This window comes from Schistocerca americana, chromosome 3 (assembly GCF_021461395.2).
Source record: "Schistocerca americana isolate TAMUIC-IGC-003095 chromosome 3, iqSchAmer2.1, whole genome shotgun sequence".
In the NCBI taxonomy this organism is placed as follows: domain Eukaryota; kingdom Metazoa; phylum Arthropoda; class Insecta; order Orthoptera; family Acrididae; genus Schistocerca; species Schistocerca americana.
The window spans coordinates 116,632,530-116,704,618 of record NC_060121.1 but is presented as its reverse complement, the minus strand read 5'-3'; the positions used below and the strand labels follow the sequence as shown (position 1 = coordinate 116,704,618).

The 72,089-nt window shown below is 43.6% G+C and overlaps 1 protein-coding gene across 1 annotated transcript; it reads left to right on the top strand.

Moving 5' to 3' along the window:
* Positions 1-25,383: 25,383 nt before the first annotated feature.
* On the top strand, positions 25,384-51,372 carry LOC124605538 (protein extra-macrochaetae-like). Its single transcript, XM_047137293.1, has 2 exons — positions 25,384-25,880; positions 50,405-51,372. Exons 1-2 carry the CDS (start codon positions 25,449-25,451, stop codon positions 50,459-50,461), a joined length of 489 nt encoding a protein of 162 aa, XP_046993249.1. The 5' UTR covers positions 25,384-25,448; the 3' UTR covers positions 50,462-51,372.
* Positions 51,373-72,089: the final 20,717 nt, after the last annotated feature.

The following is a 72,089-nucleotide window of genomic DNA, read 5'->3' as shown; positions in this document are numbered from 1 at the left end:
AAACAAATTAAGGTGAATTGCAACTCTATGTGATCAAAAAGTAATTGGCCTGCCTTATTAAACGTTTCAGCAGGACCGATTTCAACCCAGTTCGATTGTATGTCTGCATTCTGATGAAGCTGTGATTACATGCATAGAAAATCCATTCTTCTTTCCTTCATATTTGCAAATTTTTCAATTACTATTGATTGAAGCCAGTAATTCCTAATATGAGATCTCGTTCAGTAGGGAGAACTGCGGGTGCTGATACCCTTTCACGGTCCGTAGTATTCTGTACGAAGGTTTTGATGCGTTTAGGAGCTGAGAAACAACGTTCTGGTTCTGATGGAGCCACTGTGATCGTAATGATCACTTGCAAGAATTTTACAGATTCGCTCAATGTATCACAAAGATTATTACCTATGATGTAAGCCAGTAAGCTCAAAGCTTCACACACATACTTTTAAACTGCTCCCTTCCATAAATAATAGTGAGTTCCCTTCGAAGCTTCTTGGCTTTCAAAAAAGGATAGCATTCAATTGCAGCTCTGAAAGTCATCTCTGGAAAACTGAAACAATATGTGGTGATTCTCTCTTGTGGAAAAAGAAATGTAGCTACAAGGTGCCAAGTGAACTTGAATCCCACTTTCGCGTAGTAACTTGTAACATCACATACTTGTTTTACCTCTCGCAGCAGACTGCACATCAATCCTCCATCTTCAGTTCTCCCTCTTTTCTGATACTCGCTTAAATCTGCTGAATTTTCATTCATTCCTTTTCTAAATTTTGTAATTTCACCGTGAAAAGCTGCCAGCTCACCTCGTGCATAAGCTGGGTCAGTATCCCTTCCCTGGAGCTGGTTTGACAGAATATCCACATGGATAGTAATTTTATGAAAAAAACAAAAAACGAAAGGCAGGAAATGAACCTTATTCTTTTAAAATCGATAGTAAGTCACAGGCTTGAAGGATAGTGCTTTCATTACACACTTTGTTTTCCCCACTGCACATTCGTGCACTTGATATTCCATCGAGTCGGCACTGAATGCGCAGACGTTTTCGCACTGTTATGTCGAAAACTGAAACTGTGTGACGGATCGAGACTCTAACTCAGAACCTTTCCCTGTCGCGGGCAAGTACTCTACAACTGAGCTACCCAACCACGACTCACGCCCCGTCCTCACAGCTTTACTTCCGCCAGTACCTAGTCTCCTACCTTCCAAACTTTACAGAAGCACTCCTGCGAGTCTCCTTCGAGTCTCGGTCCGGCACACAGTTTTAATCCGCCAGGAAGTTTCATACCAGCGCACACTCCGCTGCAGAGTGAAAATCCCATTCTGGATGTCGAAAATTGCTGATCTTTATAAAGGTGTTGAATAGAAGTTGGGAAGTCCCTGAAGTTTAATGAAAGATATTCGCACATTTTTGTTAATCACAGTGGCTTTAAGCTTAATGAGATTCCGCTGATGTACATAGCAATGATTGTATGACGGCACTGACAAGGGAACCTACCCATCGCACCCCCGTCAGATTTAGTTGGCACAGTGGATAGGCCTCGAAAAACTGAACACGGATCAATCGAGAAAACAGGAAGAAGTTGTATGGAAGTATGAAAAAAAAAAAGCAAAATATACAAACTGAGTAGTCCATGCACAAGATATGCAACATCACAGGTAATTGTGAGTGCAGGAGCGCCGTGGTCTCGTGGTTAGCGTGAGCAGCTGCGGAGCGAGAGGTCCTTGGTTCAAGTCTTCCCTCGCGTGAAAAGTGTAAATTTTTATTTTCAGACGATTATCAAAGTTCAGGCACCCACACATAACTTCGCTCTCCAAAACTCCAGGACATGTTCAGATTTGCTTGGACATATGCAGGATTTGACGGTCTACGCACGGAAAAATTTGAAAACTATAAAAACATATGTTTTGACAGAACACAGGGAAAACTGTGCGAGTGTGAAACTGTTGCATTCATTTGTTGCAGTTTATGTGACAAACTCTTATGTTTTCATCACTTTTTTGGGAGTGATCATCACATCCACAAGAAAACCTAAATCGGGCAAGGTAGAATAATCTTTTTACCCATTCGCCAAGTGTACAAGTTAGGTGGGTTGACAACATATTCCTGTCATGTGACGCACATGACGCCACCAGTGTCGTATAGAATATATCTGACGTGTTTTCCTGTGGAGGAATCGGTTGACCTATGAACCTGCGATCAAATGTTTTCGGTTCCCATTGGAGAGGCACGTCCTTTTGTCTACTAATCGGACGGTCTTGCGGTGCGGTCGCAAAACACAGACACTAAACTTATTCCAGTGAACAGAGACGTCAATGAATGAACGGACAGATCATAACTTTGCGAAAATAAGAAAGATAAATTTTTTACTTGAGGGAAAACTTGAACCAAGGACCTTTTATTCCGCAGTTGCTCACGCTAACATTTTTTTTTTTTTTAATCTCGTTTTGTTCGCATTTGTTCGTTGCATCTGCTCGGGGCGGACGTGGTAAGACATCCGTTTAAGTTCGTTGTTGATCGATTAACTCAGTTTTTTTTTATTTTATTACAGAGGGCTGCTAACCCTCTGACCGAACACGCTGAGCTACCGTGCCGGCTAAAACCATGAGATCACGGTGCTCCTAGACTGGCAATTACCTGTGATGTTGCCTATCTTACGCACGGACTACTCAATTTGTATATTTTGCTTATTTTTTTCATAGTTCCACACAACTTCTTCCTGTTTTCTCGATTGATCTGTGTTCAGTTTTTCGAGGCCTATCCACTGTGCTAACTTATAACTAAATCTGATGGGGGTGCGATGGGGACGTTCCCTTGTCAGTGCCGTCATACAATCATTACTATGTACATCAGCGGAATCTCATTAAGCTTAAAGCCACTGTGATTAACAAAAATGTGCGAATATCTTTCATTAAACTTCAGGGACTTCCCAACTTCTGTTCAACACCTTCATAAAGACCAGCAATTTTCGACATCCAGAATGAGATTTTCACTCTGCAGCGGCCTATCCACTGTGCCAACTTATAACTAAATCTGAGGGGGGTGCGATGGGGAGGTTCCCTTGTGAGAAAATTTTCCTTCACAATAGTTTTAGCTTTCTTGAAAGACCTGGCTGTTCAGGTTCTCTTAGGAAGAGTTTGGGTCCTGTTTCTGCGGTTGGTTGGATGGCTCGGATGAGGTGTTTACACACACACACACACACACACACACACACACACACACACACACACACACACACGGTCCAGTATACGAGAACAATGTTACAAAGCATTGCCTCCACAGTATTTGGGATCCGTACCAGGTCGGACTGAAGAAGGATATCGAAGAAAGTCAGACTCGGTGTAACACGCCAGGGAGTACAAATGGGTGGGGCGGTACCTTAAACTGACTCTTCGATTCGTGACCGTGCGCGCTGTCCACACCACGTACCTGATAACCCCGCGGCGGTCGTATTGTCCTGCTCCACACTGCTGCTGGCTTGCCTGAGATTATTTACCGAAATATGCAAGCGAATAAGGGGAGCCACTCAACGTTAAGCACAACACTGTTCTACGTCTTGTATGAACATCTACATTCTGAGACGCTATGGAAATCACAGGTTGCACTGTTTACACTCTAAACCGTAAATGTTTATCCCAATTAACAATCTTGATGATTAACAGTCCAAAATATAGTTCAGACGAGCGTACGCGTAACCGACACGACGCGGGTGATTGTTGATGAGGCGGAAGCCGAATGATCGAACGCACGTCCTCACGCTCGCCACAAGACACTGGCACTTGACTGCACTCTTTTATGGTGACTAATTTCCACTGATCCACATCAGTTCATTCTGGGAGACCGAATAGGGCGCGGATGACTGATACTGTGCGACACGCAACGAGAGGATACGCAAATACGTTATCGGCGGCACTGCTCATTTTTAATTAGATCTTCACGCACTTTCCTCTGAATTACTTCCATATTTAATCAATTTACTGTAATAGCACTTGTAGCAACACTTCAACGTGAATACTTACAATGCACTACACAACATAACAGTTTCGTGTCCCGTGCTCAGATACTCCACAACTCCCTCTCAATAGTGCCACGTGGCCCGTCTGGAGTCCGGTCTTGTTGTGAACGTACATTCGCGTGTCCATCGCCGCCAACCATCATGCACAGTGGCTACATTCCTGCCAAGTCTTTCTACAATATGGCAGAAGGGACATCCAGCTTGTCGTAGCCCTACTACACGGCCTGCTTCAAACTCAGTGATGTGCTGATGAATGTCGCTTTGAAGGCACTCGTGACTGACGTCCACTCGCCACGTACAGTCTCAAACGCAACCAATGCTCACGATCGTTACAGCGTGCAGTTAAAGCAACCTGATTTGCGGCCTCATAGAGACGCGACTAGAGTGAAATCTGAACAGATGTAGCAACACACCTACCAATTTTTGTTTACGTCGCACAACTAATCCTTAATGTTGCGATTTTCTTTCCCTCGGTGTATAAACGTTAAGTTCTGTTATATGTTTTCAGTATGTATTCTGTCTAACACTTCTTAAAAACGTAATTTCCCCCGTTTGAATCTCTCTCATGTCCTCTGTTTAGTCCTCCAGGTCTCACTGCAAAACAGTAAAACTGCTCTTGCCATTACTTTATAAAATTAAATTCAGCTTCCTAATCTTGGCTTATTATTCGTTTTCTTATAGTACCGCGTACGTGCTGAAAATGTTGAATCTTAGTTTCTGTATCTTATCACTTATATCTGTTAACCTGGGAGTGATCAAGGCCACATTGTCTAGCAGAGGGCGAACAGGTTTCAGGACTGCTGTTCAAGTCACGCGAGCCATGTTGTATCAATCTAGTCAAATGGTTCAAATGGCTCTGAGCACTATGGGACTTAACATCTGTGGTCATCAGTCCCCTAGAACTTAGAACTACTTAAACCTAACTAACCTAAGGACATCACACACATCCATGCCCGAGGCAGGATTCGAACCTGCGACCGTAGCGGTCACGCGGTTCCAGACTGAAGCGCCTAGAACCGCACGGCCATCAATCTAGTCACTTCACGGCATTCCTGCGAGGCTTATTTGTTTTGTTCTGCTTTTGTCAGCATTTTATTTCTTCTGGTTGATCGAACAAGTGACTCAGACTCCAGGTTCCCGTTTATCTCTGTTACACCCTATGTTCATTGCTCAGAAGTGGCACTCCGGCGAACGCAAGACGTTAAGGATTCCTTACCTTGTGTAATATCCACGACACTGTGTTCTAGCCACAAGATGTTAAAATGAACTAAGTGAACAAACTTCAACAAATATTATCGATACTACGTATAAAAGGACTGTATCGTGTAAAAATGACGATAATTAGTTCATTCTTTCTGAAATAATTTAATTTCTGTGTGAATTAAAATTATTATCAGAGAACTACACTCATGGACAACGAAAATTATAATTTTTTTTTTGTTATCTGTGATAATTGTGGTTCAGTTGTTATTCATGTGCTAACGGATGAAAATCCACGTACAATAGCGACTCTATATATATATATATATATATATATATATATATATATATATATATATATATATATCACGTACAATAGCGACTCTATATATATATATATATATATATATATATAGAGAGAGAGAGAGAGAGAGAGAGAGTCGCTATTGCACGTGGATTTTTATTTATTTCAGTTGTAATCCAATCTAATTAATGTTTTTAAGTGTTAATTTTCACCTCCTCAATTAGGGGCGCAGCCATTAGCGCTAGTAACTTACAGCGGAGTTTACTGGTAGCTGGTATAAAAAATATGACGGTATTTATCACTGAAAACGATTTTAAATGCTAAAGAATAGAGATAAAAGGCTTACAGAGTTTTATCTAAATACATTAACTAAGGAATCGAGAATAACAATAGACAAATTGACTATCGTCTGTCTGCCGCCATCGTAGAAAAAATATCACCGCGGCAGTTTTGAATCGAGAATTTTAACAAACATACTTGTTAGATATAAACGAGTGGAAATAAATGTGCACCGGTGGTCTCGAATCTACTTTAAAAGGCAGAATTCAACTCAGATTGAATTCTTAAATACAGTGCTCACAGCACGTTACGTAATATCAATTTCTTATTTGTTGATGTATGAAGCCTAATTATTTCGCACGATTTACTTGAAATATTTTAAAAGGAGACGTACGTCAGTGTTGTGCGCGGGTAGCATTTTGTGACTAAATGTTCCTTTTGCTAGGGAAAAGTGCTTCCATGTTAAGTAACAGTTGTGTAAAATCTGATAAATGATAAACAATTTAGTGCAACCCACACGACTTTACACACAACATTTCCACACAACGTCAAGTGAAGATTTCTTTAGCAGAGTGACAAATATTAGCCGGGATAATCATTTTTGAGATCAAACGAATTGTTACGCTGACAACAGGTAAATGGTTTTATATATATATTTTTTTTATCTACCTCAAGTATCATTTACAAGTAATTAAAGTCACGTAACACTATAAACCGGTTCCGCCACACTTGACACCGGCTGCTAGCGAAAGTACAGCTAAACAGGCTTTTATGCTTCCTTCGGAGAACAGATTCTATGCCCTTCATCAACACTTTAACTATAACGGATCGGGGATGGGGCGGTTACGGGTTGGACGTCCCTGCTGCCTGCAGGCTACTGACCTGATTACTTCTCTCACCTTATTTTATATTAGCCGGGATAATCATTTTTGGTTAGTCCGCCTGACGTTCATTAATTTTAGAGCCTTGTCACTTCTTCTTTTAAGAATCTCCTAACTAGACGGCATTATTTATTGCTTTACATTTTTTACATTATTTATTGCTTCACCCGACCGACCGGGGCCGGATGTGATGACGGTGCCTCTCGCGACTGATCATGAGCCTTGTGGTATCCCTAGTCAGCTCCCTGACTTGCTTACGGGCCCATACACATTTAAGAAGCGCGGCAACAGACTGTCGCCCTGACGGCAAGTAAAGTTCAGCCCTTCTCTTGTTGCGGCACTAGGAAAGATCCCCGCTACTCATTTGATAGTGGGCTGTGTGCACCTGCGGCCATCCTGGAGGGACTGGAACGAAGAAAACACTCCGCCAGTATCCAGAATTGAAACTGGAAATTCCGAGATTATGGCAGCGTAGTGCTCTACCCGCAAGACAACCACAGCCGTGTGCTATCACCTCCTGGTGGCTGGCTCATTCGTGACAGCCACATGATCCTGTGAATCTGTTTTAGTGTCTTAATTATACTTCACAGATTTAAAACATCTGAACAACTTCAGTGCTATCTTCCATGATGTGAGCTAGTGTGGCCATGAAGGTGGTCAACGGTGAAACTGGGTGAGAGTAAGTGCGACTTTATCTCAGGTTGATTTTTATCTATTTTCTCGCATTTTCTCCGCATTCCAACACATTCGCTTCTACTTGTTTCGTAAGGCCACTGATAATATCGTCGTTGAGCGCCCCTAACTCACAAACGCACACGCACCGACACATAAACACGAACACACACACACATTTTTATCTCTCTTTAAATTATCTACATCAATACTCCGCAAGCCATCTGCCGGAGTGTAGCTAAGGGTACTTCTGGTACAACTTGCTAATCTCTCTCCTCCCTTCCGTTCACGAGTGGTGTACGGGAACGGCCACTGTCGGTAAGCTTCTGTATTAGCTCGAATTTCCTCGTTGTGGTCATTTCGCGAAGCATTTTTAGGATGAAGTAATATGTTCTCCAACTCTTCTTAGAAAGTATGTTCTCGGAATTTCAACAGTAAACCACTCTGTGTCGCACTATGCCTCTCTTGTAGCGTCTACCACCGGAGTTTCTTGAGCATCTTTGTGGCGCTCTCACGCCGAAAAAACGACCCAGTGACGAAATACACTACTCTCCGCTGTCTCTCCTCCATCTATTCTACTAATCCTAAATGATAGGGGTCCCAGAGTGACGATCAAGACTCAATAATCTGTCGAACAAGTGTTTGTAAACCACTTATCTCGCGGATGAGTCACATTCTCTTAAGGTCCATCCTATGAAGTCGTCTAGCATCTGCTTTTCACATTGTTTGTTTTATAGGGTCACTCCACGTAAGGTCGTTGCGGTGGTTACTCCCAAGTATTTTACAGTAGATTCTATTTCCAGCAGCTTTTCATCAAAGGTATAGTCGTGCGGTAGAGTATTTCTTCCTCTACGTATGCGCTATATGTTACATTTCTTTACATTCAGGGTCAACTGAGGGCTTATTTCAACAGTGGTACAAGTCCCTTTTTGTTCATTTTGAGATACAGAGTTCTAAAGTTAAATGAGCGCTGAAAAATCTGCAGTTGAGATACCAGAAATATTCAAGCATATAGCTTCTTGCTAGAGATGAACCTTTCTTTCGGTTTGTTTGGATAATTAATTTCAGAAGCATTAGAGGCAGAAAAATGGAGGTAATGGACTTGTACCAGTATTGAGATAAGCCCATCAACTGCTAGTCGGTGCACCATTCACCAGTCCTCTGGAAGCTTTCTTACAAATCGTTGCCGTCGTCTGGTGTAGCTAACCCACTGTAGACAACCGCATCATCTGCGAATAGCCTTATGGAGCTTTCGACATTTTCTAATGCATACATATGGTCGTGCCTGCCATCCACATTGCTTCCGATGCCTCGAGCTTATCACTCCTACATACTATCACGATTCGATCAAATTACTGTCTGACGTCCCTAACCCCAGATCGACTATCCTTTGAACAAGTGAGTCGTAACCTAGCTGTTTATTATTTTAATCACTATCCCCAATCAGCTAACCAAATCCACGACTCTGGATTTGACTTACGTCAGTCACTAACTTTCTTTGTGATATCATGTTCACCTCTTTTAATTCTTCGGCACAGATGACTTTCATCGTGTAAATTTGTTTCTCTTTGAATCTGTTCCGCCCATGTAAATTCAGTAAAGGATATCTGTAGTGTTGGCAGAAGAGCCAATACTGTTTTTCTAGAGGAGGCCGAAATGCACGCGTTTAATTACACGCCGACTGGCGTGAGGTCTGGAGCAGGACAATATCTTGAGAATTGCAAATAAAGTACGTAGATGATGTAATACTTAACTTTAATCCACAATTGTAGAACATCTCTCGTTACGGTACATGCTTCATAATATTAATTATCAACTGCTATGGCGCCTTGCTAGGTCGTAGCAAATGACGTAGCTGAAGGCTATGCTAACTATCGTCTCGGCAAATGAGAGCGTATCGGTCAGTGTAGCTTCGCTAGCAAAGTCGGCTGTACAACTGGGGCGAGTGCTAGTAAGTCTCTCTAGACCTGCCGTGTGGTGGCGCTCGGTCTGCTATCACTCACAGTGGCGACACGCGGGTCCGACGTATACTAATGGACCGCGGCCGATTTAAAGGCTACCACCTAGCAAGTGTGGTGTCTGGCGATGACACCACAATATCGAACTGCAATGGTAATTAAGTACATTGAATACTTGCCAGTTTGTTTTGAACCATCTCTCGCTAGAGTAGCCCATCTATCCAATATATACACTCAAAAGTCAAAGAGCCTGGAACACCTGCCTAATACCGTATAGGGCCTCCGCGAGCTCGCACAAGTGCTGCAACACGATTTGGCATTTTGGCATGCACTCGACTAATGTCTGGTGCTGGGAACTGACACCATGAATCCTGCTGGGCTGCCCATAGAACTGTAAGAGTACGAGGGGGTCGAGATCTCTTCTGAACAGCACGCTGCAAGTCATCCCAGATATGCTCAACAATGTTTGCGTCTGGGGAGTTTGGTGGCCAGCGGATGTGTTTAAACTTAGAAGAGTGTTCCCGGAGCCACTCTGTAGCAATTCAGGACGTGTCGAGTGTCGCACAGTCCTGCTGGAATTGCCAAAGTCCGTCGGAATGCACAGTGGACATGAATGGATGCAAGTGATCACACGGGACGCTGACGTACGTGCCACGTATCTAGACGTATCACGGGTGCCATATCACTCCATCTGCACACGCGACACACCATTACAGAGCCTAAACCAGCTTGAACAGTCCCCTGCTGACATGCAGGGCCCATGGATTCATGAAGCTGTCTTCATTCCCGTTTACGTCAATCCGCTCGATACAATTTGAAGCGAGACTCGTTCGACCAGGCAACATGTTTCCAGTCATCAACAGTCCAATGGCGGTGCTGACGGGCCCAGGAGAGGCATAAAACTTATGTCGTGCAGCCATTAGGGGCACACGTGAGGGCCTTCGGGTCCGAAAGCCCACATCGATGATGTTTCGTTGAATCGTTCGCGCGCTGACACTTGTTGATGGCCCACAGTATTGATATCTGCAGCAATTTGCGGAAGGGTTACTCTCCTGACACGTTAAACGATTCTCTTCAGTCGTCGTTCGTTCCGTCCTTGCATGACCTTTTTCGGCTGCAGCGATGTCGAAGATTTGATGATTTACCGGATTCCTGATATTCACGGTACGCTCGTGAAGTGGTCGTATGGGAAATTCCTCGCTTCATCGTTACCTCGGAGATGCTGTCTCCCATCGCTCGTGCACTGACCATAATATCACGTTGCAACTCACATAGATCTTGAAAATCTGCCGTTGTAGCAGCAGTAACCGATCTAAGAACTGCAGCAGACACTTGTCTTATGTAAGGCGTTGCCGCCCGCAGCGTCGTATTCTGCCTGTTTACATACGAGCTCAGTATTTCAATACGCATGCCTATACCAGTTTCTTTGGAGCTGTGATGTATACGTACATAGGCTGTTTCGGCTAAGGTGTTCACCTCAGACATTTCTTGATGTGTTTAAAATACTGTATTCTCTTTTCATCTAAATAAATTGCAAAAAAGTCCATTTTAAATGACGTACAGAATTCTTTCATATAATTACAGGATATTGGTATCAGTTTCGCTTTCTGAAATTGAACTATAAAAATTTCCACTGTTAGTAGCATTACCCATGAACCATCGTCCTTGCCGTTGATGGTGACACTTGAGTGCCTCAGCGATACCGATAGTCGTACCTTAGGTGCAACCACAACGGAGGGGTATCTGTTGAGAGGCCAGACAAACATGTGGTTTCTGAGGAGGAGCCTTTTCAGTAGTTTTGGGGGGAACAGCTCCAGATAACACCAACCAAAACGGCCTTGCTGTGCTGGTACTGCGAACGGCAGAAAGCAAGGGTTAACTGCAGCCGTAATTTTTACCGACTGCATGCAACTTTACTGTATGGTAAAATGCTGATGGCTTCCTATTAGGTAAAATGTTGCGGAGGTAAAATAGTCCCCCCACTCGGATCTCCGGGTGGGGACTGCTCAGGCGGATGTCGTTATCAGCAGAAACAAAACTGGCGGTCTACGGATCGGAGCGTGGAATGTCAGATCCCTTAATCGGGCAGGTAGGATAGAAAATTTAAGAAGATAAATGGATAAGTTAACGTTAGAAATAGTGGTAATTAGTAAATTTCGGTCGCGGGAGGAACGAGACTTCTGGTCAGGTGAATACAGGGTTAAAAATGCAAAATCAAAGGAAGGTAAAGCAGGAGTACGTTTAATAATGAATAAAAAAAGGAGGAATGCGGATAAGCTACTACGAACAACGTAGTGAACGCATCGTTGTAACCAAGATAGACACAAAGCTCACGCCTACCACGATCGTAAAAGTTTATATGCCAACTACCTCCGCAGATGATGAAGAGATTAAAGAAATGCGTGCTGCGATAAAATAAATAATTCAGTTATTTAAGGGGGACGAAACTTTAGTAGTCATGAGGGACTGGAATTCGACATTAGGAAAAGGAAGAGAAGGGAAAGTAGTGGGTAAATATAGACTCGAGGAAAGGAATGAAAGAGGAAGATGCCTGGTAGAATTTTCCAAGGAGCATAACCTAAACATAGCTAGCACTTGGTTTAAGAGTCATGAAAGAAGTTTGAATACGTGGAATAGGCCTGGAGACACTGGAAAGTTTCAGATAGTTTATATAATGGTAAGACAAAGATTAGGAAACGGGTTTTAAAATGTAAGACTTTCCAGGGGCAGATGTGGACTCTGACCACAATTTATTCGTTACGAACTGTAGAATAACACTGAAGAACTGCAAAAATGTTGGAATTTAAGGGAATGGGACCTGGATTAACTGAAAGCACTAGAGGCTGTGGAGAGTTTCAGAGAGAGCATTTGGGAACGATTGACAAGAGCTGGGGAAAGAGATAAAGTAGAAGAAGAATTGGTAGCCTTGAGAGATGAAACAGTGAAGGTAGAAGAGGATCAAGTAGGTAAAAAGACGAGGGCTAGTAGAAATAAATGGGTTACGGAAGAATTTAACTGACGAAAGGAAAAAGTATAAAAATGCAGTGTATGAAGCAGGGGAAAAGTAATACGAAAGTCTCAAAAACGAGATTGACAGGAAGTACAGAAGGGTTAAGCACGGATAGGTAGAGGGCAAATGTAAGGGTGCAGAGAGCCGCGCAGGATAGCTGAGCGGTCTAGAGCGTCTTGTCACGGTCCGCGCGGCTCCCCCCCGTCGGAGGTTCGAGTGTTCACTCGGGCATGGGTGTGTAAGTCGTCCTTAGCGAAATTAGTTTAAGTTAGATTAAGTAGAGTGTAAGCTTAGGGACCTATGACCTCTGCAGTTTGGTCCCATAAGACCTTACCACAAATTTCCAAAAAAGGATGCAGAAGTTTGTATCACTAGGGATAAGATAGATATTGCCTACAGGAAAATTAAAGAGACTTTTGGAGAAAAGAGAACCACCTGTATGAATATCAAAAGCTCAGATGGAAAACCAGTCCCAAGCAAAGAAGGGAAAGCAGAAAAGTGGAAGGAACATATAGAGGATCCATACGAGGGCGATGTACTTGAGGGCAATGTTATAGAAATGGAAGAGGACGTTGATGAAAATGAAATGGGAGATATGATAATGTGTGGGGAATTTCACAGAACACTGAAGGACTGAAGTCGAAAGAAGGCCCCGGAAGTAGACAACATTCCATTAGAACAACTGATATTCTTGGGAGAGCCAGCCATGACAAAACTCTTCCACCTTGTGAGCAAGATGTATGAGACAGGCGAAATACCCTTGGATTTAAAGAAAAATATAATAATTCAAATCCCAAAGAAAACAGATGCTGAAACGTGTCAAAATTGCAGAACTACCAGTTTAATAAGTCTCGGTTGCAAAATACTAACACGAATTCTTTAGAGACGAATGGAAAAACTGGTAGAAGCCGACCTCGGGGAAGATCAGTTAGGATTACATAGAAATGTTGGAACATGCGGGGCAATACTGACACTACGACTTATATAAGAAGATAGGTTAGGGAAAGGCAAACCTACGTTTCCAGCATTTGTAGACTTAGAGAAGAGGGATATGAAAGGGAAGCAGTGCTTGAGAAGGGAGTGAGACAGGGTTGTAGCCTATAGTCGATGTTCTTCAGTGTGTATACTGAGCAAACAGTAAAGGAAACAAAAGAAAAATTTGGAATTGGAATTAAAATCCATGGAAGAGAAATAAAAACTCTGAGGTTTGTCGACGACATTGTAATTCTGTCAGAGACAGCAAACGATCTGGAAGAGCGGCTGAACAGGATGGACAGTGTCTTGAAAGGAGGGTATAAGATGAACATCAACAAAAGCAAAACGAGGATAATGGAATGTAGTCGAATTACATCAGCTGATGCTGAGTGAATTAGATGAGGAAATGAGACACTTAAAGTAGCAGATGAGTTTAGCTATTTGGAAAGCAAAAGAGATGATTACTGTCCACGCAGGGAAAATATACAAAAATATACAATGTAGACTGGCAATGGCACTTTAAGCGCTTCTGAAGAAGAGAAATTTGTTAACATTGAGTATAGATTTAAATGTTAGGAAATCTTTTCTGGAAGTATTTGGATGGAGTGTAGCCATGTATGGAAGTGAAACATGGACGATAAGTAGTTTAGACAGGAAGAGACTAGAAGCTTTCGAAATGTGGTGCTACAGAAAGATGCTGAAGACAGATGTGTAGATTATGTAACTAATGAGGAGGTATTGTATAGAATAGGGGTGAAGAGGAATTTGTGGCACAGCTTGATAGAAGAAGGAATCGATTGGTAGGACACGTTCTGAGGCATCAAGGGATCACCAGTTTAGTACTGGAGGGAACCGTGGAAGGTAAAAATAGTAGAGGGAGACCAAGAGATGAATACACTAAGCACATTCAGAAAGATGTAAGTTGCAGTAGCTATTCGGACATGAAGAAGCTTGCACAAGGTAGAGAAGCATGGAGCGCTGCATCAAACCAGTCTCTGGACTGAAGACCACGACAAACTGGCCAAAATCAACGGCGTTTCATTCTTCAAAATCAGACCAGTAGTGTCGGAGAAATTACATTATTTTTTAACTCACGATTTGTGAACATGAATTCGATTGCTGTCTTATGCTGAAGTTCGTGTTCTTATTTCCATGAGACCCTTGAAAGGAAGGTGCACGCCAAAAATTAAATGAATATGTAAAAGAAGGAAATTAGGTATGAGGATATAAAGATCTGTAGGCTACTGCAGTTCGTGTCTGTTGAAACGATGTTTCCTGTTTATTGGGAAAGCTTTATTTCACAAAATCAGGTATTTCTAGATTCCCGTACATGATTTGCTGCTGACGATGTGTACTGCTTCCACTTAAAAGGCACCATCCCGTCCGGACGAGGATTTGGATCTCCACTGCGAGCGCAGTTTATTACCACTGCGTACTGTGAACGGTTTCTCGCAACAGGACGTCAGGAGTGACATCACTGTGCCCTTCCAGAATATTAGAAACATGTTACCAGAACGTTGGCACACTCGTCGATGGTCGTCCAGCGTGGTGAAGAACCGCTAGTCCTTGTTTCCCGGTCGCGGCACCACTCCAAAACCCAACCATTTGTGTTATGGGGTTAACGACAGACTATGCAGTTACTGATCACCAAATATTTGGCGCTTACACAGTAACTGTTTGAGTATGGAGGAGGCTGTTGTCTGGGAGACATGCCTCCAACCTTCTCCGGGTGATATATTTATGGTTCTGTTGTGTACATAGTTCCGCGTAGTCAGCGCGTACACAACTTTCCCACTAGAGCGCGCCCCGCTAAGCACAACAGCGCAGGTGCAGCCCTCGTCCGTCTCCGCACTACGAGATGGCGCTGTCTTAGAGACGGACCAAATTATGCTTCCGCCGATCCGCGTATTAATATGTAACGCAGTCAATGAGATCGCTGCTAACGTAGAACCTTTTCTCCTCGCGGGTCACACTCGCACAGTGATATCTGAACGCTCAAGGTATTATAACGAGTGTACAGACCTCCGATTAGTCAGTCTGCATTAGTCTGCATCAGTTTGCATTAGTCGGTAGTCAAGTTTCAGTCTGCGCCTAATAAGATTATCATATCCCTGTACATAGCCATGAAGAGAAATGTATAGACACTTTGTCAAGTATCAGAGATATGTGAGAGTAAGATTAACGTACCAAGACCAAGGGAACTTCAGATTGTCTATTGTAAACAGCTTCCAGAATCAAGTTACGTAATATCTATGTTTTTTATTATTTTAATAAATGTGTGTGAAAATTAATCAAGTTCTGTTTAAAGTTGGTCACCGTCAATCTGCTACACTAAGCGTGCAAATGGCATTTCTATCGTATGACCTAACGACAGAAGATAAACACGCCACAATAATACCACGAGACATTACTGACACTCGCCTACTTCATTAGAGCGACAAGTCAAATAATCTGATGGTGTGTGTACGTCTTACAGTACGCACACCACAGGTTCCTATCTTACTTGTATGTCCTATCGTTTCAGTCTTTAATTCTGTGTACGTTGATGGGCAAATGTACCGTTTTCAGTTTCCTAAATTTCCATGTTTTGTCGACTGATTTTTCTAAATTTACTTTTTATATATTTATGATTATTATTGTTATTATTATTAATGAATGTCCCTATTGGAGAACGATAAGCAGGTAATTTTCGTTTTTTCTTAAGCTTCTTCTTATTTTCCCAATATTTCTTCATTTCCTCCACGAAGGCCCTCTTTCTTTCTTCTGCCCACTTTGGTCGGTATGGTTTTGGTTCCGTCTCTGGAAGTTGCACCTGTCAGTTTTGCTTCTGAATGTATCTCTGTCTGATGTGTTTGTTACGCCAGTTTTTGCTTTTGTCAAATCCTTCCTGACTTCAGCTAACCCAGCTTTAAGTGATGTCACATAGTCCAATAGACGTTTAGTTAGTTTGTTTCCAGGTAATCTGTCGAGGTGTCCATAGAACGTCTTTTTCCGGCGTCAATTTCGAGGTTCGATAATTTTTCTGATTTCTCTATGGCTTGCAGTCTGTATCCATCTTGTGTGTATCGTGGTCCCAGAATCTTTCTAATAATCTTTCTCTCTACTTTCTTAAATTCTTGTAAATTTAGTTTTCGATTCAGTGAGAGTCTTTCACTTGTATATGTGACTGTCGGTTTGATTACTGTGTTTTAGTGTCTGATTTCAGCGCCTTCTGACAGGCATTTTTTGTTATACAAATTTCTTTTGTTGTAAAAGTTTTCTAATAACCGTAACCCTTTTTTGACTTTTTGGATGCGATTTTGTTGTGAGATTGTTGCAAGACCTGTCGGTTCGATGAATACTCCGAGGTATTTAAGGTAAGGGACTCTGTTGAAGTTATCGTATTTTGTTTTCAAGCTCTCGATTTCTGCCTCTGAAGATAGGAATTCAGTTTTCTGGAATGAGATTTGTATCCCTACGTTTTCTGCGCATTCTTTAAGTATCTCGAGCTGTTTGACGGCAGTCTCTTCGTTCTTTGTAAGTACTCGTTTTGCCAGGTCGTCCGCAGACGCGGAGGTTGTTTTCGCGAAATCTCAGCAGGACTGGCTTCTAATAAATGTATATTATTTGTATTTTATTTTATTTATTTAACCAATTTCACTCATTAACTCGGTTAGGGATCGTCCTCTTCTGGGTATAAAGCCTCTGCTGTCACTTTGAACCTGTCTACTAGGTTATCGACGCTTGCGGACTCAAGTAAATCGGTCTGGAGTGTATATGAAGTGCTCTCTTTGCCGCTTATACCACCACAGGGCACGCACACTCCAGAATGGTGTTACAAGCTTGCAGCAGACACGGAATCCTACTTCTGCTGCTAGTCAACTAGTTTTGTTTAGACAATCCATGGGACGGCAGTTCCCTAATCCAGCTGCTGCTAGTCTGTGGCCACAGGTGTGGGATGTGATATAATGTTTCAGGGAGTCCATTATCTGTTCACGGATGGAAGGCGTAGAGGAGAAGGGCTTACTATGCGCATCGTGCACAAAACGGAGATGTGGCGGTCAGACGTCGCCGATCGGAAACATGGCGTTGAGTGTACCTGCCCTCGCGTTCCCATGCAGTCCAACACCGAGCCGCTGTCACGTTGTAAGGAACACAAATCTGAATATTGAAAGATTAGGCCAGCCGGCCAAATGAAGAAACACAATGAAGCTACTTTTAAACGGTATCAAGTGCTGATAACACTGTCTTACTTGAGTCTGCAACATCTTTGTGTCCTTCACGTCAACATCTGATTCATCATCATCATTTAACACATGATACTGCTCGCGCCCTTTGTAGGCCTATAAACCACCAGGCCTATTTACAACACTGAATAGGAACAATACCACCTGTCACAGAGAATTGGAACGCTAATCATTTACACAAATACCAACTTAACGATGGTGTCTCAGGTGCACGAAGTTACACTGCCAACAGACCCTGTCTTCCGAACGCTTCGCCTGTTATCAAATGTGTACGTACATCCAAACGCATTGGACAATAGACCTGATTAGAAGGTGAGACACAGAGCCTGTTTACTTCGTTCTTTGTGGTTTTCTTCTTTCCAATAGCCAAATAATGTCGAAAAAACTGTATTTCATCTCGCGTTGTAGCTATTCTTTCGTTCAGCACTGCACAATTTTCACATTCTGGTAAAAAGTGGCTCCATTACAAAAGCGTAAACCATTCGAGGAGTAAAATATATAAAAAAACTTTTTTACCAACTATAGCGGTTATTAATCCTCTCAGTATGCAGTTGCAGAGCGAAAGAGCTCTCCAGACATTAAGAAATTAACAATAAATAAGAATCCAGAAGACCCAAAAGCATAGATCCATTAATGTAACAAGAGTGTACATAGTGGCAATAGAGTAACGCCCATTTTTAGCGTGGGATGCGGACGTCCGCCTTTCTGCCCGAGGATCTTCGATGGTAGTAACATTCTGTTCCATTCCGCTGATTGTATGTGTGGATGCCGTCACCCGTTCCACTGCGTCCCTCTGAAATGACCTTTAAAGCTGTCGCATAACCGTAGCGATAACCTGCACTTGGTATGCTGTTACTACGCGACGTTCACAGTGACGCAGTGGTAATAAACGGCGCTCGCAGTGGAGATCCAAATCCTCGACCGGACGGGATGGTGCCTTTGAAGTGGAAGCAGTACACATCGTCAGCAGCAAATTATGTACGGGAATCTAGAAATACCTGCTTTTGTGAAATAAAGCTTTCCCAATAAACAGGAAACATCGTTTCAACAGACACGAACTGCAGTAGCCTACAGTTCAAGATAACATTACTCAGTCGCGGAAGAAGATGTGAAAATTAGAATGTGTGACACGATCTTAGAGTTCAGCAGTAAGTGGAAGAGACTGCGTAGTAGTATGTAGCTTACTGATACGTCGTGATGGAAAGGAAGACGCTGTCATTTCATGGCTGGTACCACTGTAATTACTGGTTGCAAATGGCAGAGTTACACCTGCGTGAATCCGTTACTTCATCAGCAGTCCGCTGAGTCCCTGACGAACAGAAGGGTAGCTACTGCCGAAAGTATGAATTTTCGAACAACATTAATTAAATGTTTTTGTTATTATTTGTTTATTTTATTTGTTGCCATGTACATTTGACATAGTACCTACTGGCTAATACAGGTCATGCTTTCACAATATTAAATTTTACATGTAAATAAACGGTTGTACGGTTCTAGGCGCTTCAGTCCGGAACCGCGCTGCTGCTACGGTCGCAGGTTCGAATCTTGCCTCCGGCATGGATGTGTGTGATGTCCTTAGGTTAGTTAGGTTTAAGTAGTTCTAAGTCTAGGGGACTGATGACCTGAGATGTTAAGCCCCATAGTGCTCAGAGTCATTGAACCATTTTTAAACGGTTGTACGTCCGTCATAAGTTTCAATGATAGGTTTCTTTTTTCTTTTTTTTTTTTTTTTGTTTCTTGATGGTGATTAGTTCCGGACACTTGTGTCCATTTTCGAATCATCCGCAACGTAAGTGTGACCATACAGGCGATAGCCTATGTAGGAAAAACGCCCCTGCAGCGATGATCGAAGAGGCACTGTGACAGACTCAACAACAGCAAATAAACCATATAGGACGGGCTTTAGAGATCTCTAAGTTCTGAGTTCCCTCATGTTGAAAATGGGCACAGGTGTCCGGAACTAGTCACCATCAAGAAATAAAAAGAAAAAAAATACTTCTCAGCGCAGCTTATGATGGAGCTACAACCATTTATTTCACTTATAAAACAAGTCGCCGACCTAGTTCTCACCTGCAACATGCTACAAGTTCTTAAAATGAAACTTATTTGGTTTCTTAATGTTTTAGCAAAGTTCTAACCAAGTTGCAGGTTTATGTACTTGGAATGCTATAACTAATTATGGAACGGAAATGCTTAAAATTATCATTTTATATCTACATCTACGTACATACACCGCAATCCACCATATCGTGCGTCGCAGAGGGTACCTCGTACCACAACTAGCATCTTCTCTCCCTGTTCCACTCCTAAAGAGAACGAGGGAAAAATGACTGCCTATATGCCTCTGTACGAGTCCTAATCTCTCTTGTCTTATCTTTGTAGTCTTTCCGCGAAATGTAAGTTGGCGGCAGTAAAACTGTACTGCAGTCAGCCTCAAATGCTGGTTCTCTAAATTTCCTCAGTAGCGATTCACGAGAGGAACGCCTCCGTTCCTCTAGAGACTCCCACCCGAGTTCCTGAAGCATTTCCGTAACACTCGCGTGATGCTCAAACCTACCAGTAACAAATCTAGCAGCCCGCCTCTGAATTGCTTCTATGTCCTCCCTCAATCCGACCTGATAGGGATCCCAAACGCTCGAGCAGTACTCAAGAATAGGTCGTATTAGTGTTTTATAAGCGGTCTCCTTTACAGATGAACCACATCTTCCCAAAATTCTACCAAGGAACCGAAGATGACTGCCATTACATGCTTGTCCCACTTCATATCGCTATGCAATGTTACGCCAAAATATTTAATCGACGTGACTGTGTCAAGCGCTACACTACTAATGGAGTATTCAAACATTAAGGGATTCTTTTTCCTATCCATCTGCATTAATTTACATTTATCTATGTTTAGAGTTAGGTGCCATTCTTTACACCAATCACAAATTTGTCCAAGTCATTTTGTATCCTCCTACAGTCACTCAACGACGACACCTTCCCGTACACCACAGCATCATCAGCAAACAGCAGCACATTGCTACCCACCCTACCCAAAAGATCATTTATGTAGATAGAAAACAACAGCGGACCTACCACACTTCCCTGGGGCACTCCAGGTGATACCCTCACCTCCGATGAGTACTCACCATCGAGGACAACGTACTGGGTTCTATTACTTAAGAAGTCTTCGAGTAATTTTGACGATCCGTCCTTCTACCCTTCTTATATACAGGCGTCACCTGCGCTTTTTTCCAATCGCTCGGGACTTTACGTTGGGCAAGAGATTCGCTATACATGCAAGCTAAGTAAGGGGCCAATGCAGTAGAGTACTGCTCTGTAAAACCGAATTGGAATCCCATCAGGACCTGGTGATTAATTTATTTTTAACCCATTCAGCTGCTTCACAACCCCAGGGATGTCTATCACTATGTCCTCCATACGGGAATCTGTACGAGACTCAAACGGCGGTATGTTTGTACGATCCTCCTGCGTGAAAGATTTCTCAAATGCTAAATTTAAAATTTCAGGTTTCGTTTTGCTATCTTCCGTTGCCAGGCCAGACTGATCAGTGAGTGACTGGATGGAAGCCTTCGACCCGCTTACCGATTTTACGTAAGACCAGAATTTCCTTGGGTGTCCAGCAAGATATTTTGCTAAGGTATGACGGTGGTAGTGGTTGAATGCTTCGCGCATCGCTCTTTTAAAGCAGCGCGAATCTCTACTAACTTTTGCCTGTCCTCATTCTCCCGATCTTTCTTGTACCGCGAGTGCAACTGTCTTTGCTTCCTGAGCATTCTCCGAATTGGGCTGTTAAACCACGGTGTGTCTTTTCCGTCCGTAACCCACTTTTTCGGCACATACTTGTCCAATGCGTGATTTGCAATGTGTTTAAAATTTGCCCATAATTCTTCCACGTCCATCGTACAGGAAGTAAATGAAGTCGATTCATTTACTAAGTGGGATGCTAACAACTGCTTATCTGCTCTTTCTAGTAAGAATACTCTCCTAGCCTTCTTGACCGACTTTTTAACTTTCGTAACCATAGTCGTAATGACAACATGATGATCACTAATCCCTGTCTCAACACCGACACCGTCGATGAGGTCTGGTCTGTTCGTGGCTGCCGGCCGGAGTGGCCGAGCGGTTAAAGGCGCTACAGTCTGGAACCGCACGACCGCTACGATCGCAGGTTCGAATCCTGCCTCGGGCATGGATGTGTGTGATGTCCTTAGGTTAGTTAGGTTTAAGTAGTTCTAAGTTCTAGGGTACTTATGACCACAGCAGTTGAGTCCCATGGTGCTCAGAGCCATTTGAACCATTTGAACCAGCCACCACCCCGTCTACTAGTACTCGCCATGCGAGGTCGCGAGGACCTCAGCAATACTGTGGACCCGACATATAGATTAAGTTTCGTTTTTAATGTAGCGCGTGCTTTCATTGATTTCAGCGTATGTCTTACGATCTGATACTGCTGTGTACAGTACACTAGTTTTCATGACACTCTGGTTACTATATCCGATCATGTCTGGTCTATGTTGAATATCCTCGGCTTGTTCACTACTACTGGTAGCATTTCCATACTGGCTTCTTCGGAATCCCAGAGCGGTACGCAAGTTGTACGCCATCCTGAAATGTCCAACACATAAGACAACCGTGCCAATGCTTGCCACCTAAAATGTAAACAATATTCATACTGACAAGTACACTGCCACCGTTCTTTTTCCTTCGACAACTTGTGAACAAGCCTATATTTTGTTCTAAACTGATTAGGAGACCTCACTGCCCGTGAGGCCATTTTCTAGGATGGCCTTCGGCTGTGCGTCTGAGGTATGACTTTTGAGGTATTATATATTGAGGCTCTAGTAGTTATACCACAAAGGTCTATGTTGGTCTATGTTGTTCAGACCTCTGCCATGTGTATACAGGGCGTCTCACAAGGGAACCTCCCCATCGCACCCCCCTCAGATTTAGTTATAAGTTGGCACAGTGGATAGGCCTTGATAAACTGAACACAGATCAATTGAGAAAACTGGAAGAAGTTGTGTGGAACTGTGAAAAAATAAGCAAAATATACAAACTGAGTAGTCCACGGGTCACATAGGCAACATAATGGACGTAGTAAGCTCAGGAGCGTCGTGGTCCCGTGGTAGTGTGAGCAGCTGCTGAACGAGGGGTCCTTGGTTCAAGTCTTCCCTGAAGCAAAAACTTTATTTTCTTTATTTTTGCATAGTTATTATCTGTCCGTTCGTTCATTGACGTCTTTGTTCACTGTAATAAGTTTAGTGTCTGTGTTTTGGGACCGCATCGCAAAACCGTGCGATTAGTAGACGAAAGGACGTGCCTGTCCAATGGGAACCGAAAACATTTGATCGCAAGGTCATAGGTCAACCGATTCCTCCACAGGAAAACACATCTGATGTATTCTATACGACACTGGTGACGGCATGTGCGTCACATGAGAGGAATATGTTGTCGACCCACCTAACTTGTACACTTGGCGAAGGGGTAAAAAGATTCTTCTACCTTGCCCGCTTTAGGTTTTCTTGTGGATTTGATAATCACTCCCAAAAAAGTGATGAAAACATGACAGTTTGTCACATAAACTGGAAATAAAAACTTAATCTTTTCACTCGATGGAAGATTTGAACCAAGGTCCTTTCGTTCCGCAGCTGCTCATGTTACCACGAGACCACGGCGCTCCTGCGTTTCCAGTGTCCTTGACGTTGCCTATCTGCCCAAGAACTACTCAGTTTGTATATTTTGCTTATTTTTTTCACAGTTCCACACAACTTCTTCTTGTTTTCTCAATTGATCTGTTTTCAGTTTTTCAAGGCCTATCCACTGTGCCAACTTATAACTAAATCTGAGGGGGGTGCGATGGGGAGGTTCCCTTGTCAGGAGCAATGGTCCATATTCAAGGATATGACAGGAACGACTATTCTAAGCAAAGAAGTGAGTTAAAGAAGGGCTCCAAAACACATACCTGACAAGCTATGAGCACTTGTTCAGCAGAAGATATGCGTTTCCAAGTAGCGAAGATGAACAAGTGTCCATAGCTCATAAGGTACGCATTTTCAGCCCTTCTTTAACTGACTTTTTGCTTCGAATGATCGTCCCTGTCATATCCCTGAAAGTCAATCATTCAATTGGAATACCCTGTATGTATGAATATGCTGTGTGTTAGCGGTCAGTATTGTTTCATTCCTACGGATATAGGATTCTGCTGCGTTAGTAGCTAGCGATGCTAGTGTAATATCTCACCAATGTTTGTAGATTACTTCGCACTTAGTCCTTATTCTACGTTCTTCCGTCTTCTTCCCTGCCGCCGTCGTCCTAGCCGTCGTACTAGCACTACTGCTGTCGTATGTGTGGCTATCGCTGTCTGTAGCGTCATTCGTCGCCAGTGCTCGATTCTGCTTGTTCTCTCGTTGCGGATGCAAGGTTAATCTAGTGCTCTAAATATTCTGTCCTCACAGTCGTTGAGATCGATTCATAAGGTCTGGTATCTGTAATGTGTCGTTATACAAATGTGTACTCGTCAGTCCTGTTATCAACGATCACAGAACAGAGTTTGTTCGTAGGGTCCCTGTCTCAGCATAGGAACAATCAGCCTCCTCATCAGGATTTACACGCAGCAAATGCTTGAAGTGGTACATGGCGTAGTACGAAGTGAACCATGCCCCGTCATATGTAACTAGCTTACATATGAAGGGCTTATTTCAATAGTGGTACAAGTCCATTTTTGTTCATTCTGAGATACAGAATCCTAAAGTTAAATGAGCGCTGAAAAATCTGCAGTTGAGATACCAGAAATATTCAAGCATACGGCTTCTTGCTAGAGATGAAGCTTTCTTTATGTTTGTTTGGACCATTAATGTCAGGAGCATTATAGACAGAAAACTGGAGGTAATGGGCTTGTACCACTATTGAAATAAGCCCTTCATATGTAACCCAAACTGATACCGAATGAACAACAATACTGTCACCAGTCACTGTTTATTTATATGCACAACGCGTTTCGAATGTTTAAACCTCCATCATCAGGTGGATTTACGTGTGCTAGTATAACATACGTATGTGTTGTGCTACGATTTTGGGGTAACTTGTGGCACTGTCTCCAGTGGTCACACTCTCCTTCTCTATCGTAACATACCACATGTAAACGGTAATATTTTGCAGGCCGGGGTGGCCGTGCGGTTCTAGGCGCTACAGTCTGGAACCGCGCGACTGCTACGGTCGCAGGTCCGAATCCTGCCTCGGGCATGGGTGTATGTGATGTCCTTTCGTTCGGTTTAAGTAGTTCCAAGTTCTAGCGGACTGATGATCTCAGAAGTCCCATAGTGCTCAGAGCCATTTGCACGATTTTTTGAATATTTTGCAAACAAAGATGGTGTCGTGTTCATTCGATATGACATGGTAAAACCTTACCTAAGTTGTTCGCGTTTAAAGTTAACCTAAATTGTCTACTATACACAATTTGAACTAAGACTGTGGGTAATTGCGGTGTTCGACACCCGGAACGAGGGACTTTCATTGAGCCCCGGCTACGTCACTAGGTGCGATGCTGCAGGTGTCACTTCCAGGTGGCGCAGGGCAGCACAGGGGCACAGGTGCGCCGTAGCGGGACCCTGCGACGAGGAAGCGAACGACACCCTGATTTTTGGTTCTCTCCACAGATGGAACTACATTCCTGCCGGCGCGCGCAGGTGCGTCCACGGCAGTAGGGGCCCGGGCGCCGCTACTGGCCGGTGGCGCCCGACGCCACTCCCAGCGCGCTCTGCGATTGGCCGCGGGCGACCGCCGGAGGGCGGGGGCACGGGCCGCGGTGGTGGGGGCAGCCGAGCGCTTAAAAGCACCCGCTGCGAGCGGTGGGGGCCGCAGTTTGTTGGGGAGAGCGGGAGAGAGTAGACAGTAGTAATAGTAGCAGCAACAGTGCAAGCACAGTAGTACGATGAAGTCGGTAACCACGGCGACGGCGGCTACGCCGGCGGGCGCGAGTAGCGGCACGGCGGGCCCGCTCAACACCGTGGCGAACGGGCGCGTGCACCGGCAGCGGCGCGACGTCGAGAACGAGGAGATCCAGATGTACCTGTCCAAGCTGAAGGAGCTGGTGCCGTTCATGCCGAAGAACCGGCGGCTGTCCAAGCTGGAGGTGATCCAGCACGTCATCGACTACATCTGCGACCTGCAGTACGCGCTGGAGACGCACCCGGTGGCGGCGGCGGCGGCGGCGGTGGACGGCGCCAGGCAGCCGCAGCAGAGGGGCGGCGCGCTGCCCCCGGCGCCGGCCAGGCAGCCGCTCGGCGTCATCGCGCCCAACGCCAACGTCGGCGTCGCCGTCAACGCCACCTGCGCCGCCCAGGACCTGCTGCACGCCGCCACGGTCAGTACCAGACTCCACCCCCGCGCCACACCACCGCTAGCCCCGCACCTCACACCTGTATCTGCATGCGTAGCGTGTCGTCGCTAACCTGCCTCACAGCACTTTGCCGTTTCCTCCTACTTCGTGACACCCGGTAACTGCCCTGCTGCATCAGTCACTGTTGCTGTCTTGTGTACTGGAAGCGTCTGTGAGAGAACTCCTGACAGCACTTCTTAACAGCTGTTCCCATCAACTTCTTACTCTTTCAGAGCTGCTTTATTTCTGCAGCGGCAACAGATTCATCCTTATTATCACGTGTATTTCATAGTGACCCTTAATTACTCAATGGCTTTCTTGGCACTGCTGTCGTTGCCAGCAACCTGTATAGTAATTATTCGTAGTTCTCTCGTTGCGACTTACTTCGTGACACCGCTCAACCGCAACAATCCTCGATACGGACTTGCTTGCAGTATACTGTTCGTACGTGGTAACTCCAAAAGTAAACTAATTCTTGACACCTCATCTCACCAACACTTAACAGTGATAAAGCTGTGTCTCGCGTTTCTTACAGGCTGATTGCCACGCATTTCTTGGGTTAGAGACCGGTAATGGGATCCCCGCTCCCCACAGAAATCTTGGTTGTGGTCACAGACTGCTCTATAGCGTGTAGACACAGTCGTAGATTGGGACGGAAGGTGACAACTTGGTTGCGAGTTACCGAAGCGAACGAATATGTAAACGATTAAAGCTTGTCGTCACAGATTGATCCATAGTTGAACACAAACTATGAAAATACGCGAGGGAGTGCAATACGTGACTCTTTCCATCACATGGTACCCTGTAATTGCCCGGTAGTTTCACTGCATATTTCTGTCTTAAAGTAGTGGCAGGAAAACTGTGCGTTTAACCTTCTGCTTCCCGCGACTGCATGTATTGACAGCTGAGGCGACGCGTCAGAACACCGAAGTCGCGTGTTTGTTTTTTGTGTCTGTTCCACCGCAGGAATGCGCTATGTTGTGCTTCGCGTCTCATAACTATGTAATTCTGTAAAACATTTCTACGGTTATACTTCCGCTTCAATACGTGCACCTCGTTATAGAATTTTATTATTCCGACCGGTTACAGCGTGCAGACTGTACTACAGTGATATCTAAGGTAAAAAGTCCATGCGTTCAAGGTCTGTTTAAAAATCTCCAAGTTCCCAAAAACCGTGTCTGTGACTATATTCTACCGCGCAAGTTACGTGAACATGCATGGACATTCAGTAAACACTGTATTTATCAGCCATACTGTAAATCGGCGCTTTTAATCAATCTGGCAGCCCTGAAATTAAGCTCGTAAATATAGGTCTCTGCCACGTAACTTGTACGTCACTCAGTTTTGCCACAGCCGCGTTGTATTTTTATCCTGTCCAGCTTTTCATGTGAACTGTCATCTGCAGACGGTGACCCTGGACACTTGACACTTCGTCGTGCAAGTCATTGTGTGGGTACAAAACTTGAGCGAAACTGCTTGCGTTGCCAGAAGAAAACTTGTTTGCTTGTGATGTTTTTCGGTAAAGTAGAAGGCAAAAAAATGGTTCAAAGCACTATGGGACTTAACATCTATGGTCATGAGTCCCCTAGAACTTAGAGCTACTTAAACCTAACTAACGTAAGAACATCACACAACACCCAGTCATCACGAGGCAGAGAAAATCCCTGACCCAAAGTAGAAGGCAACTTCATGATTTTTAAAATATCTTGTTGGGGCTGCAAAAGTGCTTAGCGCCTAGACTAAAACTGTGTTCATAATGCCACATATGCGAACATGCTGCTTGTTTTACTCTACCTTTCTCCCAACGTCAACAGTTTCTCCGTGTGGATGGTTTATATGTCCGCTTGCCATGATGATTCCTTTCCTCAGCGTATACCATCGACGACTGACCTCGTCCCTGTCAACTGACAAGTGACGGTTTGGGACGTGCCTTTTGCGTCCTCGACACGGCTGGAACCCGGAAACATTTATCCTTCTACCACCCGATGGTAGCGTACGCAGCGAGTTAACTTCTGACTTTAAAACACCCAGGGTCGCCACGTAACTGTGCTGCTGTCTTCTGCTTGTTATGTGGTGTAGTTCGCATGTAAACATGCCATATGACATTTGTCATTCCTTGCCTTTGCATGTAGACGCTCGTAACATCCTTTGGCGTGAGGCATTTAGTGGTGAAGTTTGTCCGTGTGCACTGAGGAGTTTTTCTGCCGCATGTTGTGCGTTTCTCGTCAGACTTAGGCCTCTTTGCCCTGCGCTGAGCTTTCTTGCTTTAATTCAGAGTATGCCCGTGATGTTATAGCCTATCGAGTGCCTGCCAGCATCGTAGATACTGTTAGTCATTCGTGCATCCTGCTAATTAAGTATCATGACAGTCTGTTATTGGTTTCCTTTCCCCGTGAAGCTCATGTCGCCAAATCCCTAGAGTGGAAAAGCTTACTTACTACGTCTCTCTGTTCTTCCTTCGCTTTACAGTGTCTGTCTTTTCATAATTACTCGAAAATTAAACTCATTTGTAGGCAACATTAGAGATGATTGTAATTACCTTGAGCTTAGTTAAAGCTAGTACGTGCTAGGTGTGTTTTCGAACCGTAGTTTAGTGTGTAGCTGCATCCTCTAGTTTCTATGTAAGTGCACTAATTTTTCTGAGCATTCGGCGACTGGCTGTGTCAGTATTGTACAAGACGCCTGCAGGCAGAAGTTTGCCGTATGGTGCTGCTCAGCGCAGCGTGTGTTTTAAACCTAAATGTCACTTCGGCCACAGCTGGAGGCTGGTGCGTGTGTGTGTGTGTGTGTGTGTGTGTGTGTGTGTGTGTGTGTGTATGTGTGTGTGTCACTCTGTACTTGTTCGCGCCTCACGCACATAGCCCTCACTTGGCATCACATACGCGTATCGCAGCAAAATCTCAATCAACTCAGTGTTTTTCGTGTACTCAGCGAGTCAGTGGTACGATTGAAGTCCCAGCTGCAGTAACAGTAACGTAAGCGTAATGAAGCGACCGATACCTCACCAGCAACGCGTTTCCCGTACTATAGACGAATCTTATACGTGCTGTGTATGTCGACACTCTCAGTGCACTACCACAGTATTCGAATTTGAATCGACGTAAGGCACAGCGAAGCGTGACACGTTGACTTCGCGGTCTCGTGTCTCCTGGAATCCCATGCAGTAATAACTGCTCATTTTCGCTCTCAGGGCCTGTGACACAGCAAAATGTAAGAAAATAGATTTGACCATTTTTGGATTTAATGCCCGTGTTTTTGCAAGACCTCTGAGAACATTTCGCACGCTTCCTTCCCAATAATTACAATACGCTAGAATGTTCGATTTCACCATGACAACATTTATATGAAGTGTACGTCGCCACCATCGCCGTGCTTGCAAATGTTAATCCGACGCGTATCATCACTGATTTGTTTTATATTTTGCTTAATAAAATGTATACATCGGGGAAAAGACAGAGTAAATGTAACAATTGGATAAATATCAAAGATTGTTAATGTTATCGGGAGTTATAGGAGGGGACTTCTTTTTAACTAGAGTTAGGAAGTGAAGTCGTGCAGGCGGCCTGCGACAGTTACGTACATTATGTACACCTCTTGTATAACTCCTTCATTAGGTCACTAAAACCAACAGATCACTTGTTCTTAAAGGGAATAATATATTTGCTCTCGCCTTTCGATCGCAGCCCATCATCACGACATCATATAATAATCTTAATGTATTTAGTATTGTCGCATTGTCTCATTCTTTGCCGTTCCAAGAAACAGTTTTTGATTTTGAGTGTCGACCTTCACACATTTTTCTTAATTTGTCAGGGACATTCGGCAAGGTGAGCCACAACAAAATCAAAAACTACAAATAGTTAGAAAAAGAGTCTTAGCATGTCACGTATCAACATTTCACTTGTATTAGGATGCTTGATAACGGTGGAGCATTGCCTCCAAACGCAAGAACGTGACCGATCGTGTTTCTCGAGGCTTATTACCACGAGTACTAGCGTATGCCTAACTCGCTTCATTTAACTTTAAAACACACCGAATATAATATTGTTTCTGTAGTTTACAGCAGCAATCACTGGCCCACTTTATATCGGAGATTGACGGCGTGGTACTCCGCCTTCTCTTGGAGCAACTTTCTCACAAAATGTGTGCGATCGTTGCCTCTGGAAGCAGACTAAAAATGCGACGTCCACGCTGCACTCGAAATAAGACACTGTTTCACTGAGCTCTCTATTGGTACCGTCAAGCTGTCGGAAGGAAACGGAGCTTTGCAGTTTTGACTGGCACCGACGCGCCGGTCGGTTGTAGCATATGGTGCTGAAGTCCGTATACTCCCCGTGTCTCACGTCGGCCGTACTGACAACGCCTTTTGTGTGCTCACAAAACATACGGTGAGCCACGCGCAGACAGCTCGGTGCCCTAGAAGGGCGTCTCTACGGCGGCACTGCAGCAACTGCTAAGCCCTTGTCGCTGCCTATGTAGGCCACTTTGCTCTTAGATACACGCTGCAGAATTCCTCACCTTAAAAGGTGCCACGCAAGCACGGCAGCTCGTGTGCGTTCCCAGACATTCCGAACAGCCTTTCTACCGAAGCGTCCCACATCGCAATTTGACGTTGACGACTCATTCAAGTGGCGATCGATTAGATCGCCGTAAGTGGTGGTTAGCGGCTAGGCAGTTGCATTGTGACAAATGAGAGGTATGTAAGCGGTATGTAATGCGATCTAAGGTAGCCGACCACGAACGAGCAATTGCGCTTCATTCCTTTGTAGGTTTCACCCATTTGATGACGGAGTACACGGGATACGATTGAGCAGGTGTGTGGGGATCTTACGACAGATCAGTGTGTTGCTCCTTAGGGATATTGGTTGCCTGAGTTGAAAAGATTTCTGTCTCTGCCGGCCATCGTGATTAGGTGTAGCGTGGTTTCGTATGAGCTTCAGGCAAATGCTGGGTTGGTACCCCACGAATTGACTCTGGCCATCTACCAAAGTCTCTACAGCACTCTAATGCCATCCCGAACTTATGTTTCCTTTTGCTTACACGGGTAAATATACTGTGTAGTGTATCTGACGTGTCCAACAGCATCGTAAAAATGTTCCAAGGACAAATACAGGCTGGTCTACAGGAAACGGGCGATTTTAAGATTAAAAGTAGTATGACGATGTTTCAGTGAATAAAAAAGTTTTTAAAAAATCTTTATTTGTACAAAACCGAAGGTTGACATCTGAAATATCGGACAGCCCAGATGTGAACGACGTATGAGCCAATCTAACAACGTGTGTTTCCCATAGGTCACTCTGCAGTTAAGCGAGGTTTGAGCTGAAGAAAGACATTTATGAGAAGTATTTGACGTAACAAAGTTTTTCACTAACTATTTCTCAATAGAGTTCTCGCAGCAGCTGGGGATGAAGTTTGAAACTCGCGACAATTTCGTCCTATGGCTTCATCGGGATGAGCAGCTGGCCTTCACAGACATTGAGGTAATTCCCACTGTGGAGGTGACCGCAGTCACGATTCACGTGGATGCTTTACAGTTTTCTGGAGGCAGTTGTTTTTCCTAGCAAAGGCAAGCAACGCTTGAAACTTCATCGGTGCCACACGGAAAGAAGTAAAGATGAAGAAGAGATCTGGTAAATAGTACAGGAAAAGTCTGACTGATACGTAAGGAGTGAGAAACTTCGCAACGACAGACTGACAACAAATTGTAAAATATAAAACTGAATGTTCTGTATAGTAATAAGAGCTGAATATGTGAACATATGGTAACGAAAGGAGGAATACTGTGGCAAACTACGAGTAATAGAAGAAACATACGTTCATAAAGTCTCAATGCAGCTCGCATGTTACCAACAACAGTTTCATTCCTAATCCAAAATGAATAATGTATGTTTCGTTACGTTCTGTTCGTTTTTCCACTAATAGTATAAGAATCTCTCGTCCAGCGGGGATGAGTCGTTGACTGAGACATCGAGAAAGCATCGGGAGTAAGAATCAAACCACCTTTCTGCTGTGCAAAGGTAAGAGTCCCGTGCTTTTAACGGAGTGCCGACACGTTTGCTATAGTAAAACCTGCTTTTAACTCCTAGTTATTCAAATGCATTCATATTCTGTGCTCGGATCCTAACGAAGTTTTCGTCCACGCCTCGTTAAAGCTTAACTTTTGAGCTGAAATCCCAAACAGCGTTATAGAAGCTTCGATGCTTTCACGGATGAAAGAGACACGTTTCTGACTAGAGTTAAACTTTTCGTGACAAGTAGTATTTGCAAGACATTCAGTCTACAACACCCGTTAAATGCCCCTTGCATTCTCCGCCCGTATGCACTTAACCGTATGTGGTGAAATGCTTCCAAACACTGTCATTGCTAAGATATTGTGCTAGAGTAACCATTGATGCCTCTCGCCAGGATACATCGTATGTGTTTGTCTACCTTCAAATCATTCAGAAATATTGAAGTTACCTACTAGCGCTACAAGAAACGTTTGCAGTGGTTCTATAGGTTTACAATACTTTCACTTAGAGAATAAAGTCTCTGAACGGCCAAAACCCCGCAGACCTGCTAATTTTATGGATGGGCTGTAAGATAAAGCTCTATACTCCCTATACTCCCACGAGGTGCTACACTTTTATTGTGCTATTTACTATTTAGTATGTTTCTTTGTAGAGTATACAGGTTTCCAAAGTATGGTCTCTCTGCAAGAATGCACTATATAGTTTGTGACAGCCAAACTTAGTAAACAGACGAATAGGTACATCCAGATCGTAATCTCTAATTCAGTTGCACAACTACCATGAATTCACGTCTCCAAAACCCTCTCCTTAATAAATTCGTCCGAAATCGGACTTTCACTTAAGATATCCGCGTTACGTGTCGACGCTGCCACGGACATGACCACTTTCGTCAGGAACTTTTCTACTGAAGTTCTAAAAACATAATCACATCCCTCCATTCGAGAATAGTGCACTACGAATGTGTTCACTTGTACCAGACGTCTATATCATAAGCTGGCTTCCTGCTGCTGCGCTAGTATAACGAAACTTTCCGACGTATGAAGATGTGCCTTCGGATGACGTTCTTCCTTCTGGAAGACGTAATGATTTCTTGCTCAGTGTGAATAGGTTCTATCACAACAGCAAATCCAGATGAGAATCACTCAAAAATATATTGCAGTAGGTGCTAAGTGGATTATTCCATGTCAATACATTCGGTGCATTACCTTCCGACATTATCGGTGAGTATGCGCGGAAGATGTTCTGCGTATGTTTAGTGTGACGAACTGGAATCCCGTATTGGGATCTAGGGTAACTCAGCTGTGTAACCGGTTTGCCAGAGTGGGGAAGAGTCGCTGCGGTCGACGTGAGGTCGTGAATCTCCACACCTTTAACTTGTTCCACTACGACTCGCGATGTCTGCAGAGGCGAAGTGTGATATCTCCAGTCCAGTTTCTCATTCAGATTCAGATGCCCAGAGTCATCGAATGTAAGAGCTCATACCTGCGCAAACGAAGGTATAGATGGAATGTTAACATATAACGATTGACAACCGTTTTACGAAATAAAAATAAATGAGCCGTGAAAAAAAAAATCAGGATTCAGGTACAAACACTGCTCTGTACTCCATACGTGAGAGGGTATATTAACAGTTTGAATAAATTTAGTGATTAAGAAACATCGAACCATTAGGCTTCATAAGGATGGGCAAGTCTGGCCAATAAACAAAATGTTACGCTTTCATTCAGGCACCATCTTCGCCACACAGCTGAAGAAATCTTAATTACAGTAAGGCGGAGTTTTGTTTTCAATGGGGAAACATCGTTAGGAGCGAAATTATAGTGACAGACGTGACACTATTCATGGTATGAACCTGTAGAAAACGTATGGAGCTCCTTGGGGGGATTTCAGGGACGAAATGTCCTTGTAGGGAGGAATCTCATCTCTGTAAAACTGTTCCAGAATAGTAGCAAGCATCTAACAAATAAATGATTGCCACAAGTACCTGAAGCTTCTCATATACTCTGCAGCGACTGTCTGAAGAAATCCTTTCGTTCCTCTCTGGCGAACTATCTATCTGCACCCTTGCTGACAAGCGTAGTGTAAGGAGTCTCTTTGGTAGACCTGTTGCTCCTTATAAGTGTTCTGCCAATGAATCGCAGTCTTTGGTTTGCTCTACCCACAGTATTATCTATGCCATCGTTCCAATTTAAGTTATTTGCAATTGTAGTCCCTAAGTATTTAGTTGAAATTACAGCCCTGAGATTTGTGTGAGTTATCGCGTAATCGAAATTTAGCTGATTTCTTTTAGTACTCATGTGAATAACTTCACACATTTCTTTATTCAGAGTCAGTTTCCACTTTCCGCACCATACAGATATCTTATCAAAATCGCAAATGACACCATCATCTGCAAACAATCTAAGACGGCTACTGAGATTGTCTCCTATGTCGTTAGTATAGATCAGGAACAATAGAGGACCTGTAACACTTCCTTGGGGAACGTCGGATATCACATCTGTTTTACTGTATGACTTTCCGTCTATTACTACGAACTGTGACCTTTCTGACAGGAAATCACGAATCCAGTCGCACAACTGAGGCGATACTCCGTAGGCACGCAGTTTGATTAGAAGACGCTTGTGAGGAACGGTGTCGAAAGCCTTCTGGAAATCTAAAAATATGGAACCAATTTGACATCCCCTGGCGATAGCACTTATTACTTCATGAGTATAAAGAGCTAGTTGTGTTTCACAAGAACGATATTTTCTGTATCCGTGCTGACTATATGTCAATAAATCGTTTTCTTCGAGGTACTTCATAATGTTCGAATACAGGATATGTTCTAAAACCCTACTGCAAATCGACGTTAGTGCTATAGGCCTGTAATTAAGCGGATTACTCCTACTTCCCTTTTTGGGTTTTGGTGTGACTTGAGCAATTTTCCAGTCCTTAGGTACGGATCTTTCTGTGAGCGAGTGGTTGTATATAACTGCTAAATATGGAGCTATTTTATCTGCATACTCTGAGAGGAACCTGACTGGTATACAATCTGGACCGGATGCCTTGCCGTTATTAAGTGATTTAAGCTGCTTTGTTAAGTCAAATGGGAAACCCTGGAGGGAAGGCGAATTTCTTTCAGAGAAACGTTACTGAGAAAATTTCGAAAACCAGCATTTGAAACTGACTGACGAACGATTCCACTGCCGCGAACGCACATTGCGCAGAAGGGCCACGAAGATAAGATACGAGAAGTTAGAGATCATACGCAGGCGTTCGTTTTTCCCTCACCCTATTTGCGAGAAAAGGAAATGGCAAATAGTGGTATAGGACACCCTCCGCCACGCACTGTACGGCGGCTTTCGGAGTATCTATATATATGTACACAACACCTAATTACCGTGCCGGAAAGTCGAAAGAAGTAGGAAAAGCGTAATCTCGTCTGTGTGGTGCTCATTGGTGAATAGAACAGCATGGCGAGGAAACTGTTGCTTGTACACGTTATGCACGGAGAGGCAGAAATCACCGCTGGCATACCGTAGACAGCCAGCCATTGTTCTTCTGAGCCTCTGCAGTGCTGCGAAATGAAAGGCTGGAGGGGGAGACCGCAGTTGAGGAAGTACTCCCTCCGTGCAGTCTGCGGGCCTTTTCCTGCAAACCGGCGACTCTGGCGAGGCAGGCGGGCAGAGGCCAGGACACAGAGAGGCCATCCGCAGCACAGGATGGGGCGACGCCGGCTCTGCGGCCGACTGCGTCGCGACGCCGCCCTTCCGTCCTGGGCGTCCATCCCGCATCCGCCCCTGATTCGTTCACTCAGCGACGCGCCTAGCGCGCGTGTTTGTTTACTCCGAAACGCCAGCTGTGAGAGAGGGGAGAGGAAGACAAACTGCGTTTAGCTTCTAACAACCCTACCACAACAAAGGTCAAAAATTAATTATGATTTTAGTGTTGCTCACGCTGCTAAATATTGCATTCTCGGGCAACAACGAAGTTATATTATGTGGCAGGTATCAAATGGTTCAAATGGCTCTGAGCACTATGGGACTCAACATCTTAGGTCATAAGTCCCCTAGAACTTAGAACTACTTAAACCTAACCAACCTAAGGACATCACACACATCCATGCCCGAGACAGGATTCGAACCTGCGACCGTAGCAGTCCCGCGGTTCCGGACTGCAGCGCCAGAACTGCACGGCCACCGCGGCCGGCCAGGTATCACAAGAGCACAGTTAATAAAGTCATTTCATGAAATAATGGATAAACTAGGCACTCATCTTTTCATCTTTCCCACGCTGGTCTCGTTGTGAACTCATGGCTCAATCGTCGAAAATCTAGGTGTTGATGATACCAAGCTCGGCTGCAAAGACGCCTAGGTGATATTCTGCGATATTCAAAAGCTTTATAGATGTGTTTCATAAACCATTCTTGAAGATTAAACTTTTGCGAGTTAGGACAATGGTGATGTAAAAAAATAATCAGCACTCCGAATTTAACTTACACTTCTTTTTTATTACTTTTTTTGCAACATCACTTCACAATATAAAACATACTTGAAAATATCTTCCTCACTGTTAAAGTTCACATTTCATAAACTGACTACAATTTGCGTCTTTTCAACATGACGATCAAGACTTGACTAATAATCGCTTACGCGCCCAAAAATCAGAGTTACAAGTACGTCAAAGACCATAGTGACAAAAGAAAGAATACACATAAGAATAATATCATTCCAGTATAAACAAAAATGGTTCAAATGGCTCTGAGCACTATGGGACTTAACTGCTGTGGTCATCAGTCCCCTAGAACTTAGAACTACTTAACCTAACTAACCTAAGGACATCACACACATCCATGCCCGAGGCAGGATTCGAACCGGCGACCGTAGAGGTCGCGTGGTTCCAGACTGTAGCGCCTAGAACCGCTCGGCCATTCCGGCCGGCGCAGTATAAACATATCGATGTATCAAAGTACCTCTACATTAATGAAATCAAATCTGAATGTTGTCACAGAAATATGTTAACTTTTTTACAGAAACACAGTAGAATATTTCTGGTATCGAGAGGTTGAGGTGAGGAGCCGTAATGGTTACGTAATTCAAGCACCATTACAAGCTATATTACAGAACGGTTAAAACACTGCACGATCGTAGTTGCAGGTTGCCCACCCAACGACTCTCAAGGACAACAGGAGTTTGATTTTCAGTATTTCACATGGTTACTAGCCGAATTTAAAAATTTTAAACGCAATCATAATCTACTCATTAAGATATTCACACTTGTGTAAAATATTTAACGCAATAAGTCAAGCATTTAAGTTTGAAACTGTATGTCATGAGGCGGCTTAATTCACAACGCGCACAACATCCGGAATACGTTCATCCAGTACTTGAGAACGAGTGGACTGACACACCTCGAACAAACCTTACACATATCTTGAAACCTTAACGAAACCTTTTTTTCTCTCTGCCACTTGCAGAACCTAAAGCCGACTCTGCGCGATTGCCTTTACTTTGCGTTTTGACCCTTTCCTACTTCCATGTATCTGCTTGACATGAGTACCTCCAGTCGTTATTGCCCTCTTTGGCTTCAGTCTATCGATTGGTTCGAAGCTCCTCATCTTATTGAACACTAGCTTCTTCCTTGTGCGCGTAATTAATGCATGAGTCCTCACACCGTTCCTTCTAGAACATTTACAAGAATTTTCTGTAACGGGCGTCTCCAGCACCATACGTAAAATGCTTAAAGATCGTTATTGTGAAAGGACGATAAATTGTTACACCTCCAACACTTGGTTAAGGAAGTGCTCATTAGAGACTGGAAAGTTGGTAATATTGGCGGGCAATGAGAGGAGATATCGGCGACGTCCTTTTCAGAGGAAGTTTGCGTCATTTACCGTTAATGATTTAGTGAAAACACTAAAAGCCTCCGCAGTGCCGAGCGGGAATTTGAACCTCGGTCTTCCCGAAAGCGAAACAAGTTCGTTGATTACTGCGCTACGTTGCTCGGTCCCAGGCTTTCAAGAGTACAGAGTAAGAGTCATACTGAAATACCCATACCCCTTCTGCAAAAAGGAAGGAAGACTATTGTTTAATGTCCCGTCGACGACGGGGTCATTAGAGATGCAGCACAAGCTGAGACTGGGAACCGCACGAGGGGAAGGAAATATCCCGTGCCCTTGTCGTGGTAATGATACCTCCATTTGTCTTAAACGATTTAAACAAATTACGGGAAATCTAAATACGGATGGCCGGTCTGGAATTTGAACTGTCCCCCTGCTAAAGCCAGTCCGCTTCGTACAACAGCGGCACCTCTGTCGGTACAATATTCAGTATCCTGCATGAGATTCCCTTCACGGATGCGCTATACGTCCCCAGAACACTTGAAACAAAATGTCTTCAATTCGCATTCCATGTTACTGATTTTACGCGATCGTCCCATTTCATATCGTTTCTTAATATTACCGGGTAAATACTTCGTATGGTCGGAAAGATTTGCACCACCATCGTTCTTGTGTTCGGATACTACAGGACACTTCCACTTTTTTGTAGGCGTTAATGAGCTTTTGTCTACTTTTCAAGACAGCTTCATTTCACTACAGCATATGGAAATTTTATCCACGTCCTTGACGATCGTCACAGTCAGCAATCAAGTCTACAAAAGAGACTGCTACCAAATCACTTGTACGTCCCAACTGACATTACAATATTGCTAAAGTGTGTGGGCCCCAAAACAAGTAGGACGGAAAGGAGATACGGAAGATGTGCAAAGAAGAGTGGAACAAATGATAACAGCTTTGACAGGCCGTAGAGCGTCACCGAAATCGAGAACAACCTGAATTGGCAAACACTTGAAGTTAAAGGCTAATTATCCCGCGAAAGCCTACTTAAAAAGATTGTAATCTCAGGCTTCCGTCAAGTCGCTCCTGCGGAGAGAGTGAAGTTTAAAAGTCTAATTGCAGGAGTAGAGAGATCAGCCACTCTTCGCGCACTCCGTACGGGAGCGCAACTGCATGGCACACAAGTACACTACTGGGCATTAAAATTGCTACACCAAGAAGAAAAGCAGATGATAAACGGGAATTCATTGGACAAATATATTATACTAGAACTGACATGTGATTATATTTTCACGCAATTTGGGTACATAGAACCTGACAAATCAGTACCCAGAACAACCACCTCTGGCTGTAATGACGTCCTTGATACGCCTGGGCATTGAGTCAAACAGAGCTTGGATGGCGTGTTCAGGTATAGCTGCCCATGAAGCTTCAACACGATACCACAGTTCATCAAGAGTAGTGACTGGCGTATTGTGACGAGCCAGTTGCTCGGCCACCATTGACCAGACGTTTTCAATTGGTGAGAGATCTGGAGAATTTGCTGGCCAGTGCAGCAGTCGAACAATTTCTGTATCCAGAAAGGCCCGTACAGGACCTGCAACATGAGGTCGTGCATTACGCTCCTGAAATGTAGGGTTTCGCAGGGATCGAATGAAGGGTAGAGCCACGGGTCGTAACACATCTCAAATGTAACGTCCACTGTTCAAAGTGCCGTCAATGCGTACAAGAGGTGACCGAGACGTGTAACCAACCGCACCCCATACCATCACGCGGGGTGAGACGCCAGTATGGCGATGAAAAATACACGCTTCCAATGTGCGTTCACCGCGATGTCGCCAAACATGGATGCGACCATCATGATGCTGCAAACAGAGCCTGGATTCGTCCGAAAAAATGACGTTTTGCCATTCGTGCACCCAGGTTCGTCGTTGAGTACACCATCGCAGGCGCTCCTGTCTATGATGCAACGTCAAGGATAAGCGCAGCCATGGTCTCCGAGTTGATAGTCCATGCTGCTGCAAACGTCGTCGAACCGTTCGTGCAGATGGTTGTTGTCTTGCAAACGTCCCCATCTGTTGACTCAGAGATCGAGCAGTGCCTGCACGATCCGTTACAGTCATGCGGGTAAGATGCCTGTCATCTCGTCTGCTAGTGATACGAGGCCGTTGGGATCCAGCACGGCCTTCCTCGTGAACCCACCGATTCCATATTCTGGTAACAGTCATTGCATCTCGACCAACGCGAGCAGCAATGATGCTATACGATAAACCGCAATCGCGATAGTCTGCAAACTGACCTTTCTCAAAGTCGGAAACGTGATGGTACGCATTTCTCCTCCTTACACGAGACATCACAACAACGTTTCTCCAGGCAATGCCGGTCAAGTGCTGTTTGTGTATGAGAAATCGGTTGGAAACTTTCCTCATGTCAGCACGTTGTAGGTGTCGCCACCGGCGCCAACGTTGTGTGAATGGCTAATGGTTCAAATGGCTCTGAGCACTTTGGGACGTAACTTCTGTGGTCGTCCCCTAGAACTTAGAACTACTTAAACCTAACTAACCTAAGGACACCACACACATCCAAGCCCGAGGCAGGATTCGATCCTGCGACCGGAGCGGTCGCGCGGTTCCAGACTGTAGCGCCTAGAACCGCTCGGCCACCCCGGCCGGCTTGTGTGAATGCTCTGAAAAGCTAATCATTTGCATATCACAGCATCTTCTTCCTGTCCGTTAAATTTCGCGTCTGTAGCACGTCGTCTTCGTGGTGTAGGAATTTTAATGTCCAGTAGTGTATATGGCACCATGCTAAGTAACTTCTGCCGTGCACTTCACAGTGGTGTGCAATACTGTAACCAACAGCTTCATCAGTGCACAATCTTGCAGCGCTTCTCATCCCGCCTCATAAGTAGCGCTGTATTGCCGTGAGATTACGTAGAGCGGGCACAGTATAACTACAGGCGAGAAAGGTCTCATGGGGTTTGTACCGGCTTTCTACTGAATTTGAGTACAGACTGCACTGCCCGCCGATGCCAGCTGGCTTGGTACCACGAGGCGGAGTCGTGGAGCCCGCTCGCGGCTAATCTGTTTTCCCACGCAGGGCTCGGCACGCTACGCTACGGTAAGACCCCGCAGGTTTTTACTTATCTGGCGGCCACGGCGGGGGCCGAGGAGGCCTGCTCGCAGCTGGTGTTGGCAGGGACGGGCCCGTTCCCACGATAGCGCAGCACCCGCCAACACCTGCTGCTGGCTGCGGGACGGCGCACCCTTCTGCAAGCAGCTGCCGCCGCCGCCGAGCTATTCTAAACGTTCTCGCGTCAGACTGGGAGGGTGCAGAAAGCGGCTGACGGTACAAAGCGGGATTACGGCTACTACTACCGTCTTTGAGTAGTGAGCCGTATGACTGGTTTGATGCTGCCCGCCAGGAATTTCTCTCCTGTGAAACGTCCCCCTAAAAAAATTAATGAATTACCGTGCTGGTAAACCCCTGAGCAGAACTGAACGTACTCAGGCATTTCTCTCTTTACTTATTCTGATCAACACTAAACTGACACACAGTATTTTTAGCGCAACGCAGTCTGACTTTCAATAATCCCTACAAAAGAGTGGCCTTGACTAACAATAACCTATACCTTTCATGAATCACATACCTCACAAAAATCTTCGTTACTCGAACTACTGCAAATACAGCGAGCGCCAATACTGCCAGCTGAATAAAGGATTCTAACTACTGAAGTCACTAACTACTGATAGGCATAGTTAGCAGATGAAACATTTTGATAGAGAACAAACAATGTATTTACCTTAATAGTGTTCAAAAGTCATAATATATATATCAGTTCATGACATCCAGTCTTACAAATTTCCTGTTTCTGACGCACACACGTCCAGATTGTCCGCTCTCAAAACTCTGCATTGTCCGCTCTCAAAACTCTGCCATCTCTCTTCCCACATCCGCCACTTCTGGCGGCTCACCTCCAACTGCGCAACGCCACGCGCTGTTCACATCCAACAGCCCAACACTACAATAGCGAATATTCCAACAATGCCAACCAGCCACAGAGTGCACACAGCACAGCCAGTGGTTTTCATACAGAGCGCTACGTGACGTTACCAACATAAAAACCTAAACAGCCTACTTGCACCTGTTCCGAACTCTTCATCTCAGAGTAGCACTTGCAACCTACGCCCTCAATTATTTGCTGTCTACAGTTTTTACCCTCTACAGCTTCCTCTTGGACCTTGGGAATCATTCGCTGAAGTCCTCAGCATGTGTACTGCCATCCTCCTCTTCAATGTTCTTCGCCACATCGCCTCTCATCGATTCTGCGGAGAACCTCTAAATTCCACCCTTTTTCAACATCCTCCTGCACTACCGCGTCTCAAACGCTTCGATTGTCGTCTTTTCCGTTTTCCCAACAGTCCATGCTTCACTACCATACAATTTTGTGCTGCAAACATACTTTATCAGAAATTTTTCATCTGATTAAGACCGATGTTTGTAACTAGCAGCCGGCCTTGGTGGACGAGCGGTTCTAGGTGCTAAACTCTGGAACGGCGGGACCGCTACGGTCGCACATTGGAATCCTGCCTCAGGCATAGATGTGTGTGATGCCCATAGGTTAGTTAGGTTTAAGTAGTTCTATGTTCTAGGGGACTGATGACCTCAGAAGTTAAGTCCCATAGTGCTCAGAGTCATTTGAACCATTATTGCAACTAGCAGATATATCTTAGCCTGGAACGGGCACTTTGCCTGTGCTAATCTATTTTTCTAGGTCTTCCTTGTTTTTCTTTCCCAGATAGCAGAAATCCTACCCATGTATTTCTTCCTCACATTCTACTTCTGCTTTATCGGAGACATCAGTGTCATCAGCGAATCTTATCATTCATATCCTTTCACGCTGATCTTAACTCCACTCTTCACTCTGCAGTCACAACATCTCTTCCCGTCAGATCACCGTAATTCAGCGCTGTTGGGCTTTATCAGCACTTGGATGGGCCACCGTCCGTGTCATCCGGGCGCTATTGGCAAGCGGGTGCTCACATTCAGCCCTTGTGAGGCCAGTTCAGGAGCGACTTGTTTGAGAAATAGCGGCGCTGGTCCGAAAACTGACAACGGCCGGAAGAGCAGTGTTCTGACCAGATATCCCTCCATGTCTGCCTATCGACAGAGGACGACACGGCGGTCGGTCGGTACCGTTGGGAGCTACAGGTGTGTTCGGACGGAGAGAGTTGCTTCCATTATCATGTGCAGCGAGATAACTGCTTCCCTGCTGCCTTTATGTTTCCTAAAGCCAAACTAGCGATCGTCAGCTAACAGGTCGTCAGTTTTCTTTTGCGTTCTTCTGGATATCATTCCTGTCAGCCAACTTGGATACATGAGTTGTAAAGCTCGTGTGCGATTCTTGTCACACTCACCTGCTTTCGCTACCTTCGGTATTCTGTGGATAAAATTTTTGCGAGAGTCTGATGTTATTTCTCCTCTACACACCATCTTGAATATTAATTTGGTTGCCACTTTCCGCGATGATTGTAGGCATTCAGAAGGAATGTTTCCTGATCCTTCTGCCTTATTTGGTGTCAAGTCTGGCAAAACTCTCCTATCTAATACTGCATCCCCTATGCCTTCCATGTCGACTATTACTGTAACTACTAATTCTACTAGTAGTACAAAACTAGTACTACTGTACAACCACCCTCAGACAGTAATTATACACATTTAGACTTGACTGCGTCCTGTCCGCAGGGACAATGTAGGCTTTTTCCATTCGTCCTGACACAGAATGTTGAATGTGCCATGGTACTTTTGGCCGAAAGTTGCGTTTCGGGGAGTTCGGTCGTCACGTGTAAGTCTCTTTATGTGAGGCGACTTCCTTGTCGATGTTGATGAAATGATGATGAGTACGCCACAGCACTCAGTCCCCGAGCGAAGAAAATCTTCGACATGGCCGGGAATCGAACACGCGGCATTCCGCCGAACTGATCATTCACCTGCGGAAGCGGAGAGAACAGTGATCACTGAAACTTGTATCCGTTGTGGATGTGGAACACTGCGACTGTGATGACTAAGCCTTCCAGCAATTACTGCAACCAGTCGCCTTCTGTTCTTCAATTCTGAATGTCCACTACAGGTTCCCAGTCGTCTAGCGATTCATCAGCAGATGGTACATATTTGTTGCGTGTTTGCATCGTTTTGGGGCTCTGTGTGAGTGACAACATGTAAAAACGAAACACGTAAGTACTGAATGTGGCGAGAATTATTCACATTATGAGATCGTTGTAGTTGGTAGTAACTGCAAGGAATGTAATTAGATCGATCTCATAATGTCAATAATTTTCGCCACATTCAGTGCTTTACATGTTTTGTTTTTACATCTTTCCACTCACGCAGGACACCTACAACGCAGCGAACGTGCAATAAATATGTAAGATCTGCTGATGAATCGATAGACGATTCGGAACCGGTAATGGAAATAAAAACTGAAGAACAGAACAAAAGGCGAATGGTTATAGAAATATCTAAAAACACTGTTGACGTGCCTAAAACCGTTTCGGGTAAATTTATCCATCGTCAGTAGGAATTTTTATGCTGGTATATACAGGGTGGTCCATTGATAGTGACCAGGACAAATATCTCACGAAATAAGCGTCAAACAAAGAAACTACAAAGAACGAAACTTGTCTAGCTTGAAGGCGGAAACCAGATGGCGCTATGGTTGGCCCGCTAGATGGCGCATCCATAGCTCAAACGGATATCAACTGCGTTTTTTTTAGAAATAGGAACCCCCATTTTTACTACATATTCGTGTAGTACACGACTATGTAATTCACAAAGCGAAAAAAGTGGTCGAACTAAAACATTCATATTCCTTTACGTACTACATGAATTTGGAATAAAAAAAATGGGGGTTCCTTTTAAAAAAACGCAGTTGATGTCCGTTTGACCTACGGCAGCGCCATCTAGCCGTACAACCATAGCGCCATCTGGTTTCCCCCTTCAAGCTAGACGAGTTTCGTTCTTTGTAGTTTTTTCGTTTGATGCTTATTTCGTGAGATATTTCGCCCGGTCACTATCAATGGACCATCCTGTTTACCTTCAAAAAGGACTTCTTTCAATCTGCTATTAGAGCTTTAGTCTTCGACGGATTGGCGAACCCTAATAACGCTTTCCTGTATTATTACTACTTTCTCGCAGCTGTTACTTCTCAGCTGGAATCAAAAATACACAGCAGATTTCGGCAATATTACTGTTCACGCATTGCCTTCCATGCCTCATTTCACTGCGCGATGTAGGCAAGTTTCGTAGCAGACTTCTGACGTGTTTGCTTCAGCTATCAGCAGTGGTACGGCCCTCACCTCTGTATGTCTGTCTCGTAGGGTCGTAAAAGCGACACGCGACGTGTCTGCCGGGAACCGCAGGGTTCAGCTGCAGATGGAAACCGGTGACCGTCGTCAGGCGTGCTGTGCGTCTGTCGCAACCGCAGCCGGTGATGGCGTTTTAACTGCCACGTAATGAGTAGGGCCTGGAAGGAGCGCGAAGGAACGCCTCGCCTGCTCTCTACTTGCATCTGGGGCGCATCTATTCTCCACGCCGCACCGGCGAAACAATTTCGCAATTACTGCGTGCACAGGCCTGCAATTATTCAAGCATGCAGTTACAGAACTAGAACAAAATCCAAAGAATACGTCATTACCCCGAAAGCCACTTAACGGCGTATGTCAGAGGGTACTTCTGGTATCACTAACTTATCCCCGCCCCTTCCCAAGTTCCACTGTCGAATGGCCCGTGGGAAGAATGATAGACGCTAAGCATCTATAATGTAATTTCTCGAATTTTCTCGTTGTGGTCGTTTCGCGAGATGTGAGACGAAGTAATATGTTGTACGACTAATCATGGAAAGTATTCTGTCGAAATTTTAGTAGTAAACCTACCCCTGATGCACAATGCCTCTCTTGAGCGTGTGCCACTCGAATTTGATCATATCTGAAGAGGAATCAAACAACTTACTGTAGCCTTCTGGCCGAAGGTGGTCTGATGTAGCTCGCCACACTAGTGTCGTGTGAACACCTGTTTGAACTCTTTGCATCAGCTCTGCATCCCACATCGTTTTGAATCTTACTGTGTTCAAACCTTGGTCAGCCTGCACAATTTTTACCAGCCACATTTAAATCCATTGCCTAAATGATAACGTCCTTGATGACTCAATACGTGTCCATTATTTTAGTCAAATTACCACATTTAAAAATCTTCTGATTTTTTACGGTCTGCACTGTTAATCTTTTGACTTCCATACAAGGATGCGCTCGAGACATTTACTTTCAGGAAAACTGCGTAGCACTTGTATCCGTGTCAGATGAAAATACTTTTTTGTGTTCATCAAGAAAGTTTTCCTCGCTGTTCGTAGACTGCATTCGACGCCCAGTCTAACTTAGACAATGTCAGGTATTTTGCTCCCAAACAACAGAACTGATGGACTTCCTAGTCGAACGTGCCAGATCCGATACTATATTTGACATAGAATTGTATTTGTACCTCCATAATATTGGAATATTGGATTAAAAGTATCGACACGGACAATATCGCAAAATACACACACACACACATATATATGTATATAGGGTGAGTCATTTAACGTTACCTCTTGATATATTTCGTAAACCACATCAAATACTGACGAACCGATTCCACAGACTGAATGTGAGGAGAGGGGCTAGTGTAATTGGTTAATACAAACCATAAAAAATGCACGGAAGTATGTTTTTTAACACAAACCTACGTTTTTTAAAAATGGAACCCCGTTAGTTTTTCTAGCACATCTGAACATATAAACCAATAAGTAATCAGTGCCGTTTGTTGCATTCTAAAGTGTTAATTACATCCGGAGATATTGCAACCTACAGGTGACGCATGAGTACCACTCCTCCGCTGTTCGATCGTGTGTATCGGAGAGCACCGAATTACGTAGGGATCCAAAGGGAACGGTAATGGACCTTAGGTACAGAAGAGACTGGAACAGCACACAACGTCCACATGCTAACACCTTTTTATTGGTCTTTTTCACTGACGCACATGTACATTACCAAGAGGGGTGAGGTACACGTACACACGCGGTTTCCGTTTTCAATTACAGAGTGGATTAGAGAGTGTCCCGACATGTCAGGCCAATACATGTTCAATGTGGTGGCCATCATTTGCTGCACTCAATTGCAATCTCTGGCGTAATGAATGTCGTACACTCCGCAGTACATCTGGTGTAATGTCGCCGCAGGCTGCCACAATACGTTGTTTCATACCCTCTGGGGTTGTAGGCACATCACGGTACACATTCCCCTTTAACGTACCCCACAGAAAGAAGTCCAGAGGTGTAAGATCAGGAGAACGGGCTGGCCAATTTATGCGTCCTCCACGTCCTATGAAACGCCCGTCGAACATCCTGTCAAGGGGCAGCCTAGTGTTAATTGCGGAATGTGCAGGTGCACCATCATGCTGATACCACATACGTCGACGCGTTTCCAGTGGAACATTTTCGAGCAACGTTGACAGATCATTCTGTAGAAAAGCGATGTATGTTGCAGTGCTCTCCGATACACACGATCGAACAGCGGAGGAGTGGTACTCAAGCGTCAACTTTAGGTTACGATATCACCGGATGTAATTAACATTTTACAATGCAACAAACGGCACTGATTACGTATTTGTTTATATGTTCAGATGTGCTAACGAAACTAACGTGGTTCCATTTAAAAAAAAACGTAGGTTTGTGTTAAAAAACATACTTCCGTGCATTTTTGTATGGTTTGTATTAAACAATTACACTAGCCCTTCTCCTCACGTTCGGTCTGTGGAATCGGTTCGTCAGTATTTGATGGGGTTTACGAAATATATCCAGCGGTAACGTTAAGTGACTCACCCTGTATATATATATATAATGTGAGAACCATATCTTCACGATAAATATGATAACGTTGGACCATTTTCCGTGACACTCGAAGCAGCTGGTCTGTCGTTATCGTATTCACAGCTTCAACAATTCGATGTCGCAGACTTCCAAGAGCGTCAGGCTATGGAGTGCGGGGGGGTGCAGTCTTCTACGTAAAACCACAGTAAAAGTCTCAAGGTGTGAGTTCTGGAGACCTGGTAGGCCCCCGGCGATGAAGTTCATCTTCTACTCCTCCTCTTCCAATCGAACTTCCTGGAATAGAGTCATCCAGGCAATGTCGGACGTGCTTAGAGACTTTTACTAGTGTTTCTATATCAGATATATACTACATGAGTTCTGCATTCATTTTGATCATCATTGATCCAGCAGTTAGAGGACACCTTTTTCCACCGTTTCATTCCATATTTCCGATAGCGATCCTTTTGGTTTCATTGTCCCTAGTTTATTTTGATGCTTAGTACTTCGCTTAGCTACTAATGCTCAGCTATCTACGTCTACATCTATCTCTCTAATCTACTAATCACTTGAAGCGCTTGACAGAGGGTACGTCCTATTGTATCAGTTATAAGGGCTTTCTCCCGTTGTAATCACGTATGGAGTGCTATAATTATACGCTTCTTCTCCTCATGGTCCTCGTGGGAGCGATATATAGCGGGTTGTGGTGTATTCCTAGAGTCATTCTTCAGAGCCGGTTCCTGTAACTTTCTTAGTAGGCTTTTTCGGGGTAGTATACGCTTTCTTCAAGTGCCAGCCGATTCAGTTCTTTCAACATCTCTGGTCTAACAAACCTGTGACCATTCGTGATGGCCTTCTCTGTGTACGTTCAACATTCTTTGTTAATCCTATTTGGTAGGAGCCTACACACTTGAGCAGTATTCTAAGATGAGCCGCTGAATCGTAAATGACGATAATTATATCAGTAATATGACAACATCCCTTCATTCCCAAATAACCATTTCGGAAATGGCCCAGACTGATATAGGAAAATGAGCGAGCGTCTGAATAGTCTAGTGGTGGTTTGTATCACGACTCTGTCCAGGAGACAGTCTCCACCAGTTACTTTTTACAGTGTTGTGTATGGCAGAAGCGAGGGCGCGCGTGCTCGGCCCGGGTGCAGATTGCGTGGCTACGTGTCGGTAGGCGCAAGCAAGCAGCTACCTGCCCCTTGTTGCCCGGTGTTTGCGTCGGCCGACACGGAACAAGGCGCCCGGCCGCCGGCGACCTTGCGGGCTCGTCACGTAGGCAAACACACTGTCAGCAGCGTCTATCCTACCTGCCGAAAGCCCTCCCTCCACTGCCTGACATCCCGGCGCCTGCTTCTCAGCGAGTAACAACAACCCAGCCATTCAAAACATCCGCCAAACTTTTACCCATTCATAAATTTCCATCACTACGGAGCGGCTCTGCACCGAACTCGAAAATTTCACACGAACCAAAACCGAAGTTCCGAACTTTGCAACATCATGATTAAACACCTTTCTACGCATGGATCACCGCCCTATACTTGCAGATTGATGCTTAGCTGTTGTCGGACGTACTCTATGATATAGGCCTATCTTTGAGGAAATCTGCTAACATCCTCTATGATCATAGATGTCTCTTTAGTCAATTTCATTCCCACACTCCAACCACATAGTATCATCCTTGTCCAGATAACCATCATTCTCTTCATATGACCATTACATCTTTCCTCACTGCTATGGACGTCGAGTAAAGGTGTGAGTTCAACTTCTCGTTTACCCCCAACTCTTTATATCTGCTCCAAGAGGTTTAGATAGCCATCACGCATTGCTACACAGATCTTCATCCACATAATAATTCCTAAAATCCCTGACATACTACTTTCAAGTTCTGATGTTTTTCTTCTTGCCTCCAGTTTCAACTTTTGAAGAATTCTAATGCATACGTTGCAGTGTTTCTAATACATGCAGGAAGACCGATCTTACAATGATTCTTCTTGGCACCCTGTGACAGTGTTTCCTTATTGTAACCCCATTTTGTATGTGAGTAAAACTGGTACAATGCGTTTTGGCAGCAAACAAACGCCTTTTGGTATCTGCATAAATATTTTATGTATACTATCATGCATGACTAAAAAGAAAATATGTTTCTTGCTTAATATCACATCTGAGAACAATGAATGAAATGAAATTTTTGTAATATTTTAAAAAGTAGTTGCTGAATATGTGACAGAATTTTAAAAGTACAGACTCAAACCCAGATATGACTTCTCCACTCTTCTTTCTAAGAAATTCGTGGCTAAGCATGTTAGCTTGCATGTTGTGTGTCTACAGGTATTACACACTGCTTGCATGTTACTAAATAGCAATGTGAATGAAAGCATTGCTGTTTGAAACAATGTGCATTTTAGCTATATTAAATTTAATGTAAATGCTTTCATAAGAGCCTGAAGGTGGCTAAGTACTAGCAAAGCAAATTGTGACTGTTTTTTGTTACAAAAAATGACTAATGAGTTAACTACAGTACTAATTTATCTCTTTGTAACTGCCTCGAAAGGCCTCATTTTTGGTATGCAGGGAAAATAAATAAACTAGCGTACTTATGCTACTGGTTGAAAATGGCAGTCCATTGCATTTTTCACCTAAATAACTGGACAAGGGAACGGCAACTGTGTCATTAGTTTCTGTCAGCTTACTGCTCTCTAAATGTTCCACCTTGCCCACTGTGATGTTTCTGAGACTTTACTGTGTGTCTGACCACGTCATTCTCTTCTGTTCTGCAGGCGCCTGTACACCTCGACAAGGCGACGCCGGTTGACAGCAGGCCTGTATCCTGCTGAGGGACCAGAACAGCACCGTATCGCTGTCATCACCTCGTCATCACCGTCACCATCATCTCGAAAGTCATCCAGTCATCATCACATTGTCACTAAGCGGACCATCTGTCATATCAGGGCTTCAGGAAATTTTTTGACAGACACTTTTTTCACCTTTGTATACAAAACTAACAGTGAGCAGTACTATTTGTATATGATGAGTGGATCTCAAAAGTGTTTTTGAATCACACCGTGTCGTCCTTTCACTCAATGTTTTCATAGTTATAAGCATGTTACAGTGGAATTGCATGTTACAGTGGAATACATTTCGAACTTTTCCCCCAAGTTACAGTGGAATACATTTCGAACTTTTCCCCAAATTTGTCACAGCTATGAGGTGCTCAATCTGAGCAAGGCAAGATCTCCTCTGGTTTGGAATAACAAAATTATAACTTTTATGGTTGAATTGTTATACTGATCATTAAATTTGGAAAAAGGAAATTTGTTGCACATTTGTGCTTAGACAATTGGAGTTGAACTGCTCAGAAACGTACCTTGTAGCGTCTCTATATCTTGTGTAATGTCGTTTGTTCACTTAATGTAATGTGTTGTTATTCACTTGATGTTCTACTTATTAAGATGAAGCAATTTAAATATCCTAAACAGTCAGTGTTGTTGTCGTAACTTCTGCTGTTGTCTGTGATGTAAGACTCATAATCAATGTGTATATAAATATATCTGTACAAATTTGTTGTAAATAAGGACTGTACATACGATTTTCCTAAATGTATATTATGTATCACCAGTAGCCAGAGGGTACGAGTGTGTCAGTGTATTCTCCTGAACAGTAAATAGGTTACTTTGGCCAGTAAATTGTTTATTGTTCCATTTTCCTGTGTGTGTGAATTTTTAAGTAAATTATATTCACTAGATAGCAAAAACTTGTTTCATTATTTGTTTTTTGTAATCATAAACCTTACAAGCAATTTTCCACCAATAGCATGCTGTGATGTTCTTTCAGTCTTTTCAGAAAATAAAACAGTGGTGCAGCAATATAAACTTTATAGTAAGAACATAAGACTCAGTGCATCTCAGTGCCCATGACAATCCTAGCAGTATATAGGGTTGGCTCTCTTGTCTAGAAGGAGGAAAATGCAACAGTTACTTGAAAAGAATAATACTTAATTGAAGGCGATAAATACTCATTAATAAGTGATACTTTTAAAAAACTACAGGAAAATTAAACTAGATAGTTGTATAGCTGCTATCATTGCACACAATAGTCTGCACTTCAATTTACACTGGCTCATACCTGATCGCATAACTACACATACATTTCTAAATTCGCTGTTTTTGACATCATTCCATAGTTTTTCATAGCAAAAGCAAGGAATAAAAGAATAATGATACCACTGTGAAACTCACTCCCATATCAACAACCTGAGACTAAGATGATCACGTGTTTGCAGTCAAAGATACAGGTTTGGAACGTTCTGCATTTCCAGCTGAAGTAGATTGCCTTTACACAGTGTTTTGACAACTCTCCTGGTGATCTTTCTCATATGCTGTTCACTGTTTGGACTTTAAAAAAACTGAGGCACGAAAGGAGGACATTAGGTGTTGCCTAAATACTGTGTAAAACTAAAACGAAATCAGTTGCAAACAAAAAAATTTAAATCATCCGTTATGATGAGACAGTGTGAAAGATATGAACAGTAGACTTTTCAACTGTTGTGGTATGAGTAATGTCAGATAAAAACTGAGGTTATAGTGAACTGTCTAGGCATATTTTTGCTAGTCAGCCTGGAAACAAGACATTTATGACTCATAATGATTTAGTTTAGGTATTGTAACTCTTGAATTGTGTAAAATGTATTCTGAACACTTCAGTATAGTATTACTATCTCATATGACGCCACATAATTTTGATATCAAGCAATACAGCTACAATAAACAAACTAAGTAAAGTGTTACTGTTTGAAGTCTCAACAACTTGTCAGGTAACGTTTGTTGAGCTGAAAGAAGTTCCCTCTTCGAAAACTCCCCAACTGTGGCCGCAGAGGAATCACTTCTAGTCATTTTTATTAACTGTTAAGCATTTCATACATGATGAGAGAGTGCTAGTGTCGTAACTGCATTTTTTTTTAATGTGTAAAATGAAGTGAGCATCCAGTCAGCATCTGCAATATCAGTTTTTAGTTTTGATCAGATAGTTTTCTAACTAGATACTACAGTTAGAGAAGAAGATAACAGAAAGAAGTGATAGAAATAATGCCATATTTGAAGATTAGATGTTGGTTCTTATGACATGGTGGCAGGCAGGTGCTGGTGTTAACAATGTTGAATGTGACTTACACTATACCAGATGACCTGATCCAATATCGCATTAAGAAATCACCACATATTGTATAAACATCAGGTGCTGAGTAAGATTTTAGGGCGAGCAAGATGGACATAACTGAAGAAACAATTGGGCAGCATATGTGGGTGGTAATGAGGTAGAGGTAGGGGCGAAAATGGACCCTTGCTCTCCTCTGACATGGGGTTAATCACTGTTTGATATAGAGACATTACATTTAACATTCCACCAAGACGTAAGTTCCTGTGACTGTAGGTATCGCATCTGTCTCAATAATTTTCGACTATCATATGTGCATCCATCGATATTATACTGTTAATCTGTGATAAATATTTTGTTATTAAATACAGTAAATTGGTGCTGTTTGTAAGCACTGCTTTATATTATTTCAGTGAACTAGTAACAGTAGTTATGAGACACAAGCTCTGTAGTACAAGAAATCGCACAGCCTCAACGAAAACAAAATGAGAGACAATTTGAAATCACCAAGGTACGAAAGTCAAGGTGCATAATTTCTTTAAAATATTAACTGGCTTTTGCATCGCATTTAGCAAAGAGTTTGTATAATTATATGTGGACGAATGACAGTGTAGAGCTGAATCAGCAATTACAATTAAAGCCAAAACACATCAGCAGATTTTTAACCTGACTTCATTTATTGAAATCTGAAACAACATACAACGTATTGATTATCCGCAACCATATTTTATAAATCACTGTGAAATGACATGGTTCACCATCTTCAGAAAACTTAAAAGACTAAACAGATAGTCCACATAACATCTGCGATAGTTCATGGCTGTACGAAAGTCGTTTTAACAGACTTTGTGACCTTCTACAACTATACAACAGAACTATACATAACGACAACACAAGCATACTGAAATACCCAAAGTCGAAGATCGTAAATTTTAAAACAGTACATCAATGAGTACAAATCAAATCATATTCCGAAAATGAATTAAAAGTAATTAGAGAAATTACATACAATAATGGTTATAGCCCTACCCTATGTGACAACGTACTTCATAGAAAGAAGACGTGGTGAATAACAGCACTTCCCTAGCTTCCTCAGAAGACACAAAATCACATTCATAGCGTGCTATATGTAGATATGACACTAAACTTGTCAGAAAACTAAAATCCGGGAATTGTATACCAGCTTCATAAACTTTGAATACTGTTTCCCACACTGTTCAACAGTAAATACAAGATTCCACTTTTAGAACGAAATGCAATTTGGGATTTTCTGCACTTAATGTGCCAATGAGTCTACCTTTGCTGAAAATGTTCTAACTGAATGTCATTCTTATGATATTAAATGTAATATTCATCGTCGGGCAAATTATGGCAGGCAACTAATATTACCTGAAGTTCAGGCTGTCGATAAACACCAGCCACTGAATCCGGACTTAATCTTTAATGATCAAGTGTGAATAATATAAAAAAATAACTCTAATCTGTAAGAGTACTGAGGGGGTGGAAATCTTTTCTGAACAGCACGCTATAAGGCATCTCAAATATGGTTGAGAGGAAGTGTTTAAACTCAGAAGAGTGTACTTGGAGCCAAACTGTAGCAGTTCCGGACGTGCGGGATGTCGCACTGTACTGTAGGATTTGCCCAAGTCCGTCGGAAAGCACAATGCACATGGATGGATGCAGATGATCAGACAGGATGCTTACGTACGTGTCCCCTGTTAGAGTCGTATCTAGAGGTATCAGGGGTCCCATATCACTCCAACTGCACACCCCCCAAACCATTACAGAGCCTTACCAGCTTGAACAGTCCCCCACTGATATACAGGGTCCATGGATTCATGTGGTTGTCTCTGAAGTGTCGGCGGAAGTGCCAACACCGCGTGTTTGAGGAAGCCGAAATGCACGCTATAAGCTCACGCAGGATGGCGTGAGGTCTGAAACAGGATACGTAATGAATGCTATAAAGAAAAGTACGTAGCTGCTGGAATACTTAACTTTAATCCACAATTGGGGAACATTGGTCTTGTTGATACAGTATTATCATTTCAATATAAATTGGTGATGGCGCCTTGGTAGGTCGTAGCAATTGACTTAGCTGAAGGCTATGCTAACTATCGTCTCGGCAAATAGCGTAATTCTCAGTGAACCTTTCCTAGCAACGTCGGCTGTACAACTGGGGCGAGTGCCAGGACGTCTCTCTAGACCTGCCGTGTGGTGGCGCTCGGTCTGCAATTACTGACAGTGGCGACACGCGGGTCCGACGTATACTAATGGACCGCGGCCGATTTAAAGGCTACCACCTAGCAAGTGTGGTGTCTGGCGGTGACACCACAGTCTCCATACCCACTCACGGCCATCCGCTCGATACAATTTGAAACGAGACTCGTCCGACCAAAAACACATTTCCAGTCATCAACAGTCCTATGTCAGTGCTGACGGAGCCAGGCGAGGCGTAAAGCTTTGTGTCGTGCACACATCAAGGGTACGCGAGTGGGTCTTCGGCTCCGAATGCCCATATCTGTGACTTTTCGTTCAACAGTTCGCATGTTGACACGCATTGATGGCCAAGCATTGAAATCTGCAGCAATTTGCGGGAAAGGGTTGCATTTCTGTTACGTTGAACTATTCTCCTCAATCTTCGTTGGTCCTGTTCTTGCAGGATCATTGGCCGGCCGTAGCTATGTCGGAGATTTGATGTTGTACCGGATTCCTGATATTCACGGTACTCTCGTGAAATGACTTACGGGAAAATCCCCAGCTGCTTCGGAGATGCTGTGCCCCACCGCTCGTGCGCCGACTATAACACCACGTTTAAACTCGCTTAAATCTTGATAATTTTCCATTTTAGTACCAGTAACCGATTTGCACCAGACACTTGTCTTCTATAAGCGTTGCCGACCGCAGCGCCGTATTCTGCTTGTTCACATATCCATATCTCCGTATTTGAATACGCATGTCTATACCAATTTCTTTGGCACTTCAGTGTATTTTAACATCGGAGCCTAACGCAATATAACGTTTTTATTAGTTCATGGCTTCTTTTTATATTTTATTATGCTTCTGTTTCTCTTATAGGTCTACAGTGTGTTTCACAATTCATGCCGCGGTTGGAGGCGATATGTCACGAACTGTGCGGTCCCTCCCGCCTGAGGTTCGAATCCTTCCTCGAGCATGGCTGTGAGTGTTGTCCTTAGCGTAAGTTAGAGTAGTGTGCAAGTCTAGGGACCGATGACCTCAGCAGTTTGGTCCCTTAGGATATCACACACGTTGGAACATTTTCAAAATTCATGTTATAGACTTCTAAAGATTGTGGAAGGGACCTAGTAGATCAAGTTTTACATAGGGACCCATGTCCGCAAACATCATCTATCGACGCTACAGAGCTTCCTAGTTACAGGTGCCGGCGCCTGTAAATGTATGTATATACAGGGTGATTCCTTGATGATGTTACAAATTTTGAAGGATAACAATTTAAGGTAACGGCGGCTGTGACGGAAAAGAACAAGTGACAGTTACAAGCGGAAACAGATCTTATACCTCTGACTGTGGAATACATATACCGGTACAGTATTTGCTAAGATTGTACGGTAGGCAACTTCCAGTGGTGGTAGAGTGGACCAAAACAAGAAAAAAATGTCTAGTAAACATGGACTCTAAAATGTATAGCTTAAGAGCTATGAGCACTTGTACAGTACAAAAGATGCTTTTTACACTAGCGGATGTAAACAAGTGCTCATGGCTCTTAAAGTATAAATTTTAGATCCCATGTTTACTAGACTTCCTTGAAAGTTTGCAAGTTCATTACGGAATCGTCTTGTTAATGCATACATTTACACGCGCCGGCACTTGTAACTTTGACTCTCTGTAACGATGTTGGATGACGTTTGCGAACATGGGTTCCTACGCAACTCTACAACCTCTACAGGCGTGTAACATGAATTGTGAAACACTCTCCACAGTCATAAAAAGTCGTATCAGGATCGCCAGGAGAAGTCTGAAAAGCTTGTAAGGATGTTGCTTGCAAAGTTGTGTTGAGAAATAGTTTTTGAGATAAAAACTCGACAAGTTTCGCCCTTTTCGACTTAATTAGCATCGAATTTTGCAAGTCAGGCCGTTGTGGGCGCTAATGCAAGCGGCCCGCCAGAGAAGGCGTCGCTAAGCGTGTTCTTCGTTTCGTTTCCTAAAACGAATCAAGAGAGCGATACAAAAAAGGTAGGACATGGGACGATAGTGAGGATCCAACCTCCATTCAAAGGCCGAGCAGTCTCGTGCGCTATCGCCTACGCTATGAGAACAACTGACACTACCTGTATCTGGCGGACCATGTGAACTTGCTAGCACAACGACCTGACCGGCTACCTCCAGTGCTAATTAATTCAGACACGGTGCAATCTATAGAAATTTTTTTCTGAATAAGTATTTCACAGCACAGTCTACCGTGCAACACACTTACAAATATTTCATACCGTTTCTGACCACATTGCATGTTTGAAAATCCTTTGCACAGCTATAAACTCTCACTGTGGACATGTGTTAAGTCTTAAGTTGTCTGACGATATTATAGAGAGCTCAAGGCTGGTTCACAACGGACTACAGACATTATTATAGAACATAAGTACTGTGTGTTTCAGTTCTAATATTTCTATGTTCCACCAAGTACCGGCGGAATATTCCATGAATTACTCGATTTATTGTTGATTAGTGACTGCACAGATCATTCGCATTAAAACATTGGATCCTAAACAGAGTGACTAGATACCTAGTGGTAAAGGTCAGAAATAAATGACAGAACAAACTTAATTTTTAACAAAACTGAAGTCCATTGCAACTGTTCAAAGAGACAATACGAGCATTACAGAAGTGCACTGAATTTTCCACCTCACTTTCAAATTTCTCTGTTGCATAATGAGCATCTTACAAATAAATCTTCTTTAGTTCTCATAGATGAACGACTTCCTGTAGTCCCATACGAAAACCCGGCACGTTTAAGAATGATAATGACGATAGCCCTTTCCAGTTCACAGTGAGACTAGTTGTTTCAAAGGTACCCACGTGGAAGTGAAGAGTTTCATCATCGTGATGAAACCATAGCCTCTCGTAAACGAGTTACAGTCTCTCCAACAGCTGAAGCAGCACGACTCGAATTAACACCAGTCAAATGAAGCAGCAGCAGATAAGGTATCATTAGTTGTCTTTGTACAATTCAGCCCCAAACGTGATAGGGAGTGGATGCGGGACATAAGACGAGTATCGGGTATCGATTTTTATCACTCTTTAAACAATATAGGCTGCAAAGAGTTCGGAAATTCAGAACTACATAAAATAATCCACTGAAAGGAACGAAATTTGGATTCAAAATCATTTCTCCCCCACTGCTTGGATACAGTGTTAACGACAGAGTTTAACTGCTGCTCCAGAATTACCCTCCACACAGTAATCTTGAAAGTTTGTATTTTACGGGCACGGTCGGCGGCTGCGCACGAATGAGTATTGTCGCACACGTTCCAACACAGCCTTCACAAATTCTGCTCAGCGAACAATTATTTGTCGAAAAATCTCTCTGTGGATAGAACGTCCAAGGTTTCTCCGCAGATTCTACCCATAGAGATTTATTGCTTCCAGTTAGTAAGATGCTCGACGCAAAACTCTTCTCCGTAGATCCGTTTGGCTTTCCTGACACTAAATTCAATAACTCTGTGCCTTAAATACATGTTTGTAAGTTCCTGTAATGAGTATTATTACACCTTCTAAAACAAGTCATTGACAGTAAATAGTGATAAACTCCACGTTGAGCATGTCGCAATGCTGGCTGTGCCCATCAATCAAACAGAAGTAGTCGCAAACGACTTCTCTGTGTACTGTTGCTTATTGAACAAGCTACCCTGCACTATGGGCGCCAAATGCTGAAGTACTTTCCTTTTGCAGACTCATACCCTTTACCTAAAACAATATACAGAAATGATCAGTTTCTCTTTAACAAACAGTAATGCAAATTACCACATTTTCCCTCAGTCGAACTTCTTTTTCTTTTCGTTCCTCATACACTCATGTCACTTGATTTCCCTCCCTCTCTTCTTTCCGGTCCATGGCTGCTACTGCCTTTAGTTTCACTTCATGAGAAATTGTTTTGCGTTTTAGGATGGCATGGAAGGTACCAGGTGCTTATAATTAAAGAGAAGCTGCTCACAGATGTTCAGAGTGTGCTGTAATTACTGTATGGCAGCGAAACTTCGTATATATGCCAATGCGATACACGCTGGAAAAGAAATTATTTCAAGTTTTGGCCACCAGGTGCAAATATAGCACTGTGAATGCAAAAAAAGTATAGAAATGTCTATATATGTAATGGATTAGGAACTTGACGCCGGCAAAAAACATGAATCAAGTGAAAAATACATAATGTTGATTTTATTATTAACCACTGTTTGGAAATTTGTAGTAAGGGCTTACGGGACCAGACTGCTGAGGTCATCGGTCCCTAAGCTTACACACTATTTAACCTAACTTAAACTAACTTACGCTAAGGACGACACACAGATCCATGCCCGAGGGAGGACTCGAACCTCCGACGGGAAGAGCCGCTCGGACCGTGACAACACGCCCTAGACCGCGCGGCAACCCCTCGCGGAAACCGCTGCTTACACAGTTTCTTTAATGTGAACATCGGAATCGTCGACGAGATGCTGCAGCCGTATAACTATGTGATTAACAATTTTTTGATGTTGTTGAGCAAAAATCGTACAATATTTTTTAAATAAACAAACAGCCATTTGACTGTTTGATGCTTATTTAATTATGACCCAGGTTTCGGCCTTTAATGCCATTTTCAAGTCACTGAGCTTATGTCGTTAACATGTATTGCAGGACATCAAGTTCAAAATTTGCCATAAATTAAAACAATATTGGCTCCCCATGAGATGCCACGTGTAATATCATCATCTTGGAAAAAAACAGTAAATAATAGTGGGAGTACATCATATTTAGTAAAAACAGATTTAATTTACACATGATGTGCTCCCACTATTATTTACTGATCCTTTTACAAGAACAGCTGTTAGCATGAGTGACATAAAAGTAGATATCTTAGGTGTTGCGAAAGAACTCAAATCACTTAATCACTTAAGAAAGGCAAGTCTTCAGGTCCAGATGGTATACCAATCACGTTCCTTTCAGAGTATGCAGGCGCAATAGCGCCTTTCTTAGCAACCATATACAACCGCTCACTTGACGAAAGATCTGTTCTTAAAGATTGGAAAGTAGCACAGGTCACACCAATATTCAAGAAAGGAAATAGGAGTAATTCATTGAATTACAGACCCATATCACTGACCTCAATTTGCTGTAGGATTTTGGAGCATATACTGTACTCGAACATTATGAATCACCTTGAAGAAAATGACTTATTGATACATAACAAACACGGATTCAGGAAATATCGTTCTTGTGCCACACAGCTAGCTCTTTATTCCCATGAAGTAATGAGTGCTATAGACAAGGGATTTCAGATCGATTCCATATTCCTAGATTTCCAGAAGGCTTTTGATACCATTCCTCACAAGCGACCATTAATCAAATTGCTTGCATATGGAGTATCGTCTCAGTTGTGTGACTGGATTTGTGATTTCCTCTCAGAGAGGTCACAGGTCGTAGGGATGGACGGTAAATCATCGAGTGGAACAGAAGTGATATCTGGCGTTCCGCAAGGTAGTGTCATAGGCCCCCTGCTGTTCCTGATTTACATGAATGATCTAGGTGATAATCTGAGCAGCCCCCTTAGATTGTTTGCAGATGACGCTGTAATTTACCTTCTAGTAAAATCATCAGATGATCAATTCCAATTACAAAATGATCTAGAGAGAATTTCTGTATAGTGCGGAAAGTGGCAACTGGCACTGAACAAAGAAAAGAGCGAGAACATCCATATGGATGCTAAAAGAAATCCGATAAAGTTTGGGTATACGATAAATCGCACAAATGTAAGGGCTGTCAATTTCACTATATACCTAGGAATTACAATTACGAGCAACTTACATTGGAAAAACCACATAAATAATATTTTGAGGATTGAGAAACAAAGACTGCGCTTTGTTGGTAGAAGACTTAGAAGATGCGACAAATCCACTAAAGAGACAGCCTACATTACACTTGTCCGTCCTCTGCTGGAATATTGCTGCGCGGTGTGAGATCCTTACCAGGTAGGATTGACGGAGGACATCGAAAAATTGCATAGAGGGGCAGCTCGTTTTATGTTATCGCACATTAGGTGTGAGAGTTTCACTGATATGATACGCGAGTTGGGGTGGCAGTCACTGAAACAAAGGCGGTTTTCTTTGCGGCGAGATCTATTACGAATTTTCAATTGCCAACTTTCTCTTCCGAATGCGAAAATACTTTGTTGACACCCACCTACGTAGGGAGAAATGATCATTATAATAAAATAAATATCTAGGTGTTCCTCTATCCCACGCGCCATTCGAGAGTGAAATGGTAGAGAAGTAGTATGAAAATGGTTCGACGAACCCCCTGCCAGGCACATAAGTGTGAATTGCAGAGTAACCATGTAGGTGAGGATGTAGATGCTGATTCTACATCTGATATTTCGTGGGGAGCCAATATTTTTCTTAATTTATGGCCAATTTTGTGCTTGATGTCCTGTAATATATGTTAATGACATAAACTCAATTACTTGAAAATGGCATTAAAGGCCGAAACCTGGGTTCGAAGCAGTTCTAGTGGAGCCTGAGCAATGCGTTCCTGTATATTGGCCTTCTCATTACGTAGGGATCGAACATGAGTCTAGCAAACGTGATCTTTTAGATATTCCCAGAGCCAAAAGTGACATGGCTTCAAATCAGATGATCTTGTAGGCCATGTATCTGGAAAAGCTCTGGAGATATCACGGTCGTGGAAAGTAGCTTCAAATGCCTCTAAACTTTATGGGACTTAACATCTGAGGTCATCAGTCCCCTAGACTTAGAACTACTTCAACCTAACTAACCTAAGGACATCTCACACATCCATGCCCGAGGTAGGATTGGAACCTGCGGCCGTAGCAGCAGCGAGGTTCCGGATTGAAGCGCTTAGAACTACTCGGTCACAGCGGCCGGCTGGAAAGTAGCATTCTGAAAATCCTCCAGTTGGCGAGCGGCATGATGCGCTGTCCCATCTTGCTTGAAAACAGTAGTTTGCACAGAGTAGCGCTCTCCCAAAGCAGGAATCACATGCTCTACAAGGAGGTATCGATAAGTGCAGACTTCATAGTACACCTGTTGGGCCCCCTGGGTGTGTTTTCTTCAAGGAAGAACCGACTGAGAGTAAGGTTCTTGTGAATCCACACTCCACAGTCACATATGGCGAGTGCAATGGGTCTTTGTGCACAACTCGCGGTTTAACGGTACTCCAAATTTGGCGCCCTGCAGTGTAAAATATTCCTCGTAGCTCCTTAGAATATTGCCCGGTCACATGCCGTAAATTTCGATCCGTGCCAGAAACCGAAGAGCAAATTCACAACGTTGCTGTGGAATATGAGGTTTCAGTAGCTACACTGTCTTGTACGCGTACCACAGTAAAACAGACCGTAAAAATTTCCGTACTGTTGACCGTGGAATGGACAATTCTCATGACACTGCTTGAATATTACCACTATCCAGGGCACATGCTGCATGGTCAGTTAGAGCCAGAGCAATGTTGTCACTAACTTATACCACGATAGGGCACCTTTCTCTTCCAGGTGCCACATCAAGACCACCCACGTTTTCAAGCTTCATCATCATCTTCATTAAACCATTTAATGACATCGAGCCTATCCTCAGAAGTTACAGTCGACAATACTCTCAATGCAGCACCGTAATTGCTGCCGTTCACATAAAACAGTTTCACTAACAGCGCAAGGTCTCTCTTCTCGATAGTCGTACTCTTCACTCACGTTTCGGCCTGTCAAATGACGGGCTGAACGTCATACCGCCATACTGCGTACCTCGCGACATCTTCACCTGGTGGCCACAAATGGAACTAATTTGTTCTCCAGCGTAAATCAGTTCCGCATTAATACAACGTCCGCCACCTTACCTGACTGGTCAGCGTGTCTTACTGCCATGTAGCGAATCCGGGTTTGATTCCCGGCCGGGTTGCAGATTTTCTCCGCTCTGGGGGTGGGTGTTGTTTTGGCTTCATCATCAATGACAAGAAATTCGCCTAGTGTGGCGCCACCTGAAAACACTTGCAACTCACCGGCCAAAGTACCTCAGTTGGGGGTCTCCCGGCCATCAATGCCATTCGATCATTTCATTTCATTAACGCATTTAGTACATTCACAAACTGTCGCTGCATCACTGTAATTACAGCTTTCGCTGTACCACCGTGAGCCGCGCACTTCAATGCGTGCGCACTGGGAAGCCGATGAAGTGCACTCAGCGAACATATCTGGCCGCAACCATCCTAAATGGGCGCATTAAGTACTTTCTTTTCTCTTTGATTTTTCCCGTTTGTCTATCGGTCGGCTTTATTACGCATCCGTTTGTGGCATCTGGTGACCGGATGGTGTACCACACGCTAACACTCCTCCCACCAAGGAATCTGTGGACCCCCACCTGTCTAAGTCTGCTGTATCTCCCATGTTTAAGTGTGACAGCGTTTTGTAAATGTTTACGTTGTGTGCATATGAGGCAGGGCATGGATACTAGCCCGGTACTAACCTAGTTCGACGAGGAAAACTGCCTGGAAACCACATCCAGGCCGGTCGGCTACCGAGGCCTCGTCCTTAATCGTCGACGCAGATTCAGTCCGGGATAGTGTCGCCTCCCGTGTTCCGGAAGCGTGTGCTTTAGCGTTCTCGGCTGTCTCGGCGGCTGGGCTTATTGAACACTGATGTGATCAAATACACCAACGTGGATCGTGGACCTTGCGAGGGAAGTTGGAAAAGATGGGATCTGAATAAAATGGAGGAACCACAAGTTGCTGAAAGCTTCAAACATTGCCTTAGGTGGCGATTGTCTGGCCCACATGAAAAGGAGACATTAAAGAAGAATGGATAGCTTTGAGAGATGAAATATTGAAGGCATCAGAGGATCGAAAAGGCAAAAAGACAAAGCCCAATAGAAATCCTTGGATAACGCACGAGATATGGAATCAAGCTACCGAGGGTTTAACATAAAAGTATGAAGAAGGCGAAAAGCAATACAGACGCTTAAAAGAATGATATTGACAGACAGTGCAAAATGGCTACGCAGAAATATCAGGAGAACAAATGGAAGGCTATAAAAGCACGCATGACCGGTTGAAAAACAGATACCGTCCATAGGAAAACTAAAAAGACTTGGAGAAAAGAGAAGCTCCTGCAGAATATCGAGAGGGAAGGCGGCAAGACAGTTAAGAACAGAAGGGACAATTTAATTATTGAAGGACTATACCAGTGTAATGAAATTCAAGGCAATATTCAAGGAAAGGGACAGAAAGCAGAAGAAGATAAGATGGGGAGATATGATGCTCACTTCTCAGAGAATAATTAGGCAGAGCACTGGAACACTTAAGTCAGAAGAGCTTGGAGTAGCTGAGACAATTATTAAGATACTTGGGACAGATAGCCATGACAAAATTATTCCACGTGGTATGCAAGACTTGAGCAGGCGAAATACCTTAAGGATTAAAGAATAATGTTATAATTCAAATTGGAAAGGAGACAGGTGTTGGGCTTGAATATTAATAAACTATGTGTTTAATAAGTCATGGCTAAAAATACTGACACAAATTTTTAGAGAAGAATAAAAAAACTGTTAGAAGCCGGTCTCGGGGAAGATCAGTTTTAATTCCTGAGAAACGTAAGAACACACGAGACCCTACGACTGATCTCAGATGGTAGACTAAAGTAAGAATTGGAAGTTGAGAATGGACTGAGATAGCGCTAAAATCTATCCTCGATGTAATTCGTTCTGTACACTGAGCAAGTAATAAAGGAAACCAAGAAAGAATTTTGAAATGGAATTAAAATTTGGCAAGAAGAGACAAACAATTTGAGGTTTGCCGATGACACTGTAATTCGCTCAGTGACCGAAAACTCTAAGAAGAGCAGTTAAACGGAGTTATTAGTGCACTGAAACAGTATTACGAGATGAACATCAACAAAATTAAAACAATGGCTACAGGGCTACGTAATATAGTTGAATTAAAGTAGTCAGTGGTGGCAGAATTAGATTAGGAAATGAGACACTATAATTAGTAGATGAGTTGTGCTACTGGCACAACAAAGTAATTGATGATAGCTGAAGTAGAGAACTTACAATAGAAAGGAAAGCATTTCTAGAGAAGAGGCATTTGTTTGACATCAAATTTAACTGTAAACGTTAGAAAATCTTTCTCAAGATATTTTTCTGGAGTGAAGCCCTGTACGGAAATGAAATTTGAACTTTAGAGAGTTCAGGTGAGAAGAAAACAGTGGCTTTTGGAAAGTGGTGCTGCAGAAGAATAGTGAAGATTAGATTGGTAGATAGAATAAATATTGAGGAGGTATTGAATCTAACTCGGGTAAAAACAGATTTGTTGTACAATTTGCGTAAAATAAGGGTATTATTGACAGGATATATGGTGAGGCGGCATCGAGCAGTTGTCAGTTTGATGGTCTAGGGCGTTAGTGGAGGGGTAAAAATAGTAGAAATGTATTAAGGCTTGAATAGTGTAAGCAGGTTTAAATGGATGTAGCTTGAGCTATTTTAGCCCTTCCTCTGAAGCTTTGTTGGCGTTAGGCGAAGTTCCCCCCGGCGTTCGCGGCCTTAATCCAAGCAATTTTGCCGGCATGCGGCGAGCGAGATAACGCAACTCACCACTCAGAAGTCAATCATTAAAAAGTCTTTAACTATCTGACTCCTTTCGAGTAATGATTCCGTTAACGGGCGCTGGACTGGAATGTGTCCACCACTGTTCAAAACACCCCCTTCAACCGGGCATTAACTGTTGCCGTTGATAATTGCCATAACACAACAAAACAGAGACTCAGTTCAAACTCAACGTGGTAAAGATCTCACAGATCACCACACTCAAATGTGCACGGCAAAGAAATGACATATACTGGCATGAAAATACCCTCTGTCAAGTAACTTCTATAAAACACCACCTCCACCCTCCAGCTAACTGAAGGCTCGAAGCACTGCTCTGAGGCCTCTTAGAACAAGTCGGTGCTCACTAATTCACAAGACAAGCCGAGAGAAACAACAAAGAATCTAAGCAGAATTCAACTGGCGCACAAGGGAACTCACTTTCGAATGCTCTGTAAGCTTACCGTACCAGAGAACTCCAAAATAGCTGCCACGTTAAAATACAAACTCCGCCCCAGAAGACTCGCTACTCGCCGCTTCAACAGCCCGGGCTATAATACGCTACTGGCCAGTAAAATTGATACACCACGAAGATGACGTGGTCCGCAGCTCGTGGTCGTGCGGTAGCGTTCTCGCTTCCCGCGCCCGGGTTCCCGGGTTCGATTCCCGGCGGGGTCAGGGATTTTCTCTGTCTCGTGATGACTGGGTGTTGTGTGCTGTCCTTAGGTTAGTTAGGTTTAAGTAGTTCTAAGTTCTAGGGGACTGATGACCATAGATGTTAAGTTCCGTAGTGCTCAGAGCCGTTTTTTTTTTGAAGATGACGTGCTACAGACGCGAAATTTAACCGACAGAAAGAAGATGCTGTGATATGCAAATGCTTAGTTTTTCAGAGCATTCACACAAGGTTGGCGCCGGTGGCGACACCTGCAACGTGCTGACATGAGGAATGTTTCCAACCGATTTCTCATACGCAAACAGCAGCTGACCGGCGTTGCCTGGTGAAACGTTGTTGTGATACCTCGTGTAAGGAGGAGAAATGCGTACCATCATGTTTCCGACTTTGATAAAGGTCGGATTGTAGCCTATCGCGATTGCGGTTTGTCATATCGCTACATTGCTGCTCGCGTTGGTCGAGATCCAATGACTGTTAGCAGAATATGGAATCGGTGGGTTCAGGAGGGTAACACGGAACGCAGTGCTGGATCCCAACGGCCTCGTATCACTAGCAGAGAAGATGACAGGCATCTTATCCGCATGGCTGTAACGGATCGTGCAGCCACGTCTCGATCCCTGAGTCAACAGATGGGGACGTTTGCAAAACAACAACCATCTGCACGAATAGTTCGACGACATTTGCAGCAGCATCGACTATCAGCTCAGAGACCATGGCTGCGGTTACCCTTGACGCTGCATCACAGACAGGAGCACCTGCGATGGTGTACTCAACGACGAACCAGGGTGCACGTATGGCAAAACGTCATTTTTTCGGATGAATCCAGGTTCTGTTTACAGCATCATGATGGTCGCATCTGTATTTGGCGACATCGCGGTGAACGCACATTGGATATTGGCGTATCACCCGGCGTGGTGGTATGGGGCGCCAATTGGTTACACATCTCGGTCACTTTGAACAGTGGACCTTACACTTCAGATGTGTTACGACCCGTGGCTCTACCCTTTATTCGATCCCTGTGAAACCCTACATTTCAGCAGGATAATGCACGACCGCATGTTGCAGGTCATGTACGGGCCTTTCTGTATACAGAAAATGTTCGACTGCTGCCCTGCCCAGCACATTCTCCAGATCTCTCACCAATTGAAACTCTTGATGAACTGTGCTATTGTGTTGAAGCTGCACGGGCAGTTGTACCTATACACGCCATCCAAGCTGTGTTTGACTCAATGCCCAGGCTTATCAAGGCCATTATTACGGCCAGAGGTGGATGTTCTGGGTACTGATTTCTCAGGATCTATGCACCCAAATTGCGTGAAAATGTAATCACATGTCAGTTCTAGTATAATATATTTGTCCGTTTATCATCTGCATTTCTTCTTGGTGTAGCAATTTTAATGGCCAGTAGTGTGTTTTCAATATTCTGGTGAAGTGAGACATGATCCTAACATTTTTCCTAATTTATTTGCACATCGAACAGTTAATTGTCCCCGTCTGCTGCACATAACATGTACTACACGGTACACAAGGTACATTTTATTTACGCACAAAACCAATTGATTTGTTATGGGAATCGGTATCTCATTATTAAGACAATTTACAATCAGGATAAAAAGCTTATGTCAGAAACTTAAATAATTTAAATAATCTCGTAAAAAGTGAAACATATGTAGCATTGTACACACTATGACAAATAATGATAACAAGAAAGAACGACGCACTATGATAGAATTGTCCGAGTAGGACGGATGTAGATAGATGTCATGTGCATATACAGACAAACAAATCATTGCAATGTCACAGAAATTGGATGATTTATTCAACAGAAAGAGCTTCAGAAATTGTGTGAGTCAGTGACGCGTTAGTGCATCTCTGGCTCTTATGCAAGCAGTTATTCAGCTTGGTATAAATTGATAAAGTTGTTGGACTTCTTCCTGAGGGATATCGTGCCAAAATCCGTCCGACTGGGCGCGTTAGATCATTAAAGTCCCGAGGTTGTTAGATGGTCCTACCCATAATGCTCCAAATGTTCTCACTTGTGAAGAGTTCCGGTAACCTTGCTGACCAAGGTGGGGCTTGGCACGCACTAACACAAGCAGTAGGAACTCTTGCCGTTTGTGGGCGGCCGTTATCTTCCTGTGAGACTAGTATGGGTTGCCATGAAGGGCAACAAAACAGGGCGTAGAATTACGTTGACGTGCCACTGTGCTGTAAATGTGCCGCAGATTACAGTCAAAGGGGTCCTGCAGTGAGGTGAAATGGTATCCCACACCACCACTCCCTGCTGTCTGGGCGTATGGCTGGCGACAGTCAGGGTGGTATCCAACCGCAGTCCGAGGCGCCTCGCTGTTCATCAGGGCTCAGAAGCGGGACTCGTCACTGAAGACACTTCTCCTCCAGCCAATGAGATTACAGGCCGGCAAGTTCTCCAGATGTCTCCCTAATTGATAACGTTCGCAGGATTACGGGCGGGGCCCACCAACCACCTCTTGATTTTCCCGATTTAACACGTCAATTGGACAGAATTTGGCACGTAAAGGACATCCAGCAATTATTCAATCAATGCCAAGCTGTATAACTGCTTTGATACGAAACTGAGTTTCATCACACGTTTTCAGTCCGGAACCGCGCTGCTGCTGCGGTCGCAGGTTCGTATCCTGCCTCGGCCATGGTTGTTTGTGATCTCCTTAGCTTAGTTAGGTTTAAATAGTTCTAAGCCTAGGGGACTAATGACCTCAGACGTTAAGTCCCATAGTGCTTGGAGCCATCTGAACTATTTGATCACACGTTGTTGCCCTGCTCCAACTGTGAAACCCCTTCTCCTGAATAAATCGTCCGACCTTGCTAAAATTGTAATCATTTGTTTCTCTGAAAGTGTAAATCACATCTACCGATATCCGTCCCATTCGGATAGATTCTTTTTTCCCCATTACGTCCAATTCTAGGGTGCTATTCCAATTCTGGAGAGCCTCGGTAATAGTAAAAATCTAAGAAGGGGAAAATAAGCTGAACATGTGAACTGAGCTTCGTGTAAGGGAGGGCACTAGACTAGGGTAGTCCATGTAACTGTATTAACTATAACGCCATGGTGTTGTAATGGCTGGCACAAGGAGACCCGGGTTCATGTCACGGCCATAGCACAATTTTTAATTTATTTCTTCAGCTTCCATCATCATTGCAAATGCGTGCTTGTGCGCTACACGGCGCACTGTTTTGAGTTCTGCGTTAAGTTGTATCAGATTTTCTGTCCGTCTGTCTCTCTCCCTCTAGCCAGCGAAACAAATCTGCAACCATTTGCGCCATCTTTCTCCAAATGGTTAAAATAGCTCTAACCACTATGGGACATCTGATGTCGTCAGTCCCCTAGACTTAGAACTACTTAAACCTAACTCACTTATGGACATCCCACACATCCGTGCCCGAGGCAGGAGTCGAAACTGCGACCGTAGCAGCAGCGCCGTTCGGGACTGAATCGCCTAGAACCGCTCAGCCACAGCGGCCGGCCATCTTTCTCCTACTGATAGTATTTCCAAACGGGATAACCATTGTAGTTGTAGAACGTAGGAATTTTTTAAATATTTTATGAAATGGCTACGATAGCGGTGTAGTCCTTCGCCCGTTCTGTTCATTCGATATTTCGAAGAAGCAATTATGGAAATAAAAGGAAAGTTCAGGAGTGAAATTAAAATTCAAGGTGAAAGGATATCAGTATAAAGATGCGCTGATATTGCTATTTTCCCTAAAATGAAGAAGAATTATATGAGCTGTTGAATGGAATGAACTGTCTAACGAGTACAGAATAAGGATTGAGAGTCTATCTATCGCTTGTGCTTTTTCCCGCGGTTACTCAAGGTTAGTTTAAGGGATGGCTTGATGCCCTTCATGTCATCACCCCATACCCCCCGGGGTGGAATGAGAGTACCCCAACTGTCTGTGACTAGTGTAATCCATGGAAAAGTGACAATGCGTTCAGATGTCTGCAAGCCTTGTAACTGAGGCAGGACGTAGGGACCAGCCCGGTATTCACCTAGGGGGATGTGGAACACCACCTAAATCCATATCCAGGCTGGCCGGCACACTGGCCGACGTCGTTAACCCGCCGTTAATCCCAGGACCGGCCCGTCTACCCGAGTCCAGAAAGCAGCGCATTTAGCGCTCTCGGCGAACGTGGTGGGTCAATATGGATTCAAATTAAATAAAAATGACTGTAATGAGAAGTGGCAGAAACGAGAACAGCGAGAAACTTAATATCACGACTGAAGGTCACAAAGTGGATGAAGTTGAGGAATTCTGCAGCGAAGTAACGAGTGACAGACGGAGCAAGGAGGACATCAAAAGCAAAACAGAACTGGTGAAAAGGGCATTACTGGCTAAGTGAAATGTACTAGTATCAAACATAGGCTTTAATTTGGTGAAAAAGTTTCTGAGAATGTACGTTTGGAGCACAGCGTTGTATTGTAGTGAAACACTGACTGTGGGAAAACCGGAACAGAAGAGAATCGAAGCATTTGAAATGTAGTGCTACAGACGCATGTTCGAAATTAGGTGGATTGATGAGGTAGGGAATGAGGAGGTTCTGCGCAGAATCGGGGAGGAAAGAATGATGTGGGTTCCCCTAAACCTCTCGAGGCAAATGCCGGGATGGTTCCGGTGAAGATGAAACGGCGCGATTTCCTCACCTATCATTCACATATCCGAATTTGCGCTACGTCCATAATGTCCTCCTAGACGACGAAACGTTAAACCCCAATCATCGTCCCTTTATTTCTGACAGGGACGTTCCTACGAGGTGGTAACGCCAGTAGTCTGGGAATGCAGAGCCTTAGGAGGTACATTAATTCTTTTTTTAGTCGTTTACATTGAATCTTAAAGGGAAGTAATACGTTTTTAAGTCACACTGCAGCATTATATTCGTTTCATTTTTTACTCTTATGAATTACTGCCTAACAAATCCACCATTGGCAGGGTACTCATTTTGTCAGTTTTGTATTAGTACCGAAACAAAAACAGACTGTGTTTGTAGTGTAATATCGAACAGATTTCATTTCCATTTGTTCGCGAAAACACCTTTGATATCATGAAACAATCTGTTCGCTGCGTGCAGATGCTTCTCGTGTCTACAGCGTGATTTTACAAACATATCTGTGGCATTGGCTCTTCATAGTTCTATAGACGGCTACTCTTTTCACCTACAATTGTTTGCGCTTCGCATTTGAAACCTGCCAAAAGCGCTGCTAGGTGTTAGGAATTTCCTTCAGTTGACTCGACTGTACGAGTATCTTAATAGTAAAGAATAAATGTATTAAAATTTCATCCATGATGCGGCAGTTTTTTACGCATCTCATTGTTTATGACGTCATGCCTCCTGAATAATGATAGGTGGGTGGTTCTTACCCGCACAAGGATTTTCCCCCGGCAGTAAGGAATACGTGTACAAAGTTTGATTGAAATCGGTCTAGTAGTGTTAGAGGAGATGCGGAAGATACACACATACATACATTCATATTTATAATATCTAAGAATGTCCGTTAGAAACTTGAAAACGTCAATGATTTTGACTGTATAGATTGTTTCTTACGTATCAGCCCAACGCATTGGGTTTGATGCTTCTGGTGTTACCTTGGAAGTACCCACGGAACTAGTTTTTAAATTTGTACACTGTATGTGGCCAAACGGTTTGTAGAAGCTCTCAGCTGTTTGGAACTACACGGCTGTTTCTCAATCAGCCTCTTATACTCAAACCTCCAGATGTCAGACACGACGTATGTCGATACAGTATCAACCAAAAACTCCGATTTAGTTCGTACTATGTACTGTTGTCCAGCAGAACGGGTG

Excerpts from the sequence above, each read along its gene's own strand:
- LOC124605538 (XM_047137293.1), top strand. The coding sequence starts at position 25,449 with ATGAAGTCGGTAACCACGGCGACGGCGGCTACGCCGGCGGGCGCGAGT. Across the intron at positions 25,881-50,404 it reads ACCTGCTGCACGCCGCCACG|GCGCCTGTACACCTCGACAA; the intron begins GTCAGTACCAGA and ends TCTGTTCTGCAG.